The sequence below is a fragment of the Poecilia reticulata genome, linkage group LG11 (assembly GCF_000633615.1).
Source record: "Poecilia reticulata strain Guanapo linkage group LG11, Guppy_female_1.0+MT, whole genome shotgun sequence".
Taxonomy (NCBI): domain Eukaryota; kingdom Metazoa; phylum Chordata; class Actinopteri; order Cyprinodontiformes; family Poeciliidae; genus Poecilia; species Poecilia reticulata.
The window spans coordinates 8683982-8756070 of record NC_024341.1 but is presented as its reverse complement, the minus strand read 5'-3'; the positions used below and the strand labels follow the sequence as shown (position 1 = coordinate 8756070).

General features: G+C 39.9%; 1 protein-coding gene across 2 annotated transcripts; it reads left to right on the top strand.

Moving 5' to 3' along the window:
• Positions 1 to 25575: 25575 nt before the first annotated feature.
• angpt2b (angiopoietin 2b) lies at positions 25576 to 56802 on the top strand. Of its 2 annotated transcripts, none has more exons than XM_008421593.2 (9): positions 25576 to 26520; positions 33231 to 33386; positions 34027 to 34148; positions 36757 to 36977; positions 37213 to 37337; positions 43946 to 44047; positions 48435 to 48601; positions 54303 to 54433; positions 54685 to 56802. In XM_008421593.2, the coding sequence occupies exons 1-9, from the start codon at positions 26203 to 26205 to the stop codon at positions 54846 to 54848; spliced, it is 1506 nt and encodes a 501-aa protein (XP_008419815.1). In that variant the 5' UTR covers positions 25576 to 26202; the 3' UTR covers positions 54849 to 56802. The 2 variants fall into 2 exon arrangements, with proteins under 2 accessions (XP_008419815.1, XP_008419816.1); XM_008421594.2 differs by having other exon boundaries at positions 25577 to 26520; positions 36757 to 36884.
• Positions 56803 to 72089: the final 15287 nt, after the last annotated feature.

Below are 72089 nucleotides of genomic sequence, written 5' to 3'. Positions count from 1 at the left end.
AATAGAACACTAAAATATGCCCAGGCTTCCTGCAAGTGTGTTCGTACAACCAGAAATCAATTTTACGAGCATTTCCAGTTATACATGTAATGGGATAAAATCACACATGTATTAGCCTTACAAGATAGTGAGTTGCTAAACAGAAAAGGTGCAACATAATTGCCGTGTTAAATCCGAATAGCGTGTGCACATGGATTGCTAACAGAAACACAACTGAACTGTAAGGGAACTGTAATTAAATCTTAGGCTTACTGTGAATTTCCAGCATCAGTCAAGAATTGGATTAAGCAAACCATAAAAAAAAAAGAGAGAGCGTGATTATTTCTATTAGCAAACAAAACCTCTTGTGGAGTTTAGTTGCTTTGTCCAATTTATTGTTATTAAAATTATTAAAATGATGTGAGAGTTGAGTTAGTGTTTCTGAGTAGTTTGAGTTTCGCACTAATTATAAAAGAAAAAAAAAGGAAAATCTGGAATAACTAAAAACTTTTTTGTCAGATTTTAGAGCATTTTTATAACATTTGCATACAATGTTGACAAAAAATTGCAGTATTTAATGTCAACTTAGAGACATTTCTATATTTAGCAAAGTTTCAGACTTCTGTGACTCGGATGGGAAAGTAAGCATTGTCGCCTCCCCATTTCAAAGCTCTCAAATCTTTTACACAATCTTTGTCGGTGCAGTTAGAGCTGCCACAGCTGGGCTTCTTGACAGTCCACATGGGGAGCAAATGTAAAATAAAATTGACTTTGGCTCAAGCCTATTACTGCACTAAATGAAATCACTGCATTTCTACTGTCTCTTCTCGGCCCATTTAGATTGTGAATGTGGAAAAATGTTCAAAAATAATCATGGTTAACGGTGATGCTTTATAGGATCTTAGGTAGACCAATGGGGGGAAAAAAAACACAAAAAAAAACAAAAACATTTGTAGTTCTAAACAGATTTTGGATTTTTAAAAAATAATTTAATTCAAATTACTTCCTTTAAGTAGGGAAAAATAAAGGTATACGACAAATAAAGTAAATTCAATCCGATCTTACAGACAGATTCCAAGTCTGTCCCAACTCCAAGTTACCAAACAACGCTGTCGAGATATGATTAAAATGCTTTCTATCTTAGGAAACCCACCCAACTGAACCTAGTCACTGTCAGCATTACCTCTTCCTGGAAGAGCATGTTGCAACAGAGGATTGTTGACTGTGTAGCAATCGTTCATGCTAAGCATGCATGTAGTGATGGTGGAAAGGAAAACTCCACTTCAACAATGAGAAACATCCAGCAGAAGCTGGCATACGCACAAAACAAGATCACAGAAAACTTTATGTTAAAGAAAAGTCATTCTAATTATGCTAATTTGATTATAACATTCAGCTACTTTTAGAACAGCCACTCGCCGTCTTTAATTATTTCCTAAAGAAATAAATAAGAGCCAGCTCCAGAAACAGCCCTGGACAACTTTGATTTAAAACTCAAAGATTAGCTCCTCACAATGTGGATCATTCTGTCACATCTTCTGACTTGGTCTCGGGGATACAAGGGACTAACAGAAATCTGGACAGTGAACGGTTAGTCAAGATGGAATTTAAGGTGTTTATTCTCTGCCATGTTTGAAGTTCTTTCCTGTACAGACGGATAAGTAGATTCAGTGAGAGCTTGAGCCAACATAGCAAACAAAACAACCCTGAAAGAAAACAAAGGATAAACGTACCCAACTCCAAATAAAAATGATTCAAACCTACAAACATGACCGACCTAAGAAAGCACATAAACAGGAGAAAGCTGAGGTTAAACACAAAATGGCAGCTCTCCCATACAAAAGCAGCCTGACCAAGTTTACCAAGAAGTACAAAGAGGCGTTTGTACTTCTTGTTCAACAAACACCTGTTGAACAGGTGTTTGTTGAACCCCTGTTCAACAAACAGGGGTTTGTTGAAAAGGGGTGTTCAACAAACCCCTGTTTGTTGAACCCCTGTTCAACAAACAGGGGTGTACGGCAGACAAGTGGGCAAGAGGCCATGCAAGCGCAGCTTCACAGCCATTGAATATTGCACAGGCAATTGTTGATTGGCTTGAGACCCAGGAAGCAGCATCCGATTTGAGGGAAGGAAGTGGAACCTGGAATAAAACACAAGGCAATGCAAAAAAAAAAAAAAAAAAAAAAAAACATCCACAATGGGGATGTAACACCACATGAAGGAAGTTCAAACATGTTTGAAAGATGAAGTGGAAAAGTTATTTTGTAAGCAAGAAATCAAATATGCTACTAGAAGACAGGACAAACTCTCAATTTATTTTCAGTTTACCGCTAAGTTTGTTTATTTTTATCTCAAATATTTGACTTCACAGACCTCACAGTCTTATAGTTCAGCATTAAGGATGAGCCTGAAGCTGGGCTAGAAACTTGCAATAACACTACCTTAACTTCTTTGTGTTTACACATTTCCTACATTTGCGATGTAGGAAACGTTAGAGCTTAAAATAAAAGTTTTTCTCCTTGAGCACACATTAATTTGAAAAAATGTGAGTTTTTCTAGTAAGACAAGAAAGAAATGGCAGTCACATTTTAAATTTCATGCATTGATTTGTTGAAGGGGTTTCACAATTTATAGTGGAATATTTTAGCTGGCAACCATATAGACTTCAAGTTAAAGGCAGACGAGACAGAGATTTTGTGGTGGGAGTTGTGCTTAAAACAATAGTTGGACTAATAAGTAGTAGAGACAAAAGGATTGGGTTGGGTTGGTAGAAGAGGTAAAAGAAATGGCTCAGTGATAGCAAAAAAAAAAAAAAAAGGCTATGGAAATTTAAAAAAAATGTGTAGGGGCATTCATAAATAAATCTAGACAGTGGTCAGAAGCATTTGGTATGGTAAAACATTATTGGTTGGGTACAGTGATGAAACTGAGTTAAATGCACTAGACAATGACATTCAGTCATAGACACTAGCATGCTGCACGAACCTAAACAAAAATGTGTTTACAATAGTTATAGGTTGGACAGTGAAAAAGACAACATTGAGGTAGTGGTAAAAAAAAAAATAAATAAATACAAGTTTTGTATTTAAGACAGGGTTAAGGCTAGTAAAATATTCTGGGCTGGGGCAGTGGAATATAAGATTAGTAGAGATGAAGGTAACAGTACATAAATCAATAAATTCACAAACATTTATGTTGGGAAATATGGAACATTAGATCCCAGATACTTTGAAGAAAGCAATGCATACATGTGTTTTCTTTTGTAAGCACAAAGAATGGATTATGACCACATAAAAAGTCTAGGGACAAATTGAAACAATTTGAATGCAAAACAGCCTTTCAGTTCAGATTCATTTCTTTTTCTGATTACCTTACGATACAGGAGGATGATATTAACTGGAAGCTCTCATGACTAAGAATTGAAGTGGAGTTTGCCAACAGCCTACAGATCTGATTAGGCTTGAAAGAAACCAGAAAGTTCTGCTTTAGTCATTTGGAGGCCCCTACAAATTGTCTTGTGTTTTCAATTCAACTTATAAATTATGGGCGATTAGTTTGTAATACATGACATAAAGCACCACTGACAAATAGGGCACAGTTGGAGGTCGTCTCACTCAGTCATAAAACACGGTGTATTAAATATGTAAGCACCCAAAAACACACAATTTTACACACACATGCACGCACGCACGCACACACACACCTTAGGACTTGTAACAAGTTGCAACAGATCCCATACACACATTCTTACAAAGTGGAAACATTGAAATTGGCTTTTTACCAACATCTTCAAAACACACACCCCCTTACACAGAATTTGCTCAGAGCCTCTTGAGTATCTCCAGATGCTAGACGACCAGCTTAATATCAAGCACTATATAGGATGTGATGCTACATTTTTTCGTAGGATTTATGTCAACGATAGCTAAGACCAAGAATTAGGCAATGGGTCATTTTGGGTGAGAAATCTCCTCTTTTTCCCCATTTGCGTCATGGCCTATTATAAACTAATGAGTGTTTTATTTTGAGAGAGTAGTTTTGGATGTTTGTCTGTGGGTGCTCAGGAATAATAACTTGGTGAGCCAAAGCGAACATACGGCTGGCTGCATCTTCTCCGCATTTCCTCTGTCTCGTCCCAGGTTTTCTGTGAAACAGCCCAGCTGTGAGAGTCTAATCAAAACTCCCCCCCAATCCTACCGCGCTTTAACGCCACATCGAAGGATTCTCTTCTCATCCCTCAGGCTGATCTCTTGCGATAAGACTTTGCTCGTTTTGATTCTCAGCCCTCACCGACGGTTGGGGTGTTCTTTCCCAGTTTTAAAACCCTCTCCTTCCCGAGGCCTTTCTATCCAACTCCATCCATCTCTTTACTGCCGTCTCCCTTGTCCAAACCACCTACAGAACTCTTGAGCTTACACATTTATAAGTTACACTCTGAACACAGGTGGCGTGCCCTTTCCAGCTGTCCCTGCACAGCTACTGAACCAGATCACCGACACGATTTTACATCGACACCTCTGTCTGATTTGATACGCTTTCTATTTTAAGCACTGAATGTCCTTGGCAGTGAGAGTTGCAAGATGGATTTTTAAAGAAAAGAAAAGCCCACTTTAAGTATTAACCTTTTTTTTGTGCACACATAAAACATAGGAAAAAGTTATAGTAGCACACCCCTATGAAAATGACAGGTTTTTTGGTGATGACATATAAGTTGTAAGATTAAACTGAAAACAGTAACTTGAGTAAAAGGAGCAAAATGAGGAATGAAAGGAATGTAGAAGCACATTGTTCTTTGTGAGATTGTCAGAAAAATTGGGCCTTCAGTCAGAAGCTTCACTAAATTTGCTGCAATACAGACTGCTACAGGAGATTATTCCAGCTCACAGCCATAAGGCTATACAGCAGATCTTTGAAAAGCCTTGAATTACTGAGTTATGACGACATTTTATTTCAATTTTTGAACTGAATTGTGATTACTTTTAGAATTTAACGATTTTTGCTAGGTCTGCATTAATTAGCACCCCAGATCTTGACTTTCTGACATTTGCCCACTTTATCTTCCAAACTTTCTCTAACCTGTCATTTTTGAGGTCATGTTTTTGTCCGTAGGCCTCTTCATGTGACCCCATAGATTATCTGTTGAATTTGGTTCTGAACTGCTCACAAGAATCAATTCCTCTATTGATTTGGATATGTGGGACTCCCCTGATGTGAGGAGGAAAGCAGTGAGCAAATGGAAATAACCAGCACTCCAAAAAAACTGGATCTAGAGGTTTTAATGTTGACGAAAAAAGTGTGTGTTTCGGCTATAACACACACATAACATGACAGCATGTTGACAAAATGCTTTTTTTTTTTCAATTTTATATTTTTCTTCTGCCATATTTGCTTGCTTTTGAGTAGATGTTGCATACTGAAAAAGAGGGGAAAAAAGATTTGAAAACATGTAATTCACTACCTGAATTTATACAGAATTTGTGCAGTGTTCATGAGTAGCTGAGATGCAAAAACTAAATTGACATGAAAAAAGTCTTTTCCTTCATGCTACATTTCTATTTGAACAAAACCCAAAGGCTGCAAAGTATTTTTTTCTTTTCAAATCAAAATGTCAAGGATTTCAATAAGGCAGAGTGAAAATGTCTTAACTGCAACACATTGTTCCCGATGTTAAAATAATAATAATAATAATAATAATAATAATAATAATAAATAAAATATCCAAACTATTTAACATGATGATGTAACAAGCAGATATAATGGAGTCAATCCACGCCAACACAGAAATGTTACAGGAAGGTTAACATTTTGAATAGTTAGAGCAAGGACACTTTATTAGTGCAAGCTGTTGGAAAGATGTTATTCAGACACACCTTGTGGGGTTATCATATTTCAGTTTGGAGCTATACGCTTTAATGGCGCATTCGTTTTCTTACTGTCCACCAGATACAAGCTGGCTAAATAACAACCCGTGACCCTAAGTTGAATCCAGAGGCTGAGCTAAAATTGGTGTTTTAGATCACGCAAGCCTAAACAGGCCAATGTTGTGGTTTAGTGTTGTTTGGTTGCCACTGGATGTCGGAGATAATTTTTCAGCTTGGCTTTTATAAAAGACCACAAAGCCATGAACAAAATCACGACGGGGAAAAGAAAGGAAGCGCACAAAGAGAACTCTACATGCCGTTTATTTCGTTCCTTCTAGCTGGAGTTGTGGTGAGCAGTTATCTGGAGCCCTGCCACGTCACCATCGATAATCTGAATTATATGTAGTTCCAACACTCTCTCCGCCACCGCCCCGTCCATTTTCATGCACACGTTTTCCTGTACATCCCCCTCATCTGCGAGATTTTCTTCCTTCTCGTCGCCCTTTTCCTTCCATTCTGTACATTTCGTTTGATCTCTGCCTTTCGTACTCGTTGAAGTGCGCCCCATCGCTTGTGAAACTGGACCATGACTAAGCGTGCACTGGTGTGAAGGATGGCCAAATGGGAAGAGACGAAGCACTGAAATCATAATTCACTGGGACATAAAATGTGGAGGATTTCAGTAAGATGTACTCGAGGGAGGGAGGTCTGGATGTGTGCTTGGGTCCAATCGTGAGATTATCTTCGTTTATGCACTCGTCCATGGATGGGATTCGGTTTTGCTAAGTGTTTATTTGTATGTGCAAAAACACCACATTTTGGAGCGCAGCAAAAAAATAAAAATAAAAATATATATATATATCCCCCTCTGTGTTTTCTTTAGAGAATTGGCCCAGTTTTACTTTAAAAGATTACAAGAGACAAGATGATGATGATCATCATCTTTTCCTCTTCAACGCATGCCTGTGGAAGTCACACAGCAGTAAATCCTCACTCTCTGCGAGGTGGAAATTTGCAGTCATCCACCTCCTACTCCGTCTTTGATGGGAAAGATGCATTTAAATGCAGAAATGATGAGAGAGAGTGATATATGATTTATTTTCTAACTCTGTGGTTGCGCACTACTTACTTTCAGGTCTCAGAGCGCTTCCTCATGTAAGACAAGAGAACAATGTCAAGCTTGCGGCTGCTCTCACCAGGGTTTTTATTTATCTTTTATTTTTTTAATCAGCAGATCAGTTTCTTTTTCGCTCCAGATGTTCTATGCTGTTTGACCAGTTCATTATGACTTACAGAAGTCGGGTCGGGGGAAAAAGAAAAAGCAAGCAAAACAGTGAACTAACAGCAAATAAAAAATGTCTCTCAGTAGCTATGAGACTAAATAAGATACATTTAAGTTTGCATTTCAAATTAATCAGAAGGCAAGATTATTTCAGAGAAACTATGCTAAAGCTGAAATGCTTTGGATCCAGATTTTATGATTTTCTCCGTAATTTCAAAACCAAACTATTATGAAAGTCAAAGTTAGGTTGTGTAATCTTCAGAATGACATAAAATTGCTCCTACAAGTTGCTGCATGGAGTAGAAAAAAGAAATGAATGAACTAATTGTTGGTCATCTAGACCAGTGGTCCCCAACCTTTTTATTGCCGTGGACCGGTCAAGACTTGGAAATTTTGCTGCGGCCCGGGGAGGTGGGGGGGTATGCTGGTGTTCCCGGTAAAGCCTGAATATGCCCAATTTGGTTTTTCTTGGCCTTTTTATCGCAGCCTGTGGGGTTTTTCCTGACTGGGAATGAGAATAAAACCTGTTGAATGTGACTTTAAACCACTTTAAAGTGGTTCTGGCCACTTTAAGAAAGTGGCCAGAACAGCAAATGCAAATGCATTTACTGCATGCTGTTTACATACAGCATGCAGTAAATGACATTTCACAACTAGTGATTACGCCTGTAGACTCTCAGTCACTGTTGCTTAAAGTCAGTATAATTACAGAAGCAAGCAGCGTGTGTTCTATCTTGTTTCTTTCTCCTTTTATTCTCAGTCTGTGGTTGGTACGATGACTCCCTGCGTCTCTGAAAGTGTGTTACACTGGTATGACATCACAGCTCCCTGCCACAGCTGCAGTCTATTTACTTGTCTCCAGTGGTACAACTTCTCAGGGCAACTCGCTAGTCATTTCCAGATGACTATCAAGTTCTAGTAGAACATTCTATGTTTTTTTGACTGTCTTACTTTACCTTTGCATTCTTTGTGTCTGGTTTGCAACCCCAGATTCTTTACAGCCTTCCTCCTCATAAAACACTCACCGTTTTATGAGCCTGACAGGTTATAATTTGGTAATGTAGATGAAGTTATTAGAAACTACTGAGTATTTGTCTGTCATTAAGATGAGGATGCCCTCCATCAAATAAATTATTTGAAAGTTAATAATTTGCTTAAGTGTTTCAGTCTGTACCGCAAACCCATTCAAGCCATTTTGTTGTTTGTCAAAACGGCAAACTCATACATAATTGCTCGTGTTTTAGTGTTTAAACCGTGATGACAGCCATTTTACCACGCAAGTAGAACCAGTTATTTTTTATGCATTACCTTTTGAATTAGCTTCAACGTATGAAGTTATTTCTGACGCAGGCCCTCTAGACAGGCTGTAGTGATGAGAAGTCTGGTTCTTTTGAATGACATGGCTTTTTTGATGCTGAGAACCTAAAAGAGTCCACTCTTGTGGTTTTAAGATGGCATGCCTCCCCTTTTGTGTGTACATGAGCCGTTTGTCCCTCACAGACAAGTATTCATACCATTTTTGGCCCATCTAACCGCTTGTGTTCCACTCGGAGATACACAGCTTTTAGCCTCCGCTCAAGCAAAATGAATAAAAGAAAATGGAATAAAGTGATTTTTTTCAAAAGAATCACTGAGAAATAAATTACCCGCAGTGGGAAAACAACAGTTTTTCTTCTTCTCCTGATGTGCACTTTATCTATTGTGTGTTTGGTGCCACCTTCTGACTGAGGCTATAAATGTGTCTACAGTGTGTACAGTAAGTCAAACACAAAAATCTGGGTCACAAAAGAATGTTTGCAAAAAGTCCTGAAGGACTCTAATGGCTGGGTACAGCAGACGGCCACAGGCCCTGTGGTCGAGCCGACACTAGCATGGTTTTGGAAGTATAAATTACACTGTGGTATCAACCCTGAGCCCTATATTTTAGCCTGATTTAGTCAGCCCACAGTTTGTACCGTTAAGGTTTTAGTCAAACCGAACACAAAACCACAGCTGTCTGAGCAGGTTTGTTATTGACTATGATTTGATGAATATTTTTGCTCTGCCAATTCTGCCATTGAGCCTGCATTCGGCAATATTTTTGAAATGCTGCCAGTACCTGCTTGTTTGACTGGCATTTGTTCATTTTTTTAACTCCCTTTTTTTCCCCTCTCTCAAACAAAGAGAGAAAAATTAAGAGAAAAATTTGTGGAGTCAAAATTTTCTCTCGAATTTGAGACATTTTTTTCACTTTTGATTATCCCTCTCTCTTCCTTCGCATACCACCGTGACTGCAGTTTCTCTTTGAAATGGATGCGCTGCAGGGTGCGCCCATCAAGATAAAGTCTCGACACTGCCTACGCGGCTTCTCAGCAGGGAAGTCTCTACAGAGTCGAATGTCTACGTGTTAGTGACGAGTCATTCGCAAATGACGCATCATGGCCTGCCAGTCCACATCAGGACCAAGACATTTGGGACGCGTCAGTCGCATCTAAGGTCAATTTTTAGTTCCTGTTTAGCTGAACAAAAGTGATTTTGGGACTCTCTTTCATGTATGCGAAGAATGTCCAAACTTCATCCAAACTTTGTGACCTAGCAAAAAAATGATACTATTGGGGTACTTCTTATAAATTTACTCATTGACTACAACAAATATACATGTGAAATCTTTGAAATATACCATATCTTCAGTGGATTAGTGTTTTTTTTTTTACAGTCCTGTTGTTCCACCTCTAATTAAATGAAATGAATCCCGATGACCCATCTGTATAGTCACTGCAGTTCCTCAAGTTAGATCTTCTCCTATTTGTTAAGCAATTTTATATGCACTATAGCTTAAAGGCAGACTGTAAAACAGCCATATTGGTTTAAGCTGTTTGTGCAGTTGTTTGGCTACAAAAAGACCTCATCTCTTAGAAGACCTTAGACATCTACATTTGAAACAGCGGCATAAGTGAAACCAGCTCAGATGTGCAATCTGTTACGTCACTGCCTATTTATAGAACCTCATTTTAGCTCTGTGTGTGGGACAGGAGCAGAAAAGCTAAAGCCATTAACTCACACTGACACACTGACACAAATAACTCTATTTTAAGTCGTCTGAAAAGGTTGACCATGTTACTGTGACCCCGACCAACAGCAGGAGCCTAAATTAGTCTTCAGTGTATGTGAAAGAGCCCATACGCACATCCACATCTGTTGTAAACATAAAAAAGGATAACACCCCCCTGAGGTGAGAGAGTGTAAAGTGGAAAACTGCACCCAGGTGATGGTGTCAGGAAAAAGGAAACTGACTACTGCAGGAGAGGTCAGAGGTCACGCTGCATGTGTTCCCTGTGAGAGCTAATGTAAGTGCAGACATGAATACATGTAGAAGTTAAGCTGTGGAGTCTGAGCTTGTCTTTCAAATAAACACAGAGAGTAAATTATGTCATTTTTGCAATGCTGCGACACGTGTGCGCCGGCGCTCAGCAACAGGGGTGGGAATTAGCACACGCTGTTTGCTAAATGTGGGATTTGAAAAGCTTTCTGAAGCTGACCTGATGGAGGCAGCCGTACGCCTGAGCGGCAACTACACTCCTGCGAATACCATTATCAGTGGAAAAGGAACTGAACACTAATGGTGCATTTCACTCCTGGTGTACAGCGGGTGGCAAAAACGACCAAATTTTCTCAAGTGAAGCCAAAGGACAAACCTTAAATTTAAACAGCTTTTTAATTTTTTTTTTTTTTTTTTTAGAAGTTTAGAAAACAGCATGTGGCTTCCTACTTCTTGACAGGAGTAACATGTCAGTGTTTTGTTGCTAATGTGGCCAGCAGATGCTTCTCATTTTTGCTCCAGTGCAAATTATTAGTCTACCAGACTTTCAATACCTGCTTTTACATCCATACTAGAATACAAGGTAAAATCTTAAAGGAACTAATATGCAATTCAACTAAATAAAAAATATTTTTAATGAATACTTAAAACTTTTAAAGTACTTTAAAAGTGGCAAAAGTAGCTGTATTTCTTAAACTTTAGCATGACCGCATCACGCTTTGGAAATGTTACTATTCAGCAAAGAAAATAGAGTTAATGGATGAGCGTCCAGGCCATGAACGGGGTCTCTTAGATTTATCATATAAAGAGGCTTTCTTTCTCACTTCTACTCAGATCTGAGACTCACAACAATAGCCAAGACCGACAGCAACGAGATGGACTTCACTTTGATGAGAAATAATGTGGCGTGTTTGTATCGCGAGACGTCATGCCATGAAATCTCATTACACCAGTCGTGGCTGGTACTTTCATCAGCCACATCGCCTCGTGAAAGAATCCTTAAACTTGCACCCCTGCAGTGCGGAGCGCCGCATGGTGATTCGGCAGCCTTGTCAAATGAGGTCACCCGGCATTCAGTAAACAGAAACCGTCTGAAAGCCAGCAAACATTTAGCTGCAAAAATGTTTTTTACTAGCTTGGAATCTTGCAACATTTGGCGAATTTGGGTACGAGAGTTTCCTAACATCAGCCCACAACAAAGGCAACGCGGGAACAGCCAAGGAAGGACAGCTGCTTTTAATGTGGTTTGCCCATAAAAATGCATTATATTACCTAATCCCCTCAGCGGAACAGGAGAGAAGCCCGCTAATCGCGGACACACACCGTTTTTTTTGCTCACCGGTCCTCTGGTAAATCGGAGGCCTTGGACTCGGGCTGATTAAAAGCTGCACAAACGAAAGCGGAGCAGGTGACATCAGCTACGGCTCCACGAAGCAGATGGCTTACGGTTCATTTCTGTTGTGACGTGACCCTTTGACACCTGAGTGTTAGCTCACTTATTGTTATCATCACACCCATCCCTAAACATCAAAACCAATTGTGTTCACGTTCTGCATAAGTCATCCCTGCAGAGAAAGCAAACTTAGTTTTAAAGAAGCAAAAGCACCATATCACAGCCTTAACCTGCCCTTTTCTGCAATCAATTGCACCGTCAGCTTCTTACACTTTTACAAGAAACAGCTTGCAATAAACAATAGTCTCCATGTTGTGTATTGTTCCTTTTAACATAGCAAAGTGTATGTGTCATAGATGGGTAGAAAGACATTTAAGAAAAAGTAGGAAGAGTATTTATTTATTTTTTTGCTAAAGAAAAATGGATCGAAGACTGAATATGAAAGTTCTTTAACAGACTTGGATCCAAACCCGTTATGCCAAATAAGTTTAAACATTTTTTATGAGAGCTGTTAAATCATCTATGTAGGAGGTTTGAACTCACACACGCCGAGCTCCACTTGAACACAGTGCTTTATCTGCTTTTACATTGAACTGAAAGCTTAAGAAATATTTCGCAAGTGCTCATTTTCATGCTTCCTCAGTCTCAATCAATTGCACAAAGCCATAGTTTCTCCCTTTTTTGTAGTACAGTTGGCTTTTTATGACCAATAATAGATGTATCGTTCCAGTGCAGGAATTTCCTTTCGCTGGTTGGCTGGGCAGGTCATGAGAGGGAAAACTCCCTCGTATCGGCAAAGAGGGACACCAGCCGGCTCTATTTGTTTAGTCTCCATGGAAATGAATGTGTATCATTGTGCAGGCAATCAAAAGAGTCCACGGCTGATTCTCTCTCTATACGTTCGAGCTTCACTCTGGTCCCCGGCCCTGAATGTTGAGCTTTGTTATATTTGAACCTGACAGTTTCTGATTATGTCATCTTCAAACACCTTTGAGTGCAAGAAAACTCGACCCAGTAATGAGTGAACGCAACAAGAGTTTGATTTAGCTGCACTGCGCGTCTCTGACGAAGGCCAACGGAAAGGCTTCTCTCACTCTTTGGCTTGTCAGATTCGGTTCATTTAAGTTCATATTATTTGTGGTTGAAATTAGCAGAGCACAACCTTGTTTTTCTTTAAGAAATAGCTCCCCGGGGCTCGCCGTTGCCTGGCTGCCTTGGTCCTTGGAGGGAAAAAGCGAGATGGGAGGTGGCAGAGGTATGCTAACATCATTACCACGGCTGTTATGGAGCCTTATCTACGACAGAAACCTGTCAAACGTAGGAAATGCTTAATTCTTTTGGATTTCCCTGTGCTCAACAAATAGATGGACACCTATGTGGTTGCTTGTTTCTCATGCACTTCTGAAATCACCTGAGTTTGACAAACTGTTTTCATTCAGTCCGCCTGCCGTCTTAAGACAGAATCATTTAGACCCCATGAGTATTTTACTATGTGTGCGGTCCGAGTGTGTTTTTTTAGTATGGTTTTGGAAACTGACAGTCTGTCAACCCCCGCCTCCCAACTGTCAGACTGTGACATTTGTCGTTTTCTTAAAACAGCAGGTGGGTTAAGAAAAAATGATTCCTAACAAAGTACATGAAGAAATCCGCACCCACTGAGAGGAGATGTCTATTGAAAAAAAACAAAAAAAAAACAATAGGAACTCCTTGACGCACTTATTAATATAAAAGCTAGTTGGTTCGTACAGTTTCACACATACATAGCAAATCTAAGACATTTCTCGTAATGAGTGTCAACTGCTGCAGGGCTGTGTGGGTCAAAAAAATCCAAACAAATTTAGGACAAAAAAAAACAACAAAAACATACGATGACTAAAACAACAAACCCCAAAAACCAAGCAAAAAAGTAAAAACTATTGAATGATATTCACTTTGGCTGAATTCAAGGATGACTACCGTTCTTTTTTCCACTTCACTTAACTGCATTTATGAACTTGATAGTTGGACTTTTTTTTTTTTTTTTTTTTTTGTTACTCTGATTCCCAGATAGGAAAGAAACAGATTTTTTCGGGGGGAAATCTGTGGCTGCTGTTGTTCGTGCTCTCTAGTGTGTCCACCCTGCCCAGGAGGAAAATGTGGATTGTCGAATGGAGCGACGGCTCCCATTGCGAGAGGCTGAAACACGAGGGCGGAGGCTCTCAACTAGAATAACAAGACCGCTGTGGATGGCTTTCGTCAGAACCAACCCTTTCATACTCACCTAAATCTGTAATAGTAAAACAACAAAAGCAAATACGAGTCCTTTTCTAATGTAATTCAACACAAGATGAAGGATCAGATGTTTTCACAAGTTTGATCACCCCCAGGGGACAGTTCTGGGTGACAGGCAGTACTAACGTGGAAGAAACCCAGTCGCCAGGATCCAGACTAGAGGGGAGGAGGGCAGGAGACTGAATGTCACCTTCATATCCAACCGGTGGATTGATTCAGAGCCTTTGGGGAGCTGTGGGAAATACCTCGGTCTGACAGGAGACACTAAACTAAACAACCAGCATTACTCTTGGGAGAGCGGCTTAACTGCAAAAAAGCTATGAAAAATGGGCCCTTGGCAACTGTTTTACGCCCAGTTTTGTTTCATGCAGCACAGCGGTTGGTGTTTGCATTTCAATTGTACCTTACACGACTCGGTAAGATTCTTCCCCGTGTCCCAAAGTAACCGGCTCAAGTCTAAAAATACCGACCGACACAGTTTCTCTGTAAAAACATGATTCATCTCGTAAAGCCTTGTGTCAACTGTAATTGCACCTTAATGGGTATCTTAATGATGGCTTTTACCATCATTAAGATGGTAAAAAAATAAGCACGGCATGTTGTACAACATTTGAAAACAGAGATATCGCTCTGGCGTCTGCGGCGCACAGATATAAATTTTCTGATATACTGCGCCCATCAGGTATGACATTAAAGCTGCTAAAGGCACTCTCAAGTGTTGTGAATCACCCAGATCATCTTGGTATGGTCCAGTATATATCCTGCTAGGAAACTTTTTGATCCTGGTTTACATGTAGATGTCGAATCAATACTTTCAAGCCACTGCCAGAACGAGCCAGTTGGAGTGAAACAGAAACAATAAATTCTATATGTCGTTGTTGCACAGAAAGTGTACAATGTGAGACATGAGCTTTGCTTTAGTGTTGGTAAAACAAAACTGTTCAGAGGTTTGTAGTTAGAGGTTTTTCTAAAAAAAACAAATATATATATATATATAAAATTCGGTCATGACCGAAAGAACGAGATCACGGGTACAAGCGGCCGAAATGGGTTTCCTCCGCAGGGTGGCTGGGCTCTCCCTTAGAGATAGGGTGAGAAGCTCTGTCATCCGGGAGGGACTCAGAGTAGAGCCGCTGCTCCTCCACGTCGAGAGGAGCCAGTTGAGGTGGCTCGGGCATCTGGTCAGGATGCCTCCTGGACGCCTCCCTGGTGAGGTGTTCCGGGCACGTCCCACCGGGAGGAGGCCTCGGGGAAGACCCAGGACACGCTAGAGGGACTATGTCTCTCGGCTGGCCTGGGAACGCCTTGGGATTCCCCCGGAGGAGCTGGAAGAAGTGGCTGGGGAGAGGGAAGTCTGGGCCTCCCTTCTGAAGCTGCTGCCCCAGCGACCCGACCCCGGATAAGCGGAAGAAAATGGATGGATGGATGGATAAAATAATAATAATACTGGCACACTGAACAGGAGCTAAATCCACTCTCTTAGTTTTTTTTTTTCTATTTTTCCCTGGAATGATGTCCAAGAAGGTACAAGAATCAGATCAGTTTGCAGATTATGGCAGATGAAGAAAATGTTTAAGAGATTTTGACATAGATTCTGAAGCCTGTGGCAATAACAATGATTCTCTAACAAATGTAAAGGGTATGGATCTGTTAACATTTATGTCTGACTGATTTAATCTAATTAGCTTCCTTGCATATTTCCCTGTCGTACAGTGAAATTAGTAAATCTCATATTCTGCTTTTGTCACCCTCAGCAGTTACATGACTTGGCAGTACGGTGGCGCTGCACATTGTAAGATCTGTGCTACTTTACTCTGACTTTTTCCCCATGGTACTGACTGGAGCTAACTGTTAGGACTGGGTTCAGCGCTAGTCTGTCGCCCTGGCGATCGTTTCAGCCGAAGAAGCATGAGGCACAAGGGAAGAACAAGAAACTCTGGTTCAAATATTCTTTTGCTAAAATGCCTTAAGCAGATTTTATGATTTTTCTAGCAACTTGACTCAAAAATAATTACTGAAGGTTGGTGCTAATGAAACCTGAACGTCCCAATCAGGTTTATCTTAAACTGCTTTTGTGCTCCATGCTCTCACATGCAGCTCAAACACCTGTCAAGTAAATGCATTTGAAGGAGGATTTGACAAAAAATACAGAAATAAAGACGAAGAAACGAGGGAAGCTGCCTTATCCCTTATGTGACATCACTAAAGGCATGGGAACACGACAGCCTGTTTTTTGTAGAATAGATGTATTATTATTCAGGAAGAACTAACAGCTAAATACTAAAACAAAGAGTAAAACCGAGCATGACTTGTTCTGTAGTTGCCTGAAGTGGGTCTTGTTGTTTTCGAGGAAAAGTCTGAGTTAAAGTCAGCTTTAACGTCCAAATCTGATCAGAAAGTGCTGCAGTTTATGAGCTGATACTTAACTCCGTGAAAGAGTCCCGAAAAGAACTCCAGCTCTTTCTCAGCAAACACCAACAGCCACGCTCCATTGTAACCCGTATTCCTGTTACACAATTGAAAGCAGGCCGTTAAAATCAAATATTTATTTGGAAACAGCCACAGCTTATATGTGGACCAACACGGGTCATTTGATTGTTTAGGTCACCTCCATAAATAACCGTATAGACAATGACTTACTTTAATGGCCTCTTGGCTTATTTGTCTCAGTGTCATACATTGCCAGAAAAGATCTAATTCCGTCGTCTTCGCTGGATTTAAATACAAACTTAAGCGCCATAAAATGTGAATGTGTGCTTTTCCAGACAGAGGCCACGAGGGGAACAGCTCTCACCACTCAGCCTTTGGACAACGCAGTGCTGATGTGTTTTGCACGAGATCATTACCAGGTTGTGCCTTATTAACCAGTGCACTAGCCATGTTCACTCACGTATTAGAATGCTTCACACATAAAAACAGCGGCATGCTTGTGTTCATGCATAAATCACCTCAGTGGAAAAACAGTTTTGAACTCCAAATATCCTTTTTTTTCTTATTCTTGTTTTAATTTTTTTTTGTTTTCTGCGGATCCGATCAAAGTGACATCCGATTATTGTCTGTGGCAAGAAGAGAAACTGCGGGGGGGAGTCCCACGAACAGTAGTTGGACGTCATTTTAATTTAATCAGCGCACAAGTCAATTTGATGCCCTGCCAGTGCGCAGAAGGAGAGTCTCCACAGTCTAAAACGAAACTCCTCCAGCGGTTTGAAGATGAAGCGAAACAGAATTTGTTTTCGCTATTTTTCCAGAGGAGACCGACAAATACTGACAGCCCCAGCCATGTGAAATCAGCACTCATCATCTATGCAAAAAAAAAAAAAAAAAAAGTTGAGGTCTTCGCGAAAAGCCGTCCGTGTCTGAAAGGTGGGCACGGTGGATCCGGCTCTCGTGGGCCCGGGATGGACATACGTTGACCTGAGCAGCTATAGATCTTAATCATTGCTATCCAGAGTGATATGGCCACACACTGGCTTTTCCGGCCGTCCACTCAACAGTGACAGTGTGGAATGCCCGTCATGTTTGGGAGATGTGGGTTAGGAGTGCATGAAAAAGCATATGTAACATTTAGGCTTTTTACACTGAAACTGCTCCAGGAAAAAGCCAAAGGAAGACAGAAGAGGCTGATGTTGAAAGCAAACAATAAGCATTCGTGTCGGATGTGTGCTGGAGCCACTTCCTTTTTTTTTCCCATTAGTAATTCACACTTACTCATTGTTACACATGCTTTTGAATGAGACTGTGTTCATTGAAATTGACTGAAAAGGAGGTTAGAGCTCTGCCATGCGTCTGCCTATTTACAGTAAGATCAGGGTAACGGCCTGCACTGCATTGCATGTTTAAACATTTATAGCACAGCTGGAGCTGAGGTTGAGTGGGTGTTTACTATGCCTCAGAAAATAGCCTCAATGTGAATATTTGTGCAAATTGCAGAAATTAACAGAGACAGAGTGGGTGGAATGAACTCAGAGGGCAGCCAGAGAAAAGTTTGGTTCTAAGTTTAGGGGAAATGTCAATAGTTAGCTGAGACAGGTCGATATGTTTATTTCTTGCATCTATACTTCATAAACACCAGTTGAAGGGAGTAAATCACAATGTTTGACCAAACTTAGAATTAGTTTTATTTTGATTTTGCTGCACAAGGCAAAGCAATTGTATTTATATAGCACTGTTTTAACTAGAGATGCCACCGATCATAATCAGCTGATTTCCATGAAAAAGTGTATGATCGGTGATCGCCGATCATGGTCTCTTGTTGCCGATCACACAAACCGAACACCTGCATCTCATTTCGCAGTCTGCCGGTGCAGCTGGTCTCCTCTTTCCTAAACACTGCACAAACGCGCAGCAACAAATTCTAAGCGATGTCATGTGCAACTATAACGCACTGAATGAATGGGGAAGTTTGCGTGTTGCGGCGGAAAATTACCTCAGGGTCGGGGGTGAAGCATGTCAAAATGCATCAACACGACGAATCTAATAAGGCATAAAAACAATGCCATACTTGACGGAGTTTGGCTACATCGAGGCTCACTGCAGTAAAARASATATGGAGGATCAGATAGCAGGTAAAGCAGCGCACAGCTACAAACACTCACCCGGATTAGCATGACGGTCAGAAAGCTAAACAAATAACMCGCAAAATTATTTAAGTCTTCGAGCTGCGATGTAAGACGCTGGTTCTGCGCTCGCTGTTGAACCGCTGCTACGCGCTACAGGTAGTAATATTTCACAGACGGAGTGTCGCTTCTGCTCCACCTGGTAGTGACTCTCACCGAACCTCTGCTTAAAGCTGCAGCATCTAACTTAAAAAATAAATTCTACATACGTATTAAAACTTTCGCTGTCCTAACATGAGACAGATAATCTCTGAAAAAATTATCGACCTCCTCCCTGTTCTGCATAATTACTCCTCTCAGTCAGAAACAGCCAATCAGAACTACCAGTAATCAGCTACCCGCCATGGACCTTACCATGCTCCGCTCAGAAACGCCCCTCGAAAGTCCCACGTGACTGCATGACTCACAAACAAAACCTAGCAGAGCTTAGTTTCTACGTGTAAACATGGCGTCTTTCATTTCGACTGACTCTGCAGAGAATTTCTGAGTCGATTAGTGTAGCATTTCTGCCGGATTTTCAAAAAATAACAGCCACGACAATGGCCAGGGGAACCAACAAGTTCATGTCAACTTTTTTGGACGACATCAAGGTGTTTGAGCCACACGATGCCTCCAACATTGTTGGAGGCACAGCTAAATGCTACCGGTCGATGAGGAAAACAGCAGATTCTCACACAATCAGCATAAATATAGCTGTGGACAAGATCACTGATTCCTATTGTTCTTGCAAGGCTGGGTAAGTCGGGCACGTGACGTGTGACGTGAAATGGGCATTAGCCAATGAAACGCGGCCCCCGTGGTAAGGTCCATGCTATCATTCAGTAACTCTGGATTGTTTATTGTAATGGATCCTATATTTGCCTTTGAATGTTGAATTTTTTGGCAATGTTGAGAGGTTTTATTTAGACTTTTTACTTTATTTAGCCTCTTCAGAGCCTTCATATGTTTTCAGTCTGTTAAAGATAGTATTACCGAGAGCAGTACAATTTGCACAATGCCTACTTTGTTTTGTTTCTTTCTTTTTGTCTAAATTAAGGTGAATGCATGGTACCTTTTTCCACATAATGTAACCGGTAGTGCTTATGATAAAAAAAAAAAAAAAGAAGAATTATGTGATCGGTATCGGTGATCGGCCCTCATGGGTGATCGGAATCGGAATCAGCAGGAAAAAACCTGATCGGCACATCTCTAGTTTTAACCTTTCTTTTCTGCACAAAGGCAATTCACAAGGCTTTACATTAGAGGTACCGAACCCTGGTAAGCTGTCCTATATATTATAGATGTTTCCCTTTTGCTGCTCACTCGGACTAAATGAAGCTGTGGAGGCAATGCAGTCATTTGAACTAGGTGTGCTGCAGTGGGAACACATATAAACCATGCAGGACATTGGGTCCTAACCAGTGTTTTACATGATTAAAAGGAAAATCAGTGGCAAAGTGACAGAAAACAATGACAGATTGGAAAAACTATTCGTTTTGATATCGCAGCTGTTACCACTCAAAGGCAGCTCTAAACTAAGGGGTGTTAGCAGGGTCGCAACTACATATTATTCAGGTGGATGCGAAAACATAAACCAGCCCCCTCCTCCCCCCCAAGGAAGGTACGTCAGGTTGAAGGAGCATAGAAAACCCACGCTCGATCTTTTTTCCCACTGATTGGGGGAATTCAATGGAGCATTGATTACCGCTTATTCATATTTGGATCTTGTTTTGGCAGTGCAGGATAGGCTTCAACCAAAATACTTGAGTGGTCTGGAGGGTTGATACAACAATAACTGGTGAAAACTGTATGAAGGCTGAGTGTCTAAAAACACCATTCTAATTGAATTATGCGGAAGTATTCTGCTGTGAAAGAGCGTTACATTTTTTCCAGAAATTAGTGGAATTATTGGCATTTTCTATTCATTCCAAATGAAACGCTTCATATTTCAGAAATTGTTGAGTATATCAGTGTCAAAAGTCATATCCACCATGTTACTAAATGAGCAGAACATTGTAAAAGTTAAATAGTTGAAAGAACAGAGAAATTGTAGAAAGAGTAGTGAATCAAAAAGTTTATGGAAAACTAACAAAGTATAAAGAGAAACAGGGTCTCAATAGTGCGAATGCCCACAGCATTCAGCACAAAGAGAATTAGGACCCAACTGGCCTTCCTTGCTCGGTTTCACATCTTGGCTGCAAAGTGTGCTTTTTTTTTGGTTTTCCCAATTCTTAGGACCGCAGCGTTCTCTACTTTAATTAACATTTTTAGTGAAAATGTGTGAAAAGCCTAATATATTTTATTATTAAAAATGCATCTGCCAGTTATGATTAATGAAAAGTGCACTTTCTCGAAGTTTGTTGGCTGTGAATGCATGAAAATGTGGGTCCTTTAGTTTTGTTGTTTGTTTGTTTAATCTAATCTTGAGGGCACATAAAAACACACTACAAACTCAAATTTTCATAATACTTAAATCAAAGATTCAACTACACGCTAAAGACATTCTTTTTTTTTTAACATAGCTCTACAGAAACAGATGTAGAACTTTTTTTTTTCCCCAAAACCCTGTGGAACCCCAGAACCTACAGCAAAATGTAAAACAGCGCCCAGTACAGACCTGTCTCTTCATCGAGAAAACGAAAAGATTCATTGGGGGAAAATAAGGCCTCAAAATGAAAAAAAAGGGTTAATAAACCTTCTCAGCAATATTTCTTGCTGCCCTTCAAAAACTGCTCCTAAGAAATAGAGGAACACGTTTTCATCGCTGCCACGGCTCTGCTTCAACTTGACCACCAAACCGAAACGTCACTTTAATCTCGTTATCATCAGTTAACCCAGAACAGTGTGTTCACTTCCTAATGAGCAAGGAATTCCTATCGGCAACAAAGCACAGTAAACTTCAGATGTGCAATGAACACAACAGTCTTCCATCTTCTGTCTGCAGTATTGTTCTTTGTATTGCCTTGTTGCAAGGTAATATATAAATAAAATTACCTTTACCTTACCTTTTACCTTTAACCCCTTAACATGACAATTAATAATACAAAGATAAAAAGATCCCTCTGATACAAATGTCAAAAACAGCATAAAATAATAATACATAAAAAAATGAGCTAAACCAGAATTTGACTGCAGTAACTCGATAAAGACTTTAAATCAGGGCATTAAATCTACATAAAAAAGACTGTGGGATGAAAGTGTGCTTCAGTTTGTCTGTTGTACATCTAGGTAAACCATGTTTCCATATTTCCTGCCCGAAGGGTTAGAAGATTGAACTGTGTGAAGAAATCCGGCAAGACTTTTTCGACTTTGGATCATATTCTGTACTTATGTTCATAATGCCGTTCAATTGAATCCCAACAATCTTTCTACATTCTTTGATACGACCCTGTAAGCGATTGTTTTTTTGTTTGTTTGTTGTTTTTAATTTAACAAGCCAAACCAACAAAGAAATGAAAAAATAAGGACAGATTCAATACAACACTGGATTCCATGTCTGTCAATATTTTAACACCCCACTGAGCTGGGCAGGAGTTACTTGACTCTGTAATTTGAATAGAAAATCAAATTTTTCTTTTCACATCTTTCCAGGACTCATGATTAAATAGTTTATTCCTCTCAATAATGGCTTTCCTCACTGCTTCCGAGAATCATGATTTGTTGTTTGGGAATTTACGACAGTCTGTTGGTTAGCAAATCCTCGCAGAAGATGACGCAAGCGGACACTGTTTTAGTTAACGGTTTTGTTTTAATTTTTACAAGCATTTTTAAAAACCTCCCAGTCAGTGCAGCCAAAGCAATCCTGAAAATGCTGCACTTTATGATGTTTTAAGTTAAAAAGCAGCAGCAAAAAAAAAAAAAAAAGAAAAACTGGTTTCATGGTTGTGCACATCCTGAATATTTTCTTTAGGCACTTTCTAATTTGATTTCACCACACGTTGAATTGAATCTAAGTAACAGTAAATGAAGTTTAGTCTTGTTAGTACAGTACAGTTGTCCTGATATTTGCTTATTTACATCCTTTAGACCAGAGGTTGCCCATAGGGTAAAATTATCAGGAAACGGTCCACATCGTTAAACACATCACGGCATTGTACAGTAAGTCACCCATAATTGGAAAATTACCGAACAGGGACATAAGAAAAACTGGGCGAGGCTGAATCTGGAGACGGAGGTTTCCAAGAGGCTCACAGCAACACGGAGGGAGCTGCAATACTTTCCAGAAGTTACTACTTGTGTTCAGCATGTGATAATTTGGTGTGTTCTCTAAATGCCTGGACTAAGGAAAAGCGTTGGGAGACGGAAACTTCTTCTTGTATAGAAAACATCCAAGCCAGGTGGAAATCTATCAGAACCTTGTGGCAGAATGTGCTTTGGTCTGATGTAACCAAACTTGAATGTTTGGGCCAAAGCTTCAAGTGATTTGTTTGGCAATGAAACAGTTCAACACATGGTCTACTGCGTTTTCAGTAACACTACATACTGAAAAATGATGGTGGCTGTATTTTACTCTGTGCTCACTTATCCTCAGATGAAGTTTATTTTGGCCATTAGTATCAAGATTCTTATTCATAGTTATGATTGGCATGTCATGTCAAAGATGAGAAACACAGATGGCACGGCTGTTGACATATACTTGAAACAGTGTACGACAAACTTAGGCCACTTCAACACGGATGATTTGAGGTACATCTGTAAAAGTTTTTTTGTCATTTAGTCTGCGTTTCCACATGGATTTGGCATCTTGGGATACCAGAAACAATCACTTTTGAAACTAGGTTCCAGAGTGCATAAATTTGAGAACGCTGGTTTCATGTTTCCGCTTTTGGCCATTCAAGCTGCGTCTTGCCACCAACTGGAACGGCGTACCTACTACAGCAATTTATTTTTCTGCTGTATCCTTTCGTGGGGATGCATATTTTTCCTTAATCTTTTACAAAAAATGACCATGATCATCCTTGTTAATACAGGGCCTTAGTTTGAGAATTGTGGTCTAAGTTATGGTGAATCTTATGTCAGCCTTGAACATAGCTGTGAGTGCCTTTGGTGTGAAAACATCAATGAAACCACGCTGTTCACAAAAAGTCAAGTTTAGACCCTACAGTTTCCCGCTCAGATACTCTTCTTTCAACAGACAGTCCAGCAGCTATACCCAGAAAGATCGTCAGGAACAAAATTGTGAGCAGTCTCCAGATACACAAAAGATGAGGACTAATCAGTAATCCCCACAGGCATTTTGAAAACTGTGGGAGAACATGGATTGTGTTGACTGCCCAACTCTTACACAACCAGGGCCATTGCCAGGCTACCACTCTCAAGGTTGGACTCAGACCTTCTCACTTGCACACTTGCGTGTCCTTTCCTAGGAAGGCTGATCCCCTGATCGTTAGAACACAGAAAGGTGATCTACCTCCTTACTGGTAGAGATCATATTAGGAACAACCTAAAAATGATTTTTTTTCAGACACTTGACAGTTTTCTTCACATCCGTCTGCAGTTCCCCACCCAAAACAAAAATAGTCTGGGTTGTACTCTGCTTCCCTTTTTGACAGACTGAATAGTCTTCATATGCCATTTTTAAAAATTCTGCAACCATAGCAACCACGGTACTTTTGATCTCTTACCTGTCTGCTGCTTGTGGAGCCAAACAATAAAGGTTCCTTTTTTCAACTTGATTGCTCACAGCAACAACATTGTCACTGGATGTTGCAACAAGAACAAGTGACCTACTGGCTATAACCCATTCAAGCCTTAACTGCCGATGAGACCCTACATGTGGCCAATTGAGATTTCCTGTCCCCAACCTTCCTTGTGTGTGTTAAAGCCTTTCCCGGAAGTGTGAGTTAAAGATTTAACCTATAGAGACCTCAAACAGATGTTACCATGGCTACTCATTATGGCATATCAGGTCTCTTTGGTGGATGTGGCAAATGCCCTGAACGAAGAATGTCTGCCTTCAGAAAAACATGAATCTGAATTCAGTTTTGTTTTGAAGTTGAAGATATGATGTAACTCAGGTAGGGAAGACAGTTATATTATTTAAAACAAACGCTGTTTTTACAAAAACAAGGCAACATTTTAATTTATGCTTTAGACCTGACATAGCAAATTAAAACGGTTATTTATCAATGTACGTAAAAAGAGGACTGGGTAGTGTCAGAATAACCTACACCTTATGCTGAGTATCATTACATTATACATTTGTTTCAGCAAGGATGAGCATGCTGTTCTCACTGCACAGCCAAGCAGCTAGTAAAAAAATGAAAGCCAGTGTGGCCACAATTGTCAGAATAAGTTGAAACCTATCTCAAATTGAACACAGACTGACCTAAAATATAACCCAAAGTTTTTCTTCCCTTTAAAGAATGAGCTAAAAAAAACACCAGTAGCTTCATTACAGGAGATCATCTTCCAAATACATCCTGAGTGACAACACGTTTCTGAGATTGGTTGAGAGAAAACTTCCATCAGTTTATCTAACAGCAGACGGCAAAAGACTCCTCGCATTTGGAGACTATAAAAATATTATTGGTCTGTTTACCTTAACCACCCAGGATGTTTACTGAAACACCTCGGACTCCAAAAAAATGGGCACACTTACACCAAGTGCATTCATCACAAAACTCGTATCAGATGCTAATGAAATGTGCCTAAAAATGTCCTTGCCACTGAATTAAAGCAGAGTTTTAGAGAGGACACAAAGGCAGAAAGACAGAATAAAATGTGTGGTAGAGACCGAGTGGGAGGAAAAAGTTTTCACAGAAACTTCCCACTTTTTTTTTCTTCTTGTGGTGAGCCGAGTGTGTTTTTGCAGCTTCCTCTTCTAACCCCCCAAACAGGAGTACCGTAAAAGGGAGGGAGAAAGTAAAAGAGGGAAGGGTGGCTGGGTGATTATGAGCAAAGGCGTTGTGTGTGGATGCGTGTGTGTGGTTATATGCATGTAGAGACGCACGCCTCTCTCTCCTTTATTCCCCCTCTGCTCTTTAAGGGGCTTTACCACTACAACCAACATCCCAAAGCAGGCCACTCACCACATTGCCTCTGCTCTTTCGTCTCCTCCAAGACCAGTGCCTGGACTCCAGCAGCTTCAAAGGACTTCTCTGGAGGCAAGCAACTTTTTAGAAGAGTGATAAATGTTTGGCGTTTGCTCTTGGCTTTCCGGCCAGAGCTACATGTGCTGGGCCTGAGTGTTGGAGCTACTATACGGCGCAATCCTCCGTTTCCTGTGTGTGTGTATGTTTTCTGTCTGCTTTCACACAAAACAGCAGGAGGATAAACTTACCCCAAGAAGACTCTGGATGCAAACGCAAACAGTAGGACTGGCCAGACAAGGAGAAGTGAAAGTTTTAAGCCAGACTGGAGAAACAGGAGTTGAAACCAGAAGAAAGTAAAGCAGAAGACTTGATTCTACAGAAGGACATTTCACTAAAAGAAACCTAACTCAGCCACTCTAAATAGGTGGTGAAGGCTCCAATCTCCCCCACCCCCCTCCCTGGCTCCCTCTTCCCTCCTCTCGCTGCAACATGGGCCACCTCCTCTCTCTCACTCTCATCTACCTGGCCTACCTGCTGACCACAGGGATTGCCTCCCAGCGTCAGCAGCACCGCGTGCAGCATGGCCCTTGCACCTACACCTTCATTCTCCCAGAGGTTGAGCATTGCAAGCCCCTAAAGGATTTCCAGGTGACAAACACGCTGCAGAGAGACTCGCCACCTGAGACCGAGCCGGACAAAAGTCATTCCAAGGACAGTTTAGCAGAAGAGGAAAGGCCTTTGTGGCAGCAGCAAAAGTTGGAGAATCTGGAGAGCGCCATGGAGAATAACACTCAGTGGCTGCAGAAGGTAAGACCTCAGAAAGTCTTTCATAGACGAGAACCGTCTTGGTGGACATGCAATGAACCTATTGTTTTCAGATACATCGTCGATACTGGCATTGTCTTTTCGGTAGATATTTTAAGGTGTGTTGTCCTGTGATACTTTTCAGACATGTCATAAGAGGCAGCAGTACTTCAGGTAAAACTACCCATGACTAAAGTCCGGTAGCCTGTTGCGTGTCTGTGCCCTTCAGTTCAACTCTTTCATGTTTGTCAAAAGTCCCAATTGACATATCGCTTCAAGTTCCCTTTAAGTGGACAATTTCCTTCTCCCTTTCCCCCTTCTTTCTTATTTTTCTTTTGCATTCTATATGCCTCACTGAGTCCTGCAGCTTTTCATACCAAAGACCGTAAATCAGAGCAGAGGACCTCCCCAGAGTACACTATCTTATTACATTTGTTGACAGACCTGTATTATTGATAAGGCTTGGATTTCCTGGATGCTTCCTGTCTTCACAGTTGGCTCCAACACAATGCTTGGCGTATCAGTGGGTCTCAGTATTTTAAACCCCCATAAGTCATAACTTCCTTAGCATGCTGCAGCAGTCTGAGAGTATGAAGTTCTGCCAATAATGCTTCGCACAGTTAAACCCTCTAAATGAGGCAACAAGTAAACAGACCTTTTTTTTTTCAGTCTGCTTATAAGCCAAAGTCAGCCTAAATCTTTCCAAACGCAATTTACATAACACTGGGACATGTCAGCTGTTTATCTGGAAGAGACACATTTGAGTAGGTCTCCTTACAAGACATTTGGCCTTTGCGGTTCTGTTTAGCTCCGATTATGGCTGAATAAACTGAAATGATACAATTAGAAGAGGCTTCACAATGGAGTCCATACAGCTGAAGTCACAGAAAAAGTATTTGCTCGTTGTGGATCATATTGACAGAGCGGCCCCACTGCTTTCCACTCATGTCTCTATTTTGATCTGGATCCTTTGCAGAACATGCTGTTTATGGGGCGCACCAACCCCCGGAATATTTGTAAATGTTTGTGTGCCAGTTTGTTGAGTTACACTGACAGTGGGCAATTATGACTTTATTACAGCGTTTCAAATCGATAAAGTGAAACTCTAGATGTGGAAAGTTGGTAAACTCAGGGAGCTAATTACAAATTAATAAAAAAAATATCTGTTTTTTATTTTTTTTGTAAATATTTTAAAAGCTCTGTATCACTTTTCATCTATTCTTCACATGTTCGCTCTGTGCAATACGGGTTAATTAAATAAAACCTCTCAGGTTTGTCGCTGTAAGTTGACAAAACGTAGAACACTTCAGCTCTTAAGAAGATTTTGCAAGGCAACACAATTTTAATTTTACAATCAACCAAACAAAACTACAATCTTAAAAATGGAATTTCCACAGTAAACTAGTTCTGTACAACCTTCCCCGGCCACTAGCTCGTTTTCTCTTCACATACATAAAAGTGATCACAATGTGAAAAGGTTTTATTTGTAAAAGTAAACAAAAAGGAGGATCAAATCTTTCTTCCACTTAACATCATGGTCTATTTTAGGGTTGGTCTAACACTTATAAAACGCGAACAATATACATTGAAGCTTATCTTTGTAATATGGCAAAATGTAAAAAAATAAATAAATTAAAAAAATAAAAAGTTTAAGGGACATGAAAACAAGTTATTGTGCTGTTCTGCTTAGCTTTCAGAAAATATACCCTGGAGCCATAAACATGCAGGAAGAAAATCAATATGCCACAAAATAAAGAAAATCATATATCACATTCATTGTAGAAACATAGCTGGCAGTATCTCATTTTGCCTTTTCCAGTTTAATTCTATTTCTCATTATTGTGCCTTTAAAAAAAAAAAAGATAAATATAATATAATTTGGTCAGCTATGAAGGAAATATGGCTTAAATCCCCCCACACACTCTCACATCTAGAAAAAAAGCTTTGCTGACATATGAAGCTCTGCAGCCAACTTCCACATAACATCTGGAATGAACACGAGGATTCAAGCCCATCAACAAGTTTCCCCCACGAGGCCAAAGCGATGCATAAATGATCGCACTTAAGGTGGGATTTCCACATAAACATCGCATGACCCCTAAGAGAGTCTTTTAGTTATGCACGAGAGTATTCCGACTTTTGACCCCAGACGGCAAAGCCTTTTCAGCACCTCGTGAGGCTCATTAAGCTTATCTGCAAGTGAGCCTGGAGAGAACTGGATAAAATGGATGTGGAAGGACTTCATCTATGCGTGTGTGGGGGTGTGTGTGTGTGTCTCCATGAAACTTTGCACGGTCTCACTCAAAGCTCCCCCGGGGGCCACTACGACCCCTCTCTGTGAGCGTTCTACCCGAGCCCCTTGAAAGGAAACACACCCCCACACATGCAAAATTAGGAGCGCCCACACTAATCCGCCATGTTCTGCAGAGAAATCTCTACGGACTGTATTAATGCGCCAGATTCTTTCTCTTGAATTTCCAAGAAGAGACCCATGTCCGTTTTCTTTAGGGCTAAACCCCAACGCGCCACCCCCTCATCGTGTACCCTTGGCCTTCTCCTGCCCTCAAGGGTCAGAAAATGGAATGCGAGTCCGTGTTTGTTGGTGTTTTTTAAGAGGCTGTGTGGATTATGCTATTTTAGAAATTCTCCAACGAGATCAAAGTGTCTTGAAGAGAATTTGCAACTTGGGTATTTGCACTGTCAACATTATAGTTTGCCATCAATTGACATCGTAAATTAATAATTTAAAGAATTACAATCACTATGTGGCCAAAATTAGAACTAATTACAACAGTTTGATGAGAATAAAATCCAAGCATTGAAAATATTTGTTACTTTCATTATTTTTAAGGACGTTTTCTATTCAATGTTGGTTAAAACTTTTTTCTCCTCCCTTACGATACATATTTTCCCTCATTTCATGGTGACGATTCAGAACATTTTAAATTTAGCTTGCAAGCTATTCATGCAGGATCTAAAGACCAAGACATTTGCCCCAGGTTCTAAATGTCTAAATTCTTTTAATCAAAAGAAATGAAAAGAAAGACTGTGTGCATTCGCGCTGAAAGCTCAGCAAAACATTTATTAGAAATGAGTAATTAGACCGACTGAGTCTTAGCATTTTTCATTTGTGTTCAGAAACAGTTCAGAAAAACAAAAACAAACCGCAAACAAGTTTAACAACTTGCTGTGGCCTTAAAATTATTTCCTCTTTCAAGAGGAAAGCATTGCAAGGGATTTAAAAGTTGTAGCATCTTTTTATTGTTGTTACTAGCTGTTTGTAATTACAGCTAGTAATGAAATATTAAAATTGTTATTTAATATTTTGGTTAAGAAATCATATCCTGATTTTTATACTCGCTTCCTACTTTGAGACACAAAGCCAAGGAAAAAATTAAGTCTTCTTGAACCTTTGGTTAAAGTGAGATTTTATGTAAAACTGATTTTGACCTTTATATAATGTCATAACTTTTTCTAAAGGGTAGGGAAATGTGGGAGATTCTTAAAGAGATAGAGGCCCAATTTCAAGGCGACAAATTGTAACGCCACTTTTCTTTTAGATTTTATTTGATATATTCTGCAGTTTTATAACAACTGAAGGAGACAGCGACGTCTCAGGATGTTTGCAAATGTCGGAACTGTGTCTTGTTCTGGAAGTCTGAGGTGAACAGTGTGAGATAGGATGGTTGGGGCAGAGTGCACTTCGTTGGACACCTGGATCCTTCAGTCTCACAAACTGTGATCCGTTTGTCATTGTTGAGGCCTTCACTTGTGTCTTTTGGAGTTTCTGACTAAACGGTCTCTAAGGACTGATGGGTGGATTCTCTTTGGTACCGAAACAAAGAAAGACTTCTGCTGGGCCAGGCTAGAGCCGTAGAGGTGCTGCAGAATCCCATAGTTTCAGTCTCTCCAGCTGCCTCTTCATTTGACTTCTGCAAACAGACAGGCAGGAGGGGGAGGCAAAGGAAGCACCACCATCTCCCGATTTGGTTGAACACAAACGTATAAAGGCAGAAATGTCCATGGCCGAGGTGGAAGACGAAACAAACAAACGTCTGCTTGACTGGGGACAGGAAAGGAGGATGTTGAGCTTGTTCCTGGACTTTCAGAAGAATTTGTTCAGTTCGTTGCCTCTGTCCAGACTTCCATACGTCTGATCCTTCTTTGTTTGAAGCATATCACGTTTTTGTTCCTCTCCAAACATTTCTGATCTTGGAGATTTTGGTGTAGGAATGTGTTTGTGTTTGTAGGAATGTGAAAAAAAGCAACCTCTGGTTTCCCACATACAGTCCTGATGGTGATTAATCAGATTTAAAAAATAGGTGAATGGACCGAAAAGCAAGGTATTAACAAAGTTATAATAAAATTATATATATATATTTGTTGCCAAAACATTTAGCAAATGAAAGCTGTAATAATAACCAAATGTCTAAGATTGTGGGGGCCTTTAGTGGGAGATATAAAAACTTCAGGAGAATGAGCATGCACTTTTTGTTTCGTTAGTGATGAAGTTGCCAAACTGAGGTAAAAATACTGAAAAATCAATGCATTAAATCAGCATTTTTCAGTGGTGGCATTCACCACTATGCCCATCATAATGCGTCTCTCCATCAATCACCGTCAGACACTATAACACCCGGTAGATATGTTTCTGTCTTTTGTAATTATAGGAGACAGGGAGTGCAGCTGTTGGCTCATGTAATTAAGATATCTCATGATCCAACTCCTCAGATTTTTCCCAGCGCTGATCCCTCTTCCTGACCCTGCTAGACACAGTAAAAAATGAATTACATTACATCCCGAAAGTGCTTTATCTGGCCTCGTAGTGTGGCCTGTGACACGGCTCCAATTAATGCAATTGGCAAAGGGTGGGGATGAAGCCTATCAAGACCTCCGGATTGAGTTCCAGCACAAAGGCTGTAATGCGGGGACTTGGACGAGCCACTGATAGCGGCTTGATTTCGTAAGTCTGATCACAATGCCGGGGTTTTTGGGTTTCCAGTGGAGATGGCTTTAATCCACTAAGTAATCTCTTTAGATCATTTGTTGTGAAAAAGATTATTTTTCCCACTGCAGCCTAAGTTGTCCTAAACTAGTGTAATGTAAGACGTGATTACAGGGCACGAGCAAAGAGGGACACTTTAAAAATGAAGTGAATGTTTAAAAGAGGATCTAATTGAGAAAGAGAGGCAAATCAGCACTAGTCAAGAGTTGCCCACTTGCTTCAGTTTCTCTTTCCATTACATAAACAGAAAAAAGTAAAATAAAAATTCTATTGCAGTCTCATATTTTATAATAACCCGGTTTCTCTAGGCTAGATGTTCCTATGTTTAAAATAATAGCAAGCAAATAATTGTTTTCTCATTTGAATTCTACTCAAATTTTGTGGACAAAAACTCATTAGCCGGATGATATTGAGTGCTTTCTCCTTCGAGACCTCATTTTCCAGTATGCGATTTAATGAGTAAAATATGATCCCTTTTCCCCTCAAAAGAGCTATAAATATTAATGCTCTCCAGCCGTATAGAGTACTTCACTCTGTTGCAAACGCAATTTTATAATTTGCTGCTGCTGGAGTTTGACTTCACTGTGACGTTGAACATGCTGACTTTTTTTGTTTTTTTAGAAATTCTATTCACTTTGGTTAGATTAAACTGCATTAGATAAATTCATTTATATTTCTTAAGAGTGAAATGTGACAAGAAGTTATACTTCTGACTTCTTTTTTTCTCTGAATAATTAGTTATTAATAAACTCCATGCTTTATTCTACTATTTTCTTATTCAACATTATTCTGCTATTAGATAAGAGTCCCCAAAACGTGTTTTGGGGACTCTTTTAACTCTTTTAACTTCAACTTTTTCACCTGTTATCTTTTGGGGCGTCCTACCATGTGTTCATTTGCCCCATTTATATGTCTTTAACAGTGTCTAACATGTTTTCTTCTAGGATTTCGCTGTGATTAGCTTGATCCTTTCAGTTCTGATAAGTCTCTTAGTCTTTACTGAAGAACAGCATGCCCACAGCATGGTGCTACTACCACCATGTTTCAAGATGAACACTATGATTTTAGTGTGTTAAGTGGTTAATTTTCTGAAACTCATTTCTTTTTACCTGTTGGCCAAAAAGTTTGATTTTACTCTCATTTGACTAGACAACCTACTTTTGCACATTTACTTTGCCGCTACATGGCTTATCCGACTTGTAATATATATATATATATATATATATATATATATACACTTTTATTTTTTTACAACTTTCCTCCAACAGTATGTTTTCTTTGTGGTATTTTTTCCACAAAGGCAAGATTTGTGAAGTGCATGACCAATAGTTGTGCGATCAGCAAACTCTTCCAACTGAGACGTAGATCTTGGCAGCTGCTTCAAAGTTGCCATCATCATGTTAGCTTCTTTTCCTGATTAGTGCCCCCCATCTCATTTAGCTTAATGGCAATATCGCAATAGATTTGCAGATGGGAAAACATCTCCACAACTTTATCCCTGACTTTTTTTATGTGTTCTTTGGTTTTCATGATACAAACCTTCAAGGGCTTCTGAATATTTATTCTGATGTTCTTGCTTGTAATGCGACAAAACGTAAAAATATTCAAGCGATATTAATAGTTTGCGATGTACTGGTAAGAGACAGCTCTATTAGTTCCTTAATAACCTGTACATTTTCAATAAAACCACAGTATTTTGTCTTAATAGCTGGAAAACTTCATCCAGGAGAACGTACGCTCCGGTGTGGAGGAAATAAAGAGGTCAACAGTCCACACCCAGACGGCCGCCATGCTGGAGATGGGAACCAACCTCCTCAGCCAATCAGCCGAGCAGACTCGCAAACTCACAGATGTTGAGACCCAGGTGAGTGAGTGAGGAAGGCAGTACTGAAGTTGACTTAGGATATCGTGTTTACAGCCAAGTCAAATAAAAAAACAGCATGAGTCACACCGGAACAAAAACTAATTGTATCTGTGTTAAAGAACTTTTGAGAATATCTACTTAAATGGAAATCGGATGTAACCTGCTGGGAAGCTGTGCGCAAAAGTGGCGGCAGCCACTTTAATGCAGGTGGTATTTGGTTCCACAGGCTCTGATTGACACAATGAGCTGCAAGTAGTGACTGACAATAAGCCAATTAAAACAAAAAGCTCAGTAGCACAACACAGATGTGACTTCAATCATGCCAGAATTGTTATTACAGATTGGGACGTTCTTGCCTCTCCTTTTCTCTTATCATAGTTGATATAAAACTGTACAACCTGTGCAAATATTCAAGCTGCTTTGTTCCACCCCGCATTTCATCTGCAACTTCAAAACATGACAAGATCGGTCTTACGCAAGTTTTGATTACGAGATCAGATGAGACAAATTATAGGATTTGTGATGGACTGTGTACAGCTGTTTATCCCCTAGGAATTTGCTGCTCAAGATTTCCCTACTTTATTCCTTTATCTTTGCAAGGTGTGATGCACTTATGTTTTTACTTTATGCCAACTTATAGGTGCTAAACCAGACAAGTCGCCTGGAGATCCAGCTGCTTGAGTACTCGCTCTTTACTAACCGCCTAGAGAAACGCATTCTCCTACAGACCCAAGAAATTTCACGCCTTAGCGACAAAAACAGGTAAGCCAAAATTGATCTTTTACATGATTACGGGCATTTCTTTTCTAGACTCATGACGTCAGCTTAAGTGCTTGCAAACTGCTTAGGCTAAAGGTTAATCACATGAGCTAATTGTGAGAACGCCGAGTCGCACAGTGCTTATGTTGGTGTGGCTACTTAAACTCTTGACTTCCCTGAAAACACCTATTTGAATACCCAGCATTACAGGGTATTCAAATTCCTTTAAAGGGCTAAAATTTGACCGTTTGCCTTGATTAGAATTTTTCCCTATGGTCATGATCCTGACCAAAAGAACAAAACCCTGGATACAGGAAACAAAAGTGAGTTTCCCCTGTAGACAAACTGTTAAGCCTTTGAGAGAGGGTGATTAATTCAGTCGTCTGGTGAATCTCTAAGTTGCTGTGGGTGTGGTTTGGTGCCGTGATTAAGCTAGCTCCTGGCTCCTCTCTTAGGACTTTGGGACAGATGCAGAATTTTCTATATGTTTGCCATGTGAATGGGGAATAGCCCTAACATATCCACAATGAAGGGAAGAAGGATGTCTCGGCTACCCTCAAATAATGAACATATTAGCAGTCTGGACAATTATCTCATGCTACACTATGCATACACTTTGTCTCCACCGATGAAGGTTTCGGTCATCTTAAAGGCTTGAAGTGGTCAACCCTGAAGGGGTCAGACCTATTTGTTTATTAATTCAACAAACAATTATCTCAACATTTGAAGGGAATTCATGCAGGCTCCAAATCAGAAGAAAACAAGACAAAATGTTATGAAAAACTATAACGTACACCAAAATGAAACAGTATAATAGTGTAAATGTCCAACCCTTCTTCCAGACATTCCCTCAATGTAGGCAACAGGGGTATAAAACAAACTATAAAATTGTAGCAAATGTACATGCTTATTTATGCTTGAATTCAAATTAAGAGAGCAATCTAAGATGTGTGGCCGCTTCAGTAAGACCGTGCATACTGCTCTAATAAAAAGATGGCATATAAAACCTGCTTTAAACTGTATCCTGTTCTGAATGTGTTCTTGTGTGGCCCGACAGGGATGGGCACACTTCTCAAGCAGTCGTAAACACCAGCCATAAATACTCTAGGAGGAACACGCATTGAAGCATTTATAAAAATCATAATGAAACACCTCGGCAATTCTTAACAGTGGGCACTGGCATAGAAAAATGTTCAGATCTGCAAACATATGATTAAATGTGCGGTGCTTGTTAGTCAGGGGTTTCCCACACTTCTCTCTAGGAATCATGGGTCATCTGGGTTACGTACAGAGCGAATGGGTGCAACTACTTTTTTTTTTTACTCTTTGTATCTGCATGCTTATCATTCCATCCATCTGCTCCATGTGGCCGATGAGGATCAGGTGCCCTGTGAGCAGCACCAGTTAGACATTCCCTCTTGCATAACTTCACTTCGCTGTGCCCTTTTATGCCTTGTACTTTGCTGCAGGTGACATGGCACTGGTGTCTAAACAAATTAATCCATCTTTGGGAAATTAGTGGCAGAGGTGGCTTTGGAGTTTAAAAAAAAAAAAAAAAAAGAAAAAGAAAATAGGAGCAGCTATAATTGTTGAACGCTACCACTGCTGGGGCTTCAGGGCACAATGGAAGTTTCTGAACTGCTGCCAAACTAAAAATGGGCACAGAAACATGTTTGTTTTCTTAGGCCCTACATATGAAATACTACTGGCAGGAAGCAGATCCCTCTACAGGGGGAAGGAGAGCAGGCTGCTGGCAGTGTATGCTTTGCATATTAAAATAACAATAACACATAGCAGAATATCACAAGCAGAAAATTTTAATAACTCAGGATGCAGTCCAATCCAAAAGGGACGTGCTTTGCACTTTCAACTCCCCTTAACCGGTGAACAGCTGCGGTTTGGGCCTGATCGCTGACCGATCCGCAAACCTGAACGCGCACGGCACGGGCAGTGAACAATTTGTGAGGCTGCTTTACCGCTTTAATTGAGCATTTCCCCCCGACAAAGCAAATATAAGTTAGGAGTGATGTAAAAATTGATTTGGATCGATCCGCCACCACCGCATACTGAGCGGCTGGGTTAAAAACGGGAGGCTGTGGATCCATCTGGAGAGTGTGCAGTCGTGTGTGAGGGAACATCGAAGTAGCTTGTTCAGTCTGGGTGGTTGGATTGTTTCAATAAATAACTTTTGCGGAGTCATTAGTCAGAGCCATAAAGATCAGGCTGCGGGGATTTATGATCTTCATTTAGCTAGGGAGCACCACTCCTGCAGACACAAAAACACACTAAGACACACGCGCGCGCACGCACATGTGCTGTCAGGCTGGTGCCTCCGGGCCATGATTGAGCATTTTAGCATGCCGAGCCATCTGCGAGCACCGCTGTGGTACAGGTGTTTATATGATGTTAGCCCAGCGAGACGGTCGTGCTGATGTCTATTAGTCATCCTCATGTAAATGTGTAACTTTGTGAAATATAAGCTTTGAAAGGTAAATGACAAATGGACTGATTATGCACCTGCGCTGCGCACATTTTTATTATTCATCGCAATTTGCATTTTATGAGGACACTTTGCAAAATTGACCTACTTCTTCTTCCTCTTCTCCTTCAGCTTTCTAGAACAGAGGCTCTTAGCGCTGGAGGCTCGGTACGGGAAGGAGCTGCAGGACTTGCAGGGTGAAAAGCAGCAGCTTCAAGATGTTCTGGAGAGGCAGAGTCGCCTGGTCAGCCAGCTGGAGGGTGAGCTCGGAAGCTCCACGCTCAACAGCACCACACTGCAGAGGCAGACAGACACAGTCGAGCAGCTGCCGACAAGGGTCAGACAATGCAATGGTGAGGCCCTGTGGCTTTACTATGTTTGGATCAGCATGTTATTCTCCCATAAACAGACACTGTATACAATAGACGCAAATGTATGCAAGAGGAGTGATTCCACGTAGGCAATGTAGGGATGGTAATTCCGACCTCAACAGCTTTAAGTAGTAGAGCTCACACACTGTATGAAAATAATAATTAAAAAAAAACTTAAGTCATCACTGTGTCAACATGTGCTTCTGTGTTTCTGCAGAAATCTCCAACTTGCCCAAAAAGGAGAGACGCGCTTTCAGGGACTGTGCAGAGATTCTCCGATCAGGGGCGAAGGAGAGCGGAATATACAGCATACGACTGCACAACTCCACCCAGGACGTAAAGGTAGAGACGTTTACATCCTTCAAACCATAAACTATGTTATGCTGCCTGCAGATGATGTCAGAAGCGTGGTTAACTATTTTCCTTAGGGGGGGCCAGGCAGAGGCACAAACTGTAGAAATTGAAATTTCGTCTAAATGCACTGTAGTCTTAGATAACAGCGAACAGTGTGGGCCAAAACCTGAGTAACAAAACTATTTATCCAAACAAAACACATGGATCTGTTCAGCATGCAAAAACCACGCAGTAGATTTGTTTGATACAGCGGCCTAAGACAGAAGCTAATTTGTCTAGTCACATGATTAGCCTGCTGTGTTTTGTTTAGCTTGGCGTAGCTTGAACGTATACAACTCTATTTTTAGCATCGCTAAGCTAACTCTGTTCAACTTACTTGTCAACATAAAGGCTAAAAATGATTGAACCATTACAGACCACAAATTGCAAACAAGTGTTTAATTACCCACTTTTCTCCTTTACGACGAGCTTTTTTCGTGCAGTAGTCTGAGGAAGCTTTTCTTCTTATCAAGCCAGAGATGAAAATTAAGAACTTGGTTATAGTCTCATGAATTTGCATGTAAATGGTATGTAACAATGAACCAAAACAAATATATATACATATATTAATGGTGGTTGTAAAACAACAAAACAAACATTACTGCCATCTACAGACATCACTGATCAATGAACAATGAACGGTCTGATATGAACAAACTTATTGACAGTCCTGGTGGGAGTGGCTAGACAGGTTGGCCAATCAGATGTCAGGGATCCAGCATCCACTCTTGTAGCCACGCCCAGGCATGACGTGCATCCAGATTTTCTCAACTATACATGATTTTCCAATGGAGCAACACAAGGAGGTGTCTAATTGTAAAGTGGAAGGTAACAGATACATGATTTTTAATATTTTACAAATAAAATCCAACAAGTGGATTCAGCCCACCTGACAATGCACAAAATGAATAAAATCTAGAGCAATCGGCCAACTTAAAAGTAGTTGTTTGACATTACAGTTAACAGACGTGCATTCAATAAATCTAAGCTTCATGATAGAGCAGCCACAGGAAAACAGATGTTGACAGAAAGCTGTGAGAAGTCAGTTTGCCAGAAGCCCTGTGGGAAACGCAGCAAACGTGAATGATGGAGCTCAGGTCAGATGAACCCAATATTTAACTTCCCAACCTACATGCAAAAGATTATGTGCAATGAATAACTAAATCAATATTTTTGTAAGGCACTATATATGCAAAAACTAAAAGAAAAAGACTTTATGACAAAAACATTACTGGAACGTCTATGGTTTCTCTTTGTTGTCACAAGTTTAGACAACTTTACAAACAACTTTACAAATGAGATAACAAAAAACAAAGGAAGGTGCATCAGATGCATTTCTGTCTAAATCTTTGAAGGAATCAATGCACAGAGATTTAATCATAGGTTTTTGTCTTAGTCATAGCAATTTGTCTTCAATCTCATTGTACCTTGTTTGTGAAAAGCTTTGAAAGAGACAGGTGCATTTTTTTTTACAGTCAGTCCTAGAAGACATGGCTTCAGGGATAAGGGAGTTCAAAGTCATTGACCTTTTCTCACAAATATCACCTGACTAAAAGTGACATAATTTAATTAAATTTTTTCTCCAAAGACTATGTTCTCTTGCCTCTCGGTTTGCAACACTTCTACCAGTTACGTTAATTTCACAGGTCAGTACGAAACAAACACACACACACGCATTGTATGATGGAATTCAGCCAGGTATCTAGGAGGAAATTCCTGGAAGGAAACGAAACCTCACATGATTTCAAGGTAATTTGCCGAAGCTTTTGGGGCTGAGGTAAATAGAGATGCCACGCTGTGTTACAGAGAGCAAAAATAATAAACAACAAGAGTTTTACGCCCTGCTGGCGACATGGGCAGGGAGTGCGTGTGTGTGTGTGTGTGGGCGTGTGTGTGTGTGTGTGTGTGTGTGCGTGCGTGTGTGTGCATGTGCGTGCTGTTGAATGCAAAGCCGGAGCAGCCAAAGAGGTGCCTCCTCTGATCTGAGGGTGCTGGCTCATGCTAAGTCAACCGTGGCATCCAGCGGCAGGCTATCATTTCAGTAAATCACATCCACTGGTCTTCGACTGGATTCTTTCCCTTAGAGCATAGCAGGGGTGGGGGGTAAACAAAAAAGGAAAAAAAATAATAATAATGGCCACGGAACAGCTGTTTGTTATGCATTGCTTTTAGTCTAGTTTACTGTTGGCACCTTGTCTTTTTGCCTGTTTTTTCCCACCAAGTTCCTTCTCCTCGTTTCCTGTGGGCAACCAGGTGTTAGGCACTGGTGCCATGTGTTTCCTGCCAACTGGGGCCAGTGTGCGTTTTCCACTGATACAAGTAAGCACCCCCCCACCTCTCCCCTTCGTAACACCCCCTCCCTGAATCAAGGCTGCTTTCAATCTATGCCAATTCCAATTTTGTTCCAGGTCCAGTGGGCCTGGTGAGGTGGGTGGCTGTAAAAATTGGGGCAAAAACAAATTGGCCTATTTTCTAAGCAGTGGGCGATTTTTCTCACTTTGACCAGAGACAAAATCATTGTAAATGCAACATTAGCCTCATTCAGATGTGATTTGTATCAGAAAATAAAGTATTTATCATTTTGGTTCATTTTCCTAACCCACTGAGTTCAGTTCAGTCCAAAAATTATTTGATCAATCCGAAACGGAGACTAAACTTTTACACGGCTTTCTTCAAAGAGTTTCTATAGATGATGATGGCTGTGGAAGGCTCTGGCAGGATTGGTTTGTATTTAGCACCATCTAACCTCTGTGCCCCTGAAGGAGAAAGGATGCACCGAGCATGATGCCTCCATCACCGTGGTATCACAGTGAGCATTGTTGGTTTTGTGTGATGTGTACTGTTGGTTGTCCACCACATGTAGAGTTTAATTTAGGTCAGAGCAGAAAACCTCCTTGTTCATGTTCTGGCCTCTATGTGGCTTGTTACAAGCCGTGACTTCTTTGTCTTTGTTCTTTCATTTGAGGAGGCAAGAATGAGATCAGCATTGTTTTCATCAGTACACCTTCATAGACTTGTCGTTTCACCGTTGCAATTTGGGATGGTGGACTGAAGTGTGTTATGTGGTATATTTAAATATGTTGTTTTATAACCTAATCTAGTTTAATTGTTTCCAGAACTTGATCCCTGACCTTTCTTGCCGTGTTCCTTGGTCTTAATCATGTTTGATCGCTAATGTTCTTTTACAAATCTCTGAGGAATGTATTTTTTACCAAGATTAAATGAGGGCTCCCACGTACTCGGGTTTACCTCACTCAATGGAGGTCCTCGAGTACTTGAGGTGAACTCGTAGTGAGCGTCTGCCGGACATGTTTGCGCCCACATACGCATATTCTGTGTCGCAGATTAAGCTGTTCAGTGTCCACATCCGACTGTTTTATATGCAACACCGAGCTAATACGGTTGAGAGTCAACAACGTCATTTTGTGGAAAAAATGGAATCAAATTGTGAAGTGCATCTGAAGGAACAGATGCGCTTCCCGCAATACTTATATTGAGGGAATATAAGTACTGTCAATCACTAGCATATTGAATTCCCCTTCTTTATCCCTAGTAGAGTTTAGCAGGCAGAAGTTATATTTTTTAATGTTTAATGACACCACAATGGGATTTCATCAGTTAAGAATTCCCAGTTAAAACAAGTCAGGCACTTTAACTTCCAACTTGACAGAAAAAAAAAAGTAATGTTTTTTATGAATATGCACTTTGTGCACTTCATGTAGCCTTCTGTATGTGTTCATACAGAAGGCTGTCAGGATATCTAAAAAGTATGGTCATTATTCAGGATTGTCTGCCCAGGTTTAAAAAAGTTGTCAGAAAAAAAAACAAAAAAACTATTGCCTCTTTATTATTTGGTCATTTTATTTTGAAAGTCATGCAAACACAGGTTCATATTTTGATAATGCAACCTGTCTACTCTCAGATTTCAACCCTGATTTGAATAAGAACAAAACCCACTTTCCTTTCATCAATAGTAATCAGCATTCCAGATTGTAGAGACTTTTTGTTTCTCTAAGTCACCATTGCCGCTGACAGTTTTCATGACCTGAAGTGACAACACGCTACAAAAATTCAAATAAAGTGCTCAGAAACAAAACAAAAAACACTTTCCAAGCCTGTTGATTTAATTATACAAGTTTAACCAAGACTGATCCAAGTAACAAAAAGCATTTAATCTTCCACCCACTGGGGGAAACTCACTCCGTCATCTCATTACCAGCACAGGAGGCTGGAAGGCAGCCAGCTAAACACCTCAAATGTCTCAAACAAGTCTAGATTTCCAAATCTGTCACCAGATGAATAAGTACAATTTATTTATAGTTTTCCTTGCAAACACATCTCCATCTGGCAGAACGTGTCGCCAAGAAAGAAAGAAAACACGGCTGTAACCGAAAACGCCTCCTCAACCAACCTTTCTCCTTCGAACCCCTCATCCACACCACCAGCCCCACTCCTGGGATACATGAACAAACTGGGATGTTAGTTTTTCCACCCCACCTGGGTTATATCATGGTGCAGCACCCTGAAAAGAAGGGATCCGCCCCCTCCATCATTTTCCTTTATGGAAGTCCTCAAATAACAGACAGGCTGCGGTGTGTTTCATTTCATCACATTATTTTCCTCTCAATAGTGAGTCTTCTGACTGACTAGTCTAGTCTAGAATAGTCAGAAATACATTCAATTCACTCGGGGTGTCTGACAAAAAAAATATTCCTAGCTCTTAAAATTTTAAATTTTATATAGTGGTGAGTCTCAATTTTAAATCTCAATTTTTTTTTATTTACATTTTTTGATTAAAATTTTAATGTAATTACAGGGTTTGTAATTAATGAATTGCATTTTAATATAAAACTGTATATCGACAAAATGAGCAGCATTTTCTAATCAAAAACTCATTTTGCTGCTAAATTATTGAATAAATAGACGTATGAGCTCAACAACAAAGATTTTCCATTGTTTTAAATCTGATATTTAAGTTATTCAACCATCAGATTGGTGCAAAGTGCTGTTATACACATTCAGCTTTCAAGTGTTTCAGAGACTGCTCATCATTCGCGGAGCTTGTTTGAAACAATTTGTCTTTAGAAATGTGGACTGCGGACGCTAACATTAGCATTACATTTTGTGCTGCTATAACATTTCACATTGCGACTGTATTTTATGCTTGAAAAGCGTCGGTAATAGGGTACCTATTTTTAGCATAATTTGCAAACAACTATTTTCTCTTCCAGAATCCCATTAGATTGTTTTTGAAGAACAAAAAAGAACCCCCCAGTGGACTAAGAAAAGCAGCTTTGTTACTCATCATTGTTGTTGTCGGACACCGTCTGTGCGTCAGATTTACAAGCGTACCAGAAACACAACACAGAGGATCTGGTTCTGAGACTTTTGTATATGGAAAAAGAACAATGCAATTAAGGTAAAATCTTTAACGTGCCTAAAGTTTCAGTCCTAATTGTATAACATTTGCCACATTCAAAAGTTAGTGCACAACTGTTGACGAGGGCAGACAACACAATCTACTGACAAAAATCATCAATATATAGCAACATTTCTGTTCTGACTCCTTTTACTCTGCTACATCAAAAACAAAAATCCAGCTGAATCAGTTGCTCTCAGATGTCAGATAATTATTAAATGCAGTATGTTAATCAGAGAAGCAGCCAAGAGGTCCATGGTAAAATGCATCAGTGGCATCATGCATTGGGAATGTTACTTTTAAGCAGAGAAATAGATTCGTCAGAGTCAATAAGACAGATGGAGCAAATAAGAGGGCAATTAAGAAAGAAAATCTACCAAAGTTACAACTAAATTGTTTAAATCAAAACATATTGATTTGTTAGAATGGCCTAATTCTAGAGCGAAAGTCAATTTGTGCCAAGATTTTAAGGTTTGATGTGAAAATCTAGTGAAAATCAGAAAATCAAATGATCTTCAGGTGACAGTAGTTCAGCTTTTACCCAGGTGGGCTCAATACAAACATACTCCACACTTTCAAGATTGCTTTTGTAAAATAAGAAAAATAGGTACATGAAAGAGTAATATTTTACTTCCACACTATTTTTGCATTCCTGTCTGCTAGTCAAAAAGTATCATTATGCTAAAAGACAAGCAGTATCAGTTTCTTGACACTCAGCAGAAAGTTGGTTAAGATAATAATAATAAAACAAATCTCTACTCTCTAACATGTCTGTCGAACACCAAAGAACAGTCTGTGAAAACAGCATCTTTTGGTTGGTAAGGAGCCACGTTGTGCAGTTAGCAGCTGGTGGACTACAATGGAATGAGTCTCGCCATCTGGTTTGAGACAGAACAGACTACGGATCAGTGTTCAGGGTCCTCGGAAAAAGAACAAAAATGATTCAGGCAAATGCGCGTGCTAGAATTAAATAACTTGTCAGCCGGTTCTTGTTGCCCGAAGTCTCGGTTGAGACATCACAGTGACAAAACGTGTCACTTTTCAAAGGAAACTTTCCGACGTAGTGCTGCGGCTTATTTATTTTACCAGGACTAAAAGTTCATACCTGGTTTTAACTGTTTTGGGTTTTTTTTCTCAGGTGTATTGTGACATGAAGACCAGAGGTGGCGGGTGGACGGTGCTGCAGCATCGAAGGAACGGGTCAGTCGACTTCCACCGCAGCTGGAATGACTACAAAATGGTAGGTGTTCAAGGCATTGAGGGTGCACCGCTATCGTAAGGTCACGTGGACCCTGGTGCTGCAAGCCTGCACAGGAGGTTTCAATAACTGTCCATGGGTGGTTTGGCATGAGAAGGCGTGGGAGAGCGGCTATCCTGTGATCCCAGGTGACCTGTGGTTGTTGTATTTGGCTGCCCTCGTGTTCCCTATCACCCCCTATGTTATTGCACCTGCTCTCATTCCCCCTCTCTGTGTCAACCCCCATGAACACGCACACACACACATGCACACATCGCTCACACACAAACCACTAATGTTTTCCTCTCAGAACTCTATTATTTGTATCAGTCCTCAAGCTTGCTAAAGTTTTCCTGCAAAACAGTCTAAAGTGCGCACAAGAGACCTCAAAGTAGTCCTGGTGTTTTGGCTCTGTCAGACATGTTTTCACACTTATGGCTTTTGTTTTGGCCAGAGCTTAAATTATGTTTTACTAGATGTGACTACAATGCTTTTTTTTTTTTTTTCCCCTTTCCAAATGGAACATGTAGTCGTTTTGCTCAAGTAAAGCAGCATGCAGTCCGCTCTGACTGGTAAATTACGCACAGAAGAAATGAGCGATGCAGGTTTTTTGGTGGTTTTTTTTGACTGGATGCGGTGTTGTTATGCGTCTGATCGGCCCCGACAAATCAACTGCGATTGCGTTTGCAAATTCAAAGAATGACGCTCAAAGAAATAACAGTTTAAAAAAAAAAAAGACTTGAAAACTTCTTTTAGGGACAATATTTTTACAAGTGGCTGATAAACATTTGACTCCAGCTGGGGGCGTGGGAGCCCAGGGGCCCCTGTAGATGGCAGATAATGTATGCAATAAAATGCTCTGCTGCTTTAGACTTTGCTCCATTTTCTCAGAAGCTGTGGTCAGACTTGGTCAAATGTTTGCACCCCGGGGTTCTAGTCAGGTGATAAATGCTTCACACCTCTTTGCACTACATCTTCTCACAGTCAAGAGCAACAACTAAGACAAAGTGTTGCAGCCAGACGTGTAGTTCCAGGAATTAGTCCTAGCCCAATAAACTTTGTACTTTACAGAGACAGATGTTGGTTATTAAACGTTATACACTTGCGCCGCAAGTGCAAAGAGCTGGTATACTTGCAAAACCCAACACATCACCCACAAAACGTATCAACTTAAGCACTTGGGATAGACAACGCAGAACACTTAAGCAGCGTGTGGAACACCAGCATTTAGCTAATTTTTGTATTTAGTAGGGGTGTGCCAAGAAATCGATTTGCATAAGAATCGTGATTCTCTTTTACTACAATTGAGAATCGGTATAAAATATCCCAAAACCATAAATAAAAGACAGAGAGATTCGACCGGCACTGTCTTTGTTGGAGAGAAACATTTGGACTCATTTAGTTTTTCTTTTCCTAACTCCGGGGAAGACGGACTTTGGCATGAGCCTCGCCGTTTTAAAAGGTATCCAAAATGAAGACTAAGCGGTTCAGGAACCCCACAAATGCACAGAGCCAAGCTACAGCGAACTAACCGTACACCACGCCCTCCCATAACGAGCTCTGTGCGGTGTGATTGATCTGAAGGCTGTGGACGCGCTTATACGCTCAGACAGCAGTGTTGATGCTTCGCTTCAACTACGACGTGAATACTTTTGAGGAATGTTTAACTGGCATTTGTACGATTGGGTGATTCTCCACTAAATAACTACAATGACTCTCCAGTAGCTACAAACTCCTGGATGGAAATTGCAACGTCATCGTCCGTGGAATAGGCTATCTGCAAAAATGTGTGTCAGCCTCTCTGAGTCCACTCCTTAAAAGTAAAACGGAGAATTTTCAGGCAGTGGAAACACTGTGTCTCCATTTGTCAGTCCTCCTTGCAAAACCGACGAGATTGTATCATGAGGATCCTTTGCACACTTATAGATTGAAGCAGAAAACATTATGAATAAATCCTGAATAAAATCCTGGCCCAAAAAAAAAAAAAAAAAATCTGAATTGAATTTATTAATTCAATTAAACTGAATGATTACATTCATTCAGTTTAATCAAGTAAGACTCCCACTCTTAATATTTAATAGTTATCATCTTCCATATGACCATATCACTTTTCAAAAATGCTATGGCAAATTTCTTTCCACTTTTATCAACAAGACTGCTTTAGCTCGTTAATTTATCTACAGTCGCTTTATTGTTCCACGAAGTTGATTTCTGGACTTTACCCTCGCAGCACCTCCTGTCCTTCTGCTAGCCGTTCTGCTGCTGATTTGCTGATGGCTTTGGGATTATTATCCTGTTTGTCTGATCCATTCGCAGTCAGGCTTCAGCTGTCAGACAGATGGCCCCATATTTGACAGCGAAATGCTTCGGTATATAGAGGAGTTCATGTCCGACTCAGTGACTGCAAGGTGTCAGGGTCTTGTGGCCTCAAAACAAGCCGTCCGGCCTGCCTCCCCTGCTGCGCTTGACAGTTGGTATGAGGTGTTAGTGCTGAAATATTGTTTGGCTTTTGCCAAGTGCACTCCAGCGAAACGTCTCTACTTTTTGGCTCATTTGTCCAAAGGACATTCTTCCAGAAGTCTTGCGGTTTGCTCAATGTAACTCAGCAAAACTTGGGCTGCATTGTTTTATTTTTAAACAGAACAGACTTTCTACTGGCATCCTTTAAACAAGCAGTACCTATCCAAACATTTTTATTTTTTTCCCCCTTTTGTCAGGACATTTTCTGACCTTTGCAATTCAGCCTGATACCTGAGGCCTGTAGACTCCGAAATTCGGCTCTTGGGCTTTTGATTGAGCATTGGTTTCTCTGATCTTGGTGTAATTTTGCCAGCACGCCCTAGTCAGTGTCTCCAGTGTTTTAATATTTTTCACTTTGTTTTCCCACTTCAATCACTGTTTACATCTTAAGGCAGCAATAACTGCCTCTCAAAGATCGCTCATGATGCCCCCAGCCACCTCACCCACCTCTGGTTCTTTGGCAGGCTCGCACTTTTTCATCACTCAAAGGTATTTTGATTTACAGCACATACATGTGACTTAGTTTAAGAGTGTTAAACAGTTTTTCTCCCCCTCGCCCCCACTCATTCCTCTATCTTCAATGTGCGGAGCACAAAGTATGTAAAGCTCTGTTGTTTTCTTTTTTCTTCAGCAAATCAATTCAATTTCCTCCTATTTGTTTCACAAAAGTTGCACTAATGACCCGGAAACGACGTCACTTAATCTCACGCAGCACAATGCAGACATTCTGCCTGTAGCTCCAAACAGAACGACATCAAGAATTCATTCACCTCGACTCAAACCACAGGGGAGTGGATTTAGGTTTATTATTATTATTATTATTATTATTATTATTATTATTATTATTATATCACTTGGGGGCATTTAATTGAATGCAGATCATTGAACTGTTATTCTCAATTAGCACATCGTACCTTACACACTACAGGGCTTCATAGACGAAACAAAACTTTGCTACACAAAATCTGCTTAGTTTCTGCTTGTCATAATTTTGTCAATAATTCCGATTTATCTACAGTTTATCGCATGATAGGCTTTCAAAAATACCTAGGGGTGCACCAACACATCAGCCCTGATTGCCTTGATGTTGGGAGACTGGCAATTAGACGATACATGCTTTCTTATAGTATTTATGAGGGAGTTAAATCTGTAAAAAACACTTAAACAATAATCTTGTAAAAAAATAAATAAATAAATTGGCGCAATGTGATGTTTGGTGTTTCAGGCTTAAATTAGGTTTTTCAATGTCTCAGGTGGAAATCTTATAGTAAGATAAGATAAGATATTCCTTTATTAATCCCGCAGTGGGGAAATTTACATTGTTACAGACAAAGACAAAGCAGAACTGAACCAGGTAGGAAACATGATTCTTATATTTGCTCAAATAAAGAGGCATTAGCCAGAATATATTTTTTAGTAATTTGTCCCTAAATCGTTCTCAAATGTAAACATTACCTATGTTTTGTTGAATTCATTAATAATTTTTTGCTTCCTGTGCCAAACCTTCGGATAACTTACATCCATGTCAATTCCTCAGTTCCAAACTGAGTGGATTATTTCTCAAAACTAGTGGTTACTTTAGCTTTTATTTTATTTAAGCTGTGCAGATGGACCACTGATATGACGCAAAGGTAAATCCATGTCTCCGCTGACTGTTCCCCAGCTTTTTGGAGTGGAGTGTTTTACATCCCAGATGCAGTCAACTGTCTTAACACATCAAAATGATAGATGTGCCTGCCCGAAGTGAGCTCCATTTTCATATTAACTCCAAAAAATACTTGGCAGACAGCTGGAAAAACCATTCCCTTTTGTTAAAGTATATATATTTTTTCAGTTGTTTTTTTTTTTCCTGTCTTTGTGTTGAATCCAGGGCTTTGGAGAGCCATCAGGGGAACACTGGCTGGGGAACGATATCATTCACAAGCTGACCAGCTCACAAGAATACAGTCTGCACATCCAGCTCCGAGACAGAGAGGGGAACGAAGCCTACTCACATTATGATCGCTTCTACATCGACAAAGAAGTCAACAACTACAGGTAATATCACATCATATTGTCTTTTTGAGAATATTTTTTTTTCACATTTTGGCTTAGTCAATTTATTTATGTTTTGGTTGATCATAAGGTTAAAAACGAAATGCCTCACAAACATATTCCTAAAAACTGAACATTTTGAAAGTAAGTTATTTTGTCACGTCACAACCACTAACTTGAATTATCATGTGCAATGGAGTTGCATTCAACAATGCTGAGACAACACTTTGTAAGACCACTTTTCATCTTCCCATTTACTCCTATAAACACAACCATTCTCCTACATACAGCCCTGCAGTCATTAATGAAGAAAAGTGTCACCATAACATAATCGTTGCCACCATCATATTTCACTTCAGCAACTATAAGATCAGTGTAGCATGCAATGCTCACATTCTCCCAGATAGCGTTTTACATGTGCTGGTAAACTGCACCTTCTTCCACAATCCTATTGCGTCAATCTGGAAAACAGAGTAACTGATCAGAACTTCTGATTTAAGATTTTAAAATAATGTCATCAGCCAGTCAAAAGTTTAAATATATGTCCAAATTCTGGCATTTTGAAGACTAAAATGGGAAAAAATTTTTTTTAAGAAAACAAATAAAAAGCATGATTACAAAATAACATTTTCCATAAAACTATTAAACTAAAATTTAGAGTCGGTACTGCAAATCATACTGTATGTTAGAGCAGGGTGAAGTACTGCCAGTGTCAAGTGGCACAGCAGAGTCAGCAGGTAGAAAACTACTTTAAACTACTTCATTCAGGGAAGTTACTCACAGTGGAAAGAGTACAACGATCCCATGTTTTTCAGAGGGGTTGCGTTCTGAAAATAACCCGCGATAAGTGAAATCCGCGAAGTAGAGTTACCTTTAGTTTTTACAATTATTATACAGCATAATTAATTACTCTACATTGAAACCAAAGAACAAAACCTGTCTTCAGGTCAGCGGATGTGCGTGTTCATCAATCGGGCCTTAATGTGATCCGGAGTCATGTCATTAAAACGTCTTCTCCAAGCTGCCCCGCGAGATTCACAGCTGTGTCTACGGCAGAGCGACGGATCTCATCAACCGAGCCTCAGGTCTGGCCACAGTTTTTTCCAGCAGGCATTCAAAGTTTTCAGCTTTCATCTCCTGAGTGGCCAATCTGCATTACTTATATTTAAATACCGTAACGTTATTGGCACACAGGTAGAGAAGGAGCTCGGAGACTGTTTAGCTAATCAGGACGCAGAAACAATGCACTGTGAAAAATACTGCACAAAAAAATCTGGGAAGCAGTGAGGCAGCGAAAGGTGAACCGTGTTATAGCGAGGGATCACTGTATTCAGAAATTTAACTCAAGTAAAAGAAGCGACAATATCAATAAAATATTACTCAAGTAAAAGTCAAAAGTATGGCATACTAAAACAACTAAACAAAAAACAAACTACCTTTTGCGCAAGTAAAGCAACTGAGTAAATGTAACCATTTACGACACACTTCTCGATTGTGGATTGCATATTGATATTTGTTCTGTTAACAGTCATCCCACCTGAGCTGTGGATCTGTGCAGCCTCCAGGTTTGGGTTTACAGTTTTGGTTGCCATTTTCCAGCCCTGATTTACTAATAAGGTGAATTCTGGAGCCACATGGTTGCACTAAAGTACATAAAGGGGTGTCACAGTAAAGTCCAGTTTTTTTTTGTAATAATTTGAAAACAAAGAAAACACATTTCCCCTCCATTTCATGAATGTGCTCCACTTAGTGCCGACTTGTCAAATAAGATGAAAATAAAAAGCACGGAAGTTGGTGAATGACATCTGACTTGAACGCGGTCGTCGTGAGGGTCTGTCTTCACACCCACAGGATTTACAGAGATATGACTGATAACGAGTAGCCAAGCGGAGGTTGTGCAATGACTCGGCGGCCTTTGTTTTCATTCCCATGTCACAGCTGCTCCGGCTGCCCCTGAAATTCCCCACGGGGAGCCACATCCCTCCACACACCCCACCCCCACCGGTGTTCAACTGTAAACCTCAGCTGTAGCTGCCACTGCTGGGAAGCTCCCCCCGTTAACCTTCCAGTCACTAACGTGATTATGTTTGGTTGTGCCGGGGCGATTCGTCTTCTGGAAGGAAAGTTAAATTTAATATAAAGTCTGGGACTTGCTCTTGTTTAGTGAGTGTTTATAGAGGCTGATGATCTGAGGGATGACAAATCACGATCACATGTAGGAGTAGGCTTTGAAAACCCTTAATAGTGCAGCAAATTGCTTTTCCCAGAGTTTCTTCCACGTAATTAGCGCAATAAAACGGAGTGTTTCACCACTTTGCTTCAGGCTGCTCCGTGTGAGACGATGCACCTGAATGTGTGTAATCACCCCTCTTCGCCCTGCTACTTCTGAGATCACATTCTGCTCAACTCCTACCAGCTTTATGTGCGCGCTGGAAAATGCCGATTTGACCCCGTGGGTTTGTATTATTACTCCCGAGCCGCTGATCCGGGTGCTCCGCAGGAAGTCGACGGCAGAAATTCTGGTTCCCAGCTGGATCCAGTGCACTCCCTGGAGCAGTGTGGTGCTTTTCACGTAGAACTCAGTTAACAAGATTCATACATAAATCATTGGGAGGGCAGAAAACCTCCTCCTTTGAGGTTGCTAAAAATAGCTGTCCTTATAGTGGAGGAAGTGGTGGACATCCTGGTAATGCAAACCGTTCTTTGTCGCTATGCCTTTAATAATATAAAAAGAGCCCTACCTTGTTCTGCAGATCTAGTAGAATAGCTCAAGCCAGTAGGAATGTTTTCTAAAAGGGTTATAAGAGCTGGAAGCCTCCATCATCCACATGGTGCTGTGAAAAACAGTTCCTCTCACCTACGGATTTATTTGGTTTTTGTATATATTTGTTTGCCACACGTTATGATAATGTTCAGAAATGCTATTTTCAAATTGAGGTTTTATTGAAAATGCTAAACTTAATTTCACTTGCCACACTTGAAAAACCTCCCCAAGTAAGAAATCAGTTAAACAGAACATGTCTGAAAATACGAACAGATAAAAAAAACAATAAAAAATAATGCCCCGAGAGTTATTAAACATAACTGAAGGAAACATGGAACAGCGGTGAAGCTTCCCAGAAGTGGACTAGCAAAACTGCTCCGAGACTTTATCAGCAACTAACCAAAAGGATCTATCGTTTGCTTTAGCTAAAGTCGTGTTCATAATATTATTTTCTCAACAGGACAGTGTTTCAAATCACATCAATAAATTCCACCTACAAGTGCCCTAAAAAACCTTAGGTTTTTGAGAGACCTAGTCAAAGTTCAGGCTTATATCTCACTCAGATCCTGTGAAGATACATTAGACAATTCTTCAAAGAAGAGGGGACCAAAATCTATTGACAGTGATGTAAAATACTCACTGACAGCCATCACAAACTCTTCTGCCGCTGTCAGCTTTTACACCTGTAGGAGAGTTACTTCCTCACACAAGGCCACTTTTATTTGGATACATTTTTTAGTTTTTCTCTTAATAAATGAAATCATACTTTGAAAACTGCATTTCGATTGTTTTTAAGAAATATTGTGATTAAAAAGCAAAAAGATCTGTAAGGGGGGGCAAATTCTTTTTCACATAAAAACACACTCATGTTCCATATTCCAACAGGATATCATTTAACCTGTAATTAGAAGTGTCCAATTTCCCGTCATGCCGCTAATCCAATACGAGGAAAAAAAAAAAGATCAACTATTTTTCATCCCCTGACAAAATTCCCAAATCCCTCTGCTATTCCGTCATCACTCCCCTCCCCGCTGCTGTCATTTCGAGCTCTGCTCTCGCATCCCTTCATGACGTGTTGTCCTGCTCTTTGAACCTACAAATTCGAGAGGAAGATTTTTCATTTAGTCATCACAGACAGCGAGCCTCCGGGCGACAGCGAAGTGGAGTGGGGGGGGTGCAGGAGGGTGCGTGTAAGGGGACACACACAAGAAGAGCTCTGCTCTCACTGGAACAGAATTACGAGGGCAGAGGAGAGGCTGTGCGGCGGGACCGAACCCCTCAAACCACCCTCTTCAAAGCAGCTCTGACTCACACTCAGGTGGACAAATAAAAGACGCGGAGAGCCTCGCATGCGCACAAATTCAATCAGCCCATGTTTTGTGAGAGGAGAGAAACTGGAACTTGGGCAGAAACTCTTCTCCCTTTTTTTATTTTTTATTTTTTCCAAACGGGGTTGTTTCTCAAAGCACGGCATGGAAGGAAAATAATGAGATTTCTCTGGCTTCGTTTTCACACTGATGTTTAGCAACAATGTGAACCTGAGGCTCAGACATCCTACAGTGGCTTTCAAGAAAATATAACCAAGCTTTTTATTATTTTTTTTGTAGGATTGTTCTGCATTATCATTGTCTGTGAGGAAGAGTGTTGAGTTTGGATTTATTATGGCGCAGAGTAGACGGGATTCAAAATAACACCTCTTTACTTTGATACTAAATGCTAAAAAAAGGATCAGCCACATCAAAAGCATTAGATTAAACTCTGTTTAAACTGCTTTTTTTATTCTTGTCTTTTTTCCAAATTAAATCATTGAGTCATATTTTTTCCCCCCTCAGGCACTGACAAATCAAACAAAGACAAAACAATAAAAATAGATCAAAAGCCCCTCTGGATACCCATCATCCATTCAGTATTCTGTTGTACAAAAGAACAGCAAACATCGATCGCCTTATCAGCTTACCTACTGTTGCTCAAAGTTACACACACTGATGACATTTTTGGAATGATGCAATCATAATTAATCATTTCAAAAGGTTTCCACTTTACTAAAACATAATGTCCTGAAAGCTGAAAATTGAGTAGAAATCAAAATAATAAGACCTCCATGAACCCCGTTCCGTAACTTCCAACTAAAACTTTGCTAATGTATTTTTTAACGTCAGCTTTCAGTCCTGTTGTGATCTGTGAATCTGATTAACCACATAAATAGCTCAGAGGATTTCTTCAACTAAAACCGTGGCCTATAGAGTTAGAGGCTCCAGGTGCTCTCTTTGTGCAAATGTATCAGTCAGGAGAAGGGTACAAATCAATTTAAATATACATTATCTAGATGGCACAGTGATGACAATCAAAAAGATGAAGTGAAAGATGCATTTACCCATTTTCACAGAACTCGCAAAACAATGTGAGGAAAAACTAGACAGTGAGGCCAAAAGCAATATTTAAGGATATATGCAAAACACTTCTTTTGTTCTACAAGTGACATAAATCTTCAGTATTATTCATATAACAAAGGAGTAGTTTCTTCCAAAGTGTCATTCCCAGCATGGCTAAAATCTTTTAAAATCCTATGGAAAGGCATGTTAGAGTCAGATAAAATTAAACATAAATTTCAGGTCACAGTTCCAAATGGTTTCGGATTTGTTTCCATTTCAGATGTATACTGGATATTTGTCAAATTTGGTCACATTGTAGGGAAAAAAAACGTTTTTTTCATGATAAATTATGGTCACTTTTCTTAAACATTTAAACATTTCAATGGGTGTGTTTAAACTTCTGAGATCCACAATGCCTATCAATGCATGCTTCTGTTATGAATACACAGCCACTCAGTGTCACTTTCACTTCCCAACAAGCTGTCCAACATTGACTCGTTGTCGAATACTCAAACCTGGCTGCGCTGTTTACAAAAGTTTTTTTTTTGCTTTCTTCCACTCTGGCCAGCCTTCATACCGACGGGTTCAGCGGCACCGCCGGCAAAACCAGCAGTCTCACCCACACTGGGAGCCAGTTCAGCACCAAGGACAGAGACAACGACCGCTGCACGTGCAAGTGCGCTCAACTCGCCTCGGGAGGTGCGAACCGTCGATCAAACGCCCCGATCGTCCGCCCCCCGTCTCAATCTGTCTCTCTTTTACAACCCGTCCTGTTGATCATTTTTATTTGTCCTCTTGTAAATGTCCCGCAGAGGTTTTTATTTTCCCTTTGCTCCGGTATAAAGTTACTGCTGACTTATAGCTGTACATTGACGTGTTCGATTTCATGAGCTGAAATTTGACTGATTGTGACTTTCTCCTTGAACTCTCTGTAATTGTCCCTCTTGCAGGATGGTGGTTCGACGCCTGCGGCCCATCCAACCTGAATGGCATATATTATCCCGTTTCATCCAATGTACTCCGCTTTAATGGCATTAAGTGGTACTACTGGAAGGGTCCAAATCTGCTGGCTACCATGACAACCATGATGGTGCGCCCTGCTGACTTCAGATGAAATTGCCATGCAGCTCGATGGATCGTTGGGGACTTAATGTTGCAGATGAATGTAATTAATCAACCAACGGCAATGAATAAAAAATATATCAGGCCAAGAAGTCCTCCAACTTAGACCACCATACATTAAAAAGGGACTCTGTGTTTCTGAAAGGATCATTCTTCTGTCACCACAAAATGAGGACTAAAAGACTTTCAAGAGCAACACTTCTGTTGTTTCAGACATGTCATGTTAGACTTTTGCTTTCACTTTACAAATGAGTGGAGTAGATTTATGCACTTAAACTTGGTTAAATTTAGGAATTAAAACAATGTATGTGACTAGGAAATGTAAAAATAATAATAATAATAATGATAAGAAAACCGTTTTTATAGACAGGAGTGATAAAACTTTTCAATAATGTGTGGCACTGTAACCAAAATACTTGAAGGAAACACAGAAAGCATGTTGAAACGCTACAGTGATGAAGAATGTTGTGCAATGGAGTATTGAAAATAGGCCCATTGATTAGGTTTTGGAATAAAAATCACCTGGTTTTACAAGTGTAACTGTAAAATAAGATACATGTAATTGCAATATAAAATGTCCAGTCACCAAAGTACTTGCTTACGTTTAGGAGTTGATGAGTTTTTATCATTTGAAATGTTTCCGACACCTGAAAAACATTGCGAAGGAGTTCAGGAATTACATATTTCGTCTAACGTAGTGTTGTAAACAAAACATATGGTTATGATTATGGATTGAAAATAAAGTAGAAGAATAACGGTGGTTAAAACGGAAGGTAGCAGTCTTTTTCTATGATGCTAAATAGCGTGGCCAAAATTTCTGGTAAGATTTAGGAGCTCAAATAACTTGGTTAGCCTTATGAAACTGAGTAAATATTGTGAAAGACTGCAAAGATTCATCATGTGCAGCGTTATGTTTGATGTACTTGGTTAGGTTAATTTCAGGCAAAGGAAACATGGCAAACATTGTGTTAGATGTCAATGATAAACATTCCCTTTCATACAGAGTTGTGAGCAAAATAGTAAAGTTTAGGAATTAAAATACGGTTCTCAAGGTAACCCTCAGACTGTGAAAGACTTTAAAGATTGAGATATGGTGGTTTGTACACTCTGCAGCGCTTTGACTAAAATAAAAAAATATATATCATTTTGAATAAAAAGAATTAAACAGATTATTGATGAATACAAAGATGAGGTATTTCCTCAATGTACGAAAATATGAGGAAAATATTTAATTTTAGGAACCAAAAGAACCTAATCAATTGGAGAAAACAGTCCAAGTCTTTGGAGCGACATTGATCGTGTTTTGTGGTTGTGGAGTCCAAGCAACGTGTTTAGATGTTGTAAATATTATGTAAATATTTCTTAAAGAATGCATATGGTGTCATGTAGTGTATTTCAAAGTTAAGTGTTTAGTGTAGAGAACAAATGAAGCTTGATTAGATGTCCAAAAAGATTGCTTTTTGAACTTAACACTTCAAAAAGTTGCAACCATGTGACAGTAGGACATGAAACAGGTTGAGAAGGTACATTTTGGTAAAAGGTATGATGACAAAGAGCTTTACTAGAAAGAACAGGTTTGTGTGTCACACTAAGTGGGGAAAACAACTAACGCACAAAGATATGGTTTTTGTGTAAAGAGTGAAATTTACTGGATTTCATAATCTGAACTTTCTGTACAATTAAATTTAGGTGTAAGAAATTACTAGACATATGGATCTTGTTATCCCACTCAGAGCAACAATGATTTTATCCTGCTGCTTTTGAATGCAACCAATAACCTGCCTCCTAAAATACCTTCAGGGTTAAGCTCTTTGAAGGTTTTAAGGCAGCAAAGTTTTATTGAATGCTTTGTGACAGTTTCTTCAGCAACTCAATGGAAATGTATTCCAGCTTGCAGCTCGGGCGTTTAACGTTCATAACAAACCCATAAAGAACAACAACTATAACTGGCTTTGCCTCTTTACTCAATCACCCAAAGGGTTTTTTTGTTTTTTTCAATAAAATATCTCTTTAATTCCTTCAACATACACACCTCTCATAAAACTTTATTTGTTGGAGGTTCTGCTCATAAAAGTACATCATACTCTTTTGCTGGTGGGATTTACTGTGCAGAAGGATTCATTTGTAAAATAAATAAATAAATAAATAAAAACAAAACCATCTGGAAACAAAAATGTGAATTTAATTTTGATTTTAGGTGAAACTATAAAAAAAAAAAAAAGATCATATGCGTTGTTTGTTGCCACCCACAGCGTCAGGTGTTTGTTTTCACGTTAACTACATCAACTTCCACGAGCCACATGAGCTGCAACGGTGAAGTCAAACGAGGACTGCTTTGCCGCACTGATCTGATGAATCATCCAATAACACTGATCCCTGTGGTGGCCCATTAGAAAGCACCTCGGCTCACTGTAACTCGCATCTTCCAGCGTGGACCGAGAGGGGTGGGGGTTGGGGCGCAGCCACTGCTAAGTGGAGAATGACTCATGAGGATGTCGGACGGCCGTAGCTACAATGTGGGATGATGTCTGAGCTTCATTCTCTGAGCTCAAGACAGAGCGCGAGAGCCACTAAGCGTCTAATATTCTCTGTGTGATTCATCTCTGCTGCCGCCGTGGGTTTAACACAGCTGCAGAGATGTGACAATACGTGTGGAGTCTTGAGGCAAAACCTGCTGATTTGACACAGTTTTTATTGTAGTCATTGTCAGAGGTACACCTCACAACGCGCTTGACTTCTATAAAAAAAACAACAACAACAGTATGTGGTCTAAATAAAACTAAATAAAGATTGTGTTACAGATTTGTGCTTGGTCTGTTTAAATAATTACTCAGGTGGCATACAGCATAAGTATCATCAGGGATGGATTCAGAGGCAGCTGCTTGGTATTTATGGTCCGCCCGTTTGGACGACGGACCCGAGCCGTTTAACAGACTGTGCGAGTCGAAAAGCAGCCCCGCCCCCAGCTAGCGTGGTCGCTGCGCTTGCATGCAGTGACCCCCATGCTAAACAAGTCTATCACGACCTCCAAGGCTTGGACAGGTGATAGATCATCGCACAGGGGCAGGGGGAGGCCAGGGGTGAATCCATCAAAGAGACTTTCATAAAGACGGCTTGATTTGGCCTGCTAGCTCAACAAATGAAATGGTGTTCGGGTCCAGTGAAGCAAACCAGAGTGTGGGTCAAATTGCTTGTCTGCTTGTCTTAATCCTAGGTTATTCGGTGGGTGTTTTGTAAGCAAAGACAGGGAGACAGCTAACTTCAGATATGTATCATATTCTGATAAAAACGTGTCACTGTGTGCTGATATTTTCTCTCAGTGAATGGTTATAATATAAGAGAACTTCTTTGTGTCAAGTGTAGTATTTTACTGAATACAGTAGTGCACCAGAAAGGCTGCTGACATTTAGGTCTACAGATTGTTTTTCAAGAGCTTTTTGTTGACAAACTAAACTGTTTACAATTTAATGTGTTAGGTTTTTGTGGCTGGTCCAACAAATCAAATTCAACTTGTTTCAACAAACCACTGATATTTACAATTCTTTCTATCTGTATGTGTTTATGCAGATATGATCTGACAGTGACAATCTAAGAAGTCAACACTTACCATATTTTTCGGACTATAAGCCACTACTTTTTCCCCAACGCTTTGAACCATGCAGCTTACAGCCCGATGTGGCTTATATATGTACGTTTCGAGTTTTTTTTCTTTTTTTTCAAAAATTTGTAGGTGCAGCTTATACTAAGGTACGCTCTATAGTACGGAAAGTACGGTATACAGACACGCTCCGAAGCTAGTACACTGTACTCCATGAAAAAACAGAATACTTATCAGAGTTAGTAAGAGAAGCCAGAGCCAAGTCTGGAACAATGAAAACCACTGTAAGAGTTCAGCATGCGATGTGACCGACTCTTCATCTGTGGAGACAAAGTGTGTGCAAGGTGTAAAATAACAGAATGTTATCAATAGATTACTATTATTGATAACGTGCCTAAGTCTTAGGACTTAGGCAATTATGCTAGTCCTGGTCTGGACCTTTTTGCAGGTGTGAGCACACTCAAGCACACTATGGTGCATACCAAACACCCGGACTAAGACTCTTTTTTGAGGTGGTTTTAGTTGGCTTCTGAACAAACAAGCCCTGGTGCAGTTTGCTTCTGGTATAAATACAGATCGGCCTTGATCCAAGCTTACTACAGGAAATACATACATCTTTTAGGACTTCACGAGCCACCGTCTTGGCCGTCATGGTAAAAAAGATCCCTTCAGTGTTGCTAGCGCTATTAGTGCATATACTGACTGAACTAAGACCATACCTAAGCTGCTAAGTTAGATTTACTATGTAAACAAACACAATGTTTCCTATTTTAAAACATCTGAAACTGCTATTTAAAATAGTTTTGAAGTGGTTTTTTTCATGACTTCAATTAGGATATTTTGCAATAAAACAAAAAAGCATTATTTTCTTGGAAATCAATGGCTTTTGTTTGTTTTTTTATTGTGCTCTATTTTCGCTCTCTCAACTTTTTTGCTGGTTTTAACATGACACGTCGCATGTTTGACGTCTGTGAATGAGTTGTGCATATGTGCAATACATACTCACCAGTCACTTTATTAAGTACACCTGTTCAGTGGCTTGAGAATTTCCAAATTGTGAATCAACCAATTACAGCTCAAACCAAACATCAGGACGGGGAAGCAAGCAGATTGAAAGATAAGCCTGTCTGGCTCGAACAAGACTGTCATTTCCAAATTCATTGAAAATCTGTGAAGCTGCTGCTCTACTGGGATTTTGTCACTCCAGCAGCTCCTGGGTTTGTGGAAAATGATTTTAAAAAAGTGAGCATCAGGTGGACAAATATCCCTCGTTGATATCAGAAGGGAATGGGCAGACTGCTGCGATTATAGAAAGGCAACGGCAGCAAAAATAACCACTCATTACAACAATGTGTTGCAGAATATCATCTCTGAAAGCAGGAACACATTGAACCTTGACATAGACGGGCCACACACAGGCGCATTAAAATTGGACAAAAACAAATCGGAAACAAACAACTCTCTGCTCTGATGAGTCTCAATTTCAGCCGTGGCATTTGGGCGACTGGGTAAGAGTTTGGCATAAACAAGACAGAATCACCCGTCCATCATATCTCATAACAATGGTTCAAGCTGCTGGTGGTACTGTAAAGATGAGGGGGTTATTTTCTTGTCCCAATTGGAGGTAAGGGACACTTTGGGTCTCTTATCTCCAATTTAGCATCATTTCAATGTGGTAGCTACATAAGTTCTGTTGCTGACCATCTCCAACCCTTTCATCAACTCAACAAGGGTCTATTTGAAATGCCATATCCATCTTTTGGCTACTTCCAGCAGGATAATGTACAAATGTTACAGCATTAAAATGTTTTGTGACAATGACCTCCACAATCAAACATTTCCAACCAACAAAAGCAGGACAATAATATGACAATATGATAGAGCTGGACACAACATTGTCACGAAAGTCATATCGCCTGTCATCAATCTTGCTCTAACGCTTTAAATTAAACACTTAAAATCTCAAGTAAGATAATACAGATTAGCTAAAGGAAATACTTGAAAACAATCCGATGTAGCCATCTTAGCTGAGTTCTGGATTATTTGAGTTTTCCCTACTAATCATATGATTAATTGCCACACCATGGATGCACCAACTAAATTAAATGCGACTGAGGAAAAGAAAAAAAAAATCACTGTGTTGGTGGGTGGAAAGACAGGATAAAAAGGGTGGACATCCTCACATACACACACATACACACTATGTTGACCTGTTGTGTATATTAACCTGTATGAGCACCACATAACCTGAGCAGTTTCTGCTCCGCTGGTGCTTAAAGACTCGCCTGAGGATTTATCATCAGACGCAGCTAAGACAGCTAGATGCAGAAAAGAGGAGGGAGGAAAACGTGTGCTGCCACCCGCAACAGGAGAGCGAGGGTGAAGGAGAGAATGGGAGGGAGAGCCTGTGCTCATAAGTCCCTGTCTCCCTCTTGTTCTAGGGGTGTCTTTGATTCATAAGGGCTCTGAAGGCTGGCCAGGATAGGGTCCAGGTACAGCTTTTTGGCAAGAGAAGAAGAAAAGGGAGGGCGAGGGGCCAGTTTTTGTAATACTGTCCTTGCTGTATGGTTTACTGTGTCAGCAGCACATTTAACAATAGTCATCAGAAAAAGCAATACTGTCCTTATTTCAGCGAGCCTCATGCGATACATCAGCTCCAATGTCTTTGAAATTTTTCTTTATGGAAGGAGAAAAGGCAAAACAGCCGCTGTCGTATCACATTTGAAAGAGGGAAAAGAAAGACACTTTAAAAAAATAAATAAATAAAATAGCTGCTTCCGGCCACTTGGGGGCACTAGTGGCACAAACAATCTCTCTTTCCCCAACCTCACACTTGCACTTGCTGGAGTGTCAAGTGATGTGGATCTGGCTGCTGCGGCTTGTTCTTTCCGTCTTTCCCCTCCACCAAGGGTCTGGATTATATAACTCTGCATTCATTAACACATCTTCTGCCATGTGCTGCCCTCCCAGCAGATGGTTAACTGAAGGCTTCATAGGACATCAGAAAGGAGAGAGAAGGGCCCAGGGAGGGGTGGGAGTTTGGGGGGAACCACCTCAGGAAAATGACATTGGAATCCCTCACAAGGATGAGCAGCTTAAATCAACTGGTGACTTTGAGAAAGGTGATGATACAAAAATCGATGGACGTTTTCCTGACTTTATGCAGATGTGAAAAGACATTAAACATACTCTGATACTAACAAAAACGACATCCCGTGATGGCCATCAGAATCACTGCATGGCAGCTGTCATTAGCTGACTCCAGTGTATCCAAAAAGCATTTCTGTTAACGTACTTGCTTGCAAATGCCTTCTGTTTTTTTTTCTCCACGCATCTTAAAAAACAACCTACTTTGCACCTTGGATTTATGCGAACAGCTTGCATTCCTTTACCAAGTCATGTGTAAATAAGACATAAAGATGCCAGGATGAGATGAGTGGCCTGAATGCTGTTCAGCTAAGTGTTGGAGCAGGCATTCAAATACAGTACAGTCACCAAGGATGTGCTGATTCTACCACGACAATCAGCAATCACAAGAGGAAATATCAAGATTTATGATTTTATGGCATCCACTTGTACCATCTGAGGGAGGAAGAGATGTGTTCATGCCAGGTAACGACAATGAAGATGTTGACTCATGCTGTTCAGCAATGGTTTGCCGAAGGACGCCTTCAAAGTCACTGTTACAAAAGGCTATTTCTTTACTGTATTGAAAAAAAAAAGTATTTAAGTGTCTATCTTCTTGAATTTCCAGCTGTACATTTTCATTTAGTATGTGGTACAACTGCGATACTGTCCTAGCCCCCCTGAAAAAAGCTTTAAGGCTATAAGGTGTCATGGCCTAAGCTGAGAGAGAACATTAAGTCTAATGTTGCAATCATAAAACCCATTGGACATATTCTAATGCTAACATTAAAACCCACTTTTAATGATGTTTCCTCACTGATGCCTAACTGCTGTCATTCCTCAACTGTCTTGGCGACTAAGTTGTTTATCTCCATATCAACCTGAACCAGGAGATTTTACAGAATGTTCGGACAATGTGCACTCAACCAGTATTCAATACCTTTGGACATTAGAACAAAATGTTACAATGACACGTGTTGGAAAGAGAGGAAATGGTTAACACATTTTCAATTCCAATCCTCAGAATCTTCTTTCGTGGATGTTTGAAACGTCAGCCCTAAGGACTTAAGAAGAAGGTAAGTGGAATTTGCTTGTAAATTAGAGATGTTTCACCTCTCATGCAAAAGATTTCTTTAATTCTTAACACATGGCTGGAAGTAGCAGCTTCATAAGTTCTAGTTTGAGCCATCACGCTACAAGACATTAGGGTCACTAGTGGGACAATTAGAACACCTGAGTTCTTGGAATTTCCTTCCCTTCAGCTCAAATGTTTAGACGGCTGGTGTTGTTAGATGATTCAAAAAAATGTCCCCAATGTTGCCTTATGAGTTATTTTGGTCATATACCCAAATGTCTGAGCTGTTGTAAAACAGCATGGGGTGATGAGTCAAGGCTGCAGAGTACGTGTTAAAAAGATTAAACCTGAGGCCACCGGCTTAGCTTAGTGTTGATTTTTCATATTTAACTCTCAAGCCAACAGACTTCCACGTCCAAACATGCACGTAACAGTTGCTTGTTCATGCAATGTTTTAAAGTGCATCTTCAACTTTGTCAGTATTTTTTCATTATTTTTAGATTAATTTAAATGCAGAGCTTCTTCACTGATATCCCAGAAACTGTTATGTTATTCTTTATCTACACAAGAACTCTTCAATATACAGGCACATCCAAACTAGAGTATAATTGAAAAGTTAATTCATTTCAGTACTTCAATTTGAAATGTAAAACACGTTTAATAAATAGATTCATAACACACAAAGTGGTATATTTCAAGACGTTATTTCGATAAATATTAATGATTATGGCTTGCAGGTTATAAAAAAAACATATTTCAGTTTTTCTGAAAATAAGAATATTACAATAGACCTTCACCAGTCGGGTAAGCCCCAAAAGCTTAATGCTAATGAAACGCTGGATGTTTACAGAGTGCTTTATTGCAGCATAATTATAGAAAACAGGTGGGGGAAAAAGAAGAGAGAAAAGAAAAAGTGTGGCAGAAAAGAAAATGCCCAAGCTACAAGGAGAAGTGCAGCCTACAGAAAATTAAAAACTAAAGGCAACTCAAGAGTTTGGTGTAGATTCACAGTGGACTGCTGCTGAAGGCCATCACACACAGACATGTCCTGGGCTACAGTTGTTGTGTTTTTGAGTTAACCTCCTAAACAAGAGACATTGTAGCCAGAAAGCCTTTGTTTATTCAATCGTTCTATTGGTCTTTTTGCAGTACATTAAAATAATACATGAATCTCTCTAATATGAATTTCATGAGAAGGCAATTATGTCTTTTTAATGGATTGGGTGGTGGGGTTCGGGGTGGTGGGGGGGCATTGCCAGGAATGTCTGGAACTATGACAAAGTGACCTCAGAGTAGCTCTTCAGATACATTAGAGCCAAGCCCCATTGTTCAAATAACTGCGTCTGAGTGAATATCTGTGCCGTGCGGCTACATTTTCAACTTTATGAAAATAGCAGCTTGCCTCTCGGACGCATTCGCGAGTATGTGGGCAGAGAACAGAAAGGTTGCTCTCTGGAGTCATCACAGCTGTGACAGTGAGGAGAGTCACCACTAAAGGGACACAGCTCAGTGAGAGAAACGCTTGCAATTTCCCATTCAGCATAAAATGTCACATATTCTGGCAAGATTTTTGTTTTTCTTTTTTTTGCCCCGCTCTCTGAAATGAGTAAGTTTAGTTCTAGTATTCATTGTGATTCTACGTCATTAAGACAGATTTGTATATGATCATCATTTGTCTTTTTTTTTCTTTTTTTCTAAGAATGGGCACAAACTTGACATTTGAGGCAGAGCCAGCCCATCAAATACGGATGCGCATCTGCCAAATGGGGTTATGTCTGCCTTTGCCTACTCAGTGCTTGGCCAAACCCGTCGAAACAGAGCTTTATCTCTCCATAAGGGCAAATGCCAAGAACTCCACAATTAGTTTTTTAATTGGCTTGAAGAGGCCATTGGAACTCAGGTTGAATAAAGATCCAAACACACATTATCAGGGGATTGTGAATTCAAGCAACTCATTGCCTTCCTATTGCCTACGTTAGACCTAATCTAGAAAAAAAAAATGTCACACACATTAAATTTATCTGTGTTTTCATCTTAAAAAATACTTCAGTGTTAATGAATATAAGCATAACATACAGCGCAAAAAAAAAAAAGCTTATATATGTAATTCACAATGTAAACCGGTTGTTGCATCATCATTTCATCAACCGTAACAGTTTTCTTCTGCTAATATGTCCTGCCACTTGGCCACTTGTCTGACTCCATGATGCTACTCGCAACGTCTAATTCTTGTAATTAGAGCCGTTTGTCAGCTTCTTGATGGTGGACAGGCGCAACAGGTGTTTGAATATACAAGTGCTAATCACAATTGGCTTGGCTCTTGTATTTTCATTATGTTCAACAGAGCTGAAGTCTTCTCCTTTATCGGATCCTCCACCATCGAAGCCGTGAATATTGTAAACGTCGCAGCACATACACTGCATGAAACGCAACAATCATGTTTTCCTCTATGCAAAATAAGATAAAAGGATTTCTATTTTAGACCAGAAAGGATGACTGAAATTTATTTATGTTTGCTAAATACCAGAAAATAATTTGTGAAAGCCCAGGTGATGATGATGATGATGATGATGATATAATAGCTTTGCAAGTTTTAACCAGGATGTATGTATGTAAATGAATAGCTATCATAAGAACGGTTCTATGCCGCAGAACAGAAGATGATGGTATAAGAGAGGGTGAATATCCACAGTAAAACGAGTCCTGCACTGACATGACCTGAAAGGAAAGGCCGCTCAGAGTGGAAGAAGCTATCGTGCTAAAATAATAAAGTGGCATGTGAAATGTTTGAAGAGTCTCCAATGCATGGCAGTTTGCCCCACCTATTTAATGTCACCATTAAATATGTGTGAACATATGAGATGGTGATGTCATGACAAAACTAACCTAAAATGCACTAATGACGTAGAATAGCATCAATTTCGTATCCTTACTGCCAATAGCGATGCACTACACAAAAACGGTCACGCATTAGAAGCAATACACAAACTTCATAGATGTGACTGAACTTCATATTTTCACATTCAGACCCAAGTTAAAAGTGTTACAGAGATACTAAGATATGTGGCAAGATAAGAAGATGTGCAAAAACATATATATGATGGAGTTCAAATAATTTGACTCTATTACTTTCCGTTATAGCACCAAACGCTGGGAATGACTAGCTGCTGTGCCCAACAATGCAGCACCAAGTGATTTTTTTTTTTTTTCACTGTGCTATTTTTAGGCATCTCTGCTTCTGATAAAACTCTCCAGAGCTTAAATCCAATGACTGAGGATGTTTCACAATGTGTTTGACTGCACAACACAATGTCTAGTTTGAATTACAACAGTTTGTTGTGTTCGCCATCACTGTGTTTAACAAGAATAAGAGAAAATATTTCTCTGCTAATCTCTGTTAAACCAATTACACACAATATTGAAACTGAGAAAAACAAGGCACTTTTTTTTTTAGAAGAAAGATAATTTGATAGAATATTTTGTGTTAGTTTTTTGAAAATATGTCAAATGTCAAATTTTGTGACTTCAGAGAGAACATCCAAGAGTCTACTTAAAGTCTAGGAAAATAGTTTGGCTACTTTGAAATAAAATTGAAGCTCCAAAGCATATCAATTTAACATTTTGATTAATCACATTATGCTTTACTGTCATCAGTGTTGTAGATCACTTTCTTCTTAATGTCAAAGATCTGCAAAGCTACAAAACCTAGAAAGTACATAAACAGGAAATAAGAAGTGAACACAGGATGCGTAGCTCCTGCATTGCCCAAAAATATCTCTCAACTGTGGTTTGCGCTTTCCTTTCTTCCTTTGCACATTTGCATAACGCCTGCCAAGTGGCTAGTTTGGCACACATAAAGAAAAACCAGCTGTCTCGCATACTGGCATTTACAACCCATTAGCAGTCCAATCAGAGCAGACTGGACTTCAAAGAGAGTGAGAGTATCGATTAGGGGCCACAATTTAAAGAGAAGGGAACTAAAAGGATTTAGACAATAACGAGATTAGACGCAGGATTGCCAAAGAACAATATCATTTTTCCAGAATTAACAAAAAAGTAAAATCGCCGTGATTTGCATCCTCTACTTGGACAAAAATCCTTAACCAATTCTTTTCAGATTCAATAAAGAGCACTAGCGATTATGACGCTTAAGTCATGTAACTATTTATATAATAGTATTCCACAAATCCTATATGACAGATGACTTCTTGTGATGTATTAACAGCACAAGTTTGATGAAGCCCATGTTGTCAAATACTTTTTTGCACAAACTACACAAAATAATGGCTGATGCAACTGCAAGTCTGCAACAAAACCTTCATACTCTTTCCCAAAGATCCAATGCAATTGGTCTCCTCACATTTCATTTTGGACTGTGTAGCTGCACAAACATAAACTGTCCTTTCATTTATACGTTTATCTTCTCCCTCCTCTGTCTCCTCCTGAGTTTTCATGCTTCTTTTTTTTCTTTTCTGTGCTCTTTCTACCACACATTTACAATCAGAATCGCTCACAAACACGCACACGCTCACACGCAGTGAGTCACAAAGCTTTCACAGTTGCTTTGTAATGGCTTTGATCAATAATTGATCTGGAGAAATTTCTAGCCGTTCAAAGATTGTAGGGAGCATGTGGAGACAACCATTTTCCACTTTCTCCCAAGATCCACACAAGAAAAAGGCCCCGTAACGCCAAAAGGCCACAGATCGTTCATCTGCCAAACAGAATATGTGCTGTTCAATCTCGGGTTCATCATTCCACGTTTCTCAGAGTGTGATTGAGTGCACTGACTAGCAAGTAAGAGGCAATATAAACTAAGGAGTCTTGTATGAATGAACGTAAGTAAATGTGTCTTCCAGTGAAAAAGTGTGTCGGCTAGAACAGTGGACATACACTGGGACTTCCAAAAGTTTTCATATCCCTTGACATTTTGTAATCTCATACTGACTTCAATATTTGTTGGAACTTTATGTGATATACGATTAAGAAGGATGAAAATGTAAAATGGAAGTGACATTAATGTTCAGGATTTTTTTGTTTTCATTTTTGCAAATACATTTTTTAATGCATCCCCTTTACTTTGGTACCCCTGTTGGTCCAGTGCAACCAGTTGCTTACATATAATTAGTAAATATAGATCACCTGCATAGAATTTAATCTCAGGTGAAATAAACGTGTTGTGTAATGGTCTCAAAAGTCTTTTTAGAGAACAAACAAGCTTTGAATACCTCACAAATCATTATCTGAAAGTAGAACTGGAACTGTGAATCTGCAAGCCTACCAGTATAAAGCTATCCACCTAAATGACAGTCGGGGCAAAGAGATTGTTATTCAGAGAAGCAGACAAGATGCCCTCGGTAACTCTGCAGAATCTGCATAGATCCACAGCTCAACTAGGAGAATTTTTCAACAGAACACATATTACTAGACATATTCATACTGTTGCACAGTAGACAAATCTGGCCTTTATGTAGGAATGGCATGATGAAAGCCAGAAGAAATCCTGTTGGACGTTTGCTACATCTTACGCACTGCACACAGCAACCATGTGGAAGAAGGTGTTCTTGAGGAGGAAGAGAAGAATAAAGAAGGAAAATCTTCAAATTAAAACCTTTAAGAGGCTTCAGTACACTCAAGACAGGGAGAGAAGTTCACTTTCTAAAAGGGCAATGACCCTAAACATACAGCCAGAGTTACAATGGACTGGTTTAGATCCATACATTGACATGGGTTAAAATGGTCCAGTCAAAGTCCAGACCTAAGTCCAAATTGATTGGGGTGATAAAATAAGTAGTACATGATTTTTTAATTTTTTTAATTTTTATTCAGAAAACAAGCTTCAAGATTTGCAAACACTTGAAGTCATGCAGCTGTAATTGCGGCAAACAAAGTGTTGACTCAGACGGGTACGTCTCAAGATCCAGACTTATGCAAACATTTTTAATAATATTGGTAAAAAATGTTTTTGTAAAAAAAAAATTAAAAAAAACAATGCATCACTTTTCATGTGTGTCATTAAATACAAGCTATGTTGTGACATACAGTCCCCCAAAAGTTCATTGAACGGATGTGAGAAAAGGTGAAAAGTTCAAGGATTGCAAATGCTTGTGCAAAGCACTGAGTGTAGTGCATTTAATATTGATTTCCTGCAACTAAGTCAGCCATAAACTGGTTCTGCAACAACAAAGCACAAATCTTGGAGTATCTGTCATTACCTGCAGCTCTGCGACATGCCAAGTCACATACTTCTGATAGAAGACAGCGGGCCAAGGTAACATGTCATCTATGGGGATCTTAAATGTCTCAGGAGCTGAGATCTAAAATGTCAGTGGCCCCAGGGTTCAACTGCATCCACAGTCAGTTTGGTTCGAGAAATTCATCCGGATGCAGCGGCTCGCCCGTGTCACTGCCACTTGACAGCTCAATTTTCTGGCCCCTGAAAAGGACATGTCAGGTTGTCTTGTCATTGTTTTTTTTTTTGTTTCTTTCCTCGTGCATGAGCACGGAAGCGTAAGGTGATGGATGACAAAAAATTGAAAACCTTTAATGTTTACTTCTTATTTCCTCCTCCATCTGTGCATTGCTCAGCATAGAGAGGATTTAATCCAGCAATTTTGCTGTCCTTTTCAATTTAAATATTTGTCAGTCCCTGAGAAAAACACTTCAGTAAACACAAAGTACTACACAGGAAAGAGATTTGCGAGTACTAGCGAGGACGGATTGTGTGTTTGTTGATGCAGCCCCCATTCACCGTAGTTCCAATGCATGCAATTCCGGAGTGTATTTACCCTCACTATCCATTTTTTTTGTTTGTTTGTTTTTTTAAACCATTACCCCATGGAGGGATTCCTTCTGCATTTCCCTGCCCTCTCTTCCCATGCTCAGCCTCGGGAATCCTGAACAGGTGAGGATGAAGAAAGCGAAAAGATAACAGACAGTTGAATACCAAACGCTGCTGTCCAGAAGCTGTTTACTCCATCGCTGACTACATGCAGGGTTTGTACAATGGTTGAAAGTTTGTGCCTTCATGTGTACGTGTGTGTATGTGTGTGTAGCATTGGAATTATTTGCTGTGCTTGCACAGGTACCAGGGGTGCTGTTGCAGGATACTTGTGAGTGAAGCAGAAGCAGGAGTAAAAGCGAAGGAGAAAGCACAGGCAAAAGAGAGACAGAGAGAGAGAGAAAGGAGGGGGGGTGAGAGTTGGCAGAGGGAAATGAATGAAAAATTCATTCGTCTCCACATCCCAAAAGCCCTTCTGTCTTCGGCAGGAGTCCTCGGCTTCAAACTGCAGGGCAGGGGTGGTGGGACTTTGCCAGAGGAGATGAGAGGCGCGCACGCAAACACACACGGAGCGAGTGGAAGATGTCGGATGAGGTGTTATCATGGGATCAGAAGTGAGCTGAAAGCAGAGTCAACAGCACAACAGCAGTATCTATAACAACAACAGGATGCTATCCAGAACATCCCGATAGCCTTCTGGCAACCATTACGGAAACTCAGATTGGAGCCAGTTCCCACTCTCAATGTGTAATGCTACACCACCGTTTGGAGCCTTCAGTGTCAAAGACTGACTCATTGAGTGATAGTTATGTTTTTATTTTTTGTTTTTTTTAAAGAACCCATTATCAACCTGGGAAGTCACTGCATCTGTTAATAGAACCTGTGTGGTAGGATTAAAGAAAATGTATCATGTGACTTCCAACAACTATGAGAAAATGTCCATTTGTATACTGCATTTACTTCTCTTTATTTCTGCCCTTCTATTAATCTGCTTTCTGTTGGCAAGTAAGTTATAATGAAGTGGGCCAGCACTACGACTAAAAACAGCCACAAACTCCAAGCCAAAGATCTAACGTTTAAGAGTCACTCATCAGGATGGTCAGTACTGCTTGTTTTACTTTCTATATATTCCCATAATCTATTCAAGGATTTCAACATTTGTACTTATTTACTAATTCCCATTTTGAATATAACAAATGTAGAAAGAAAATGTTAAAAAGAACTATCAGTTGTTTGTCATTATTAATTCAAAGGAAAATAAAAGGCTTTTTAAGGGTTTTAAAGTCAGTCACTTCTAACTCTGTCATTATCATCATCCCTGCTCAAACATTTTGGTTAGTGATCTCCTAATTCCTACTTTCCAAGTGGGAAAAAAAACAAACTATTATGTTACAGCAATCCCCATTCATGCAAGCCAATGAAGAAAAGACAGACAAATAGAAAACAAAATGAGATGAGATTTCACCTTACACATACTGTACCTCTGTTCAGATTCTGGTGACTACCTGGTGACTTTCTGTTTCTTCTTCTTCTATTTGTTTTTTTCAACATTTAACTTCTTCTTGATTTAGCTCACCGTAATGTTGGTTGTGGCCACAAAGTAGTTCATGTTTTGCCAGATATTACAGGCTTTATAAACACCTTCTCACAAGGCATTGCCTAAAAAGTAATAAGGAGTGATAACAGAAGCCTCTGGATGACAAACTTTGAAATTTATGCACGTCTTTATTGTAACATTCTACTGGACCTACTAAGAAAGCATTATGATGCGCAAATTAAATCAGTATGATTTACAATTAGCCTTTAGTTACCCCACAGATAAAAGTCTAGAGAAGCAATTTGACACAAATGAGGCTACTGCTGAGAAAAATCCTAATTCAAGCTTACTAAATAACTCAGAAGATCTTTGTAATTATAAAGAAGGCATCTAGATGGATACACATGACACAGCCTTGAGCAGGCAAACGGGAGAGAAAGACATGATGGAAAGAAGAAACGGGAGACAGCACAAGAAGGCACATCTTTTTAACTCGCCACCGCAGCGTTGCCATAGCCACCACTGCATCAGTAGACTGCCAGGGCAGGGAGTTGGAGGAAGGAAGGCAGAAGAACTTTTGCAGCTCTACCTCTCTCACACTCTGTGAAAGTGGGTCAACTCCAAAACACACATATACGCACACACTCACTGAATAACAGTCGTCTACCAAACTGCTCAATTTTTGCTCATCTGTGTGCTGGGAACACAGACTTGGGTAAGGTGGGAGGTAGTGAGGAATTCTGACTTCCCTCCAAGAGTACATGGAACACCTGACAGAAACACTTTAACCGTGATTCCAATTACGCTTTTTAACACACTTTGTTGCACAAGAATGATTATGTTACATGGATGTTGTGTTTTACACATTGATTTGGAAAAAAAAATCATCCGAACATTGGATGCTATTTTAATTGTTTAAATAGACATTCAAGAATTAACAGGAGTTGTCCTAAAATGACATTACTGAGAGTATCCATTTTTATGGAAATGATTGCTTGCTGAATGAAAATTTTATCAACATTGATATTTTGTTTTCAATTTTATGTCAACTGAAATGAATTATAGAAACTAATAGTGACAGTAACTTATATTCCACATTAGGCCATAAAATGTTAA

What these genes read in the sequence shown, in the direction of transcription:
- angpt2b (XM_008421593.2), top strand. Translation starts at nt 26,203, where the DNA reads ATGGGCCACCTCCTCTCTCTCACTCTCATCTACCTGGCCTACCTGCTG. An exon ending in CGCCTTAGCGACAAAAACAG is followed by an intron (nt 34,149 to 36,756) that starts GTAAGCCAAAAT and finishes CTTCTCCTTCAG; the next exon opens with CTTTCTAGAACAGAGGCTCT. An exon ending in ACTCCACCCAGGACGTAAAG is followed by an intron (nt 37,338 to 43,945) that starts GTAGAGACGTTT and finishes TTTTTTTCTCAG; the next exon opens with GTGTATTGTGACATGAAGAC.